We start from the raw sequence: 63,766 nt of genomic DNA, 5'->3' as shown, positions 1-63,766 counted from the left end.
AGGAACTTCACTGGACTGCCATGACTTCTCAAATATGATAGATAATGGCTTAGCCACTTCATCTGCCAGTTCCCTCAGGACTTGCAGATGCATCTCATCAGGTCCCGTGGACTTGAGCACCTTCAGGTTCCTTAGATGGTCTTGAACCTCCTACAGTAGAGGTCCTTCATTCTCCCAGTCCCTGCCTTTGCCTTCTGTGACTTGGGCGGTGTGGCTGGAACACCTCCTCCTAAAGGCTGAGTACCTCGGCTTTCTTAGTATCCCAGGTAACCAGGTCTGCTTTCTTTCAGAGAGGGTCCACTTTTTCCCTAGTCTTCCTTGTCGTGTCCAAGCCGACTGGAACAAAAGAACCACGTGGTCTCCAGCTCACTCGTGCCCCCACTCGTATTTCCACAGTGATGCGGAGGAAGAAAATTCCACTAAAAAAGGCTGAAGTGTTTGAAATTAAGGATAGGGAGGGTAATAACCTACCATATAAGATCATGGGTAGAGAACCAGAGAGACCTGGGGAGAAAAACAGATTTAATTCACCACCACCATTTACAAATTAGGACAGTGAGAGGAATACATCAATAAAAACAACCTGATCTTAAATATGCTTTGCCTCCCCCCCCACCCCTCCCATCTTTCCGGTTACCTCCTTCCCCCACCATCAGTGCAAGGCGGGCAGGGGATGGGAGGTGCAGTCAATCTGGGAATTGCTCATAGTCCATGGCAGCCCCTCCTTGAGAAAGAGGGCTCCTTGCAGTCTCTCCTTCATGTTGCATGGTGTCCACCTCACAGGAGGCAAACCTCCTCCTCCCTGTGAGTCCCTTGGGGCTATGGATTGCCTCGAGTGTGTACCCCATTGATGCTTGGTCTCTCTCTCTTCTTGCATGGGGTTCTGCATGTACTGCTGTATCCTGGATGTTCTCACCGCTGTCGATTCGCTCATATGGCAGGTAATCACCTTCCTGCCATCTCAGCCACCAGGGTTTCAGGGAAAGGTTCTGCTCTGGCAGCCTTCTTCCTCCTTCTCCTCTGGGACTCTTCTGCCCCTCTTTTCACAGGATGATGTTCCTTTGCTCTCCTCTCACCTCCTCCTCTTCCAACGGAAAACCTCCCCAACATTAAAGATGGTACAGCTCAAAATGAGATGAAACCAAGAGAGAGAACAATACCTTAAATACAATCAAATTATACAGGCACTGATTGGCCTGGCCCTGGCCAGAGGCAGGTCCAACTCCTACCTGGGGGTGGGGGAGGCTCTTGAAGTTTTGCATGAGTTTACCCCCACTTTTACAAAAAAACCCACCAGACTCAAACCCACGGCATTCATCTTAACATCAGTGTACCTATAGAAGCTTTTCTTGTTGCCCTTGATATGCCTGGCAATGTTTAATTCTGTTAGGACTTTGGTTTTCCTAACGTGATTCCTGACTGCTCAGACAATTTCTCTGTATTTGTCCCAGCTTAGCTGTCCTTGCTTCCACCCTCTGTTGGTAGAAGTTTTGAGTTTGAGTTTGCCCAGGTGCTCCTTGTTTTATCCGTGCAGTTCTCCTGGTGTTTTTGCCTGCCATCATCTTTGTCGGGCTGCATCGCTCCTGAGCTTGGAAGAGGTGATCTTTGCATACTAGCCAGCTGTCTTGGGCAACTAAGGCAGCCCTTGACGTTCATGTTCCTCACCAGCCCATCCTTGTTGATGAGGACAAGGCCTAGCATAGCACCTCTCCTCATTGGCTTCTCTATTGCTTGGAAAAGGAAGTTACCATCAATGCGTTCGAGGAACCTCCTGGGCTGCTTATGCCCTGTTTTCTCTCCAACAAATATCGAGGAGGTTGAAGCCCCGCATGAGGACCAGGCCTTGTGAATGTGAGGCTGCTCCTAACTGTCTATAGAGGGCCTCATCCACTTGGTGTTTCTGGTAGGGTGGCCTATAGCAGACCTCTCACTATAACGTCACCTTTCCCTGTCCTCCCCTTAATCCTGACCCATAAGCTCTCAAGTTGACTCCTCATCCATCCCCAGATGGAGCTCCATGTACTCCAGCTGGTCACTGACATAGAGGGCAATGCTCCTTTTGGGTGTCTCCCTCTGTCAATTCCCAGCTTGGTTTTGGCATCAGCCAGTGTTCTTTAAGGACCCAAACTGATTTGGACTTGATCAGCTATCATGCATATTTTCTTTTAGATAATGAAAAAGAATTGCTCTTGACCCATTGCTTGCTGCGTTACGGGTTAACAGTTGTCTAGGAGCAAAGTGCGTTTTTAATCTGTCGGTGTGGAAGAGAAGTGCTCTGCAGAAGAAACGGCAATAATTAACCTTGGAGTTGAGAACCCTAAAACCGATATCACTACTTCATAGAGATTTTAAATTAAAAAAAAAATTTGCATAAAGGTGTGCACGTGCTTCAAAAAATAAGAGGTAAGGAACCTAGTAAATATATAGCTTCCAGAGGTATTATTTCTTGCAACAGTCACATGGGATTGAGGCATTTCATGTTAGATGACATAAGAGAACAAAAACTTTCTCCTGAGTTGTGCAGGAGAACATCACATGGTTGAGCAAAGGAGGATACTTGGTTTCTTTGTAAACTGTTGAAGGTGAAAGCTTGTGGCGTTTAAAAAGACACTGAATTATAAGCTTTAGGAGTTTATGCAGTACTAGAAAATCATGGTGACATTTTTTTGTGAGAGAACCCAAAAAAGAAATGGGAAAGAGGAGATCAGAAATTCACAGCAGCTGCCTTGGATAGCTAAACCTTTCTAAAAAGTTCCTGATTCGAGGTAATTTCCAAGGGTTCAAGAAGAGGAGATGTTTAATCAAATAGTTTTGTTTTCCTGAAGAGGAATCTGAATAAAATGGAGAGCTTTGAGTTATGTTTGACGAAGTATTCCTGAAAACAAAAATGAATGAATACCAGTTAAGTGATTTGTACTTCTCCAAGAGAGACTAGGAGAAATAAACCTTTCAGTTCTGTCCTCCTTCACTGAAATGAAATAAAATGTTCATTTGCTCTGACCTGTTCCTAGTTCTCCACTCAGCCATTTGCAAATTGGAGTTAAACTGGAAAACCAAGACTGGCTAATTTCGAGGGTATGGAAAAGCAGGGGAGGGTGACATTCTCAAACTTGCCAAAGTACACTACATTGATTTTTCTTTATTCTTTTCTTTTTTTTTGTATGGGCAGCCATGTGTCCTTAACCATTTCTTTATTCTTGTCAATATTTATTTATCTGTCTAGTTATTTGTTTCCCCTAGAAGACAATGAAAACAATGGCATTGTTACTTTTGTTCTCATTAAAACAACTATCTTGGTGGTAGGAGAGTGAGCTAGAAGTAAGTACTCAGACCTTTTCAGGATGCATCGGAGGGGTACCTTTGCAGAACGTGTTTGTTTCAAAATCAGGACATTTTAGGGCTTACATACTGATATAGGTATCTTATCTATCTATGGCCTATTTTTTTTCTGTACCTTATTATATGGAATGACTGGTCATTCAGCGATGTATTTTAAATTAACAGGAAAGAGAAACAGAGCAGTTAACTCAGGTGCCTAAATATTCTTAGCGAATGCAAGTATTTACCAAAGGACTCTATCTCTTGTCTCTCCTGATTCTGTTTCTTGTTCAGTATCTTTCAAGTTTCCACTTTATTCTTTAAAAAAATTGCATTCTCCTTTCACTGCTTTTTGTAGTTTGTCATAGACTGGCCTAGATTGGAAAGGACCTTAGAGATCATCTAATCCAACCTCCTTGCCATGGGCAAGGTCGCCTCTCAACTAGACCAGGTTACTCAAGGCCTCATCCGCGCTGGCCTTGAGCACCTCCAGGGAGGGGGCATCCACAGTTCCTCAGGACAGTTTATTCCAGAGTCTGGCCACCCTCATACGGAAGATTTTTTTCATGTTACACTGAATGGATTAATTTACAAATTACTGCTTCTGTTGCATATATGACAAATAAATATTTTAAAATACACCTGGAAAGTGTGATAGAACAGTAAATTTTTACTAGACAGACATCATAGCAGAGCAAATATCCAGAACTCACCAAATGCTTTTGGGTAACCTTTGCTTAGTTTTGTTGCCTATAAACAGGTCTCTTTTGCTGTCTGAACAAGTGTCTCCACACAGGCATGGTTGTATGGACTTGATTGTAATGTGACTACAGTTAGGGAAGATGTCATTTTTAACTTGTATTCTGGAGACTCTCAAGCACAATGGCTACTAAATTTAAACCAAGAGGACTAAGGAAAGAAAGTTAATCCTTCCTCTCTTCCCACATCAGTGCCCTCTATATTTATCTCTGGAGGAGAAGGCATACTGTTTTGTTGGGGATTTTTGTTGTTGTTGTTGTTGGTTTGTTTTCAAGGGAGTTTTCTGTGAGCAAATACTGTAAATTTTTACGCTGCGGATTTGTTGTACAAGTCATATGTAACGTGCTGATTTATGTGGAATAAGAGGTTATAAAACTTGAACCATTTTATTGGTACGGAGTCAAAACATTATGAACTGTCAATAAGTTACATTTGTCAGTTTATGTTTGTATTCATATGAGCTTTTTTTTCAAGGGAGAAGTTGCTGAATGGACCCCCATTCCATGGGTTCAGTTCCCCAAAAGCAGCATGAAAAGAGCATGCCTCAGTTGCTTGGAAGAAAAGAGAATTAAAAAATCTGTACTTCCATTTATTTTTGCATTTGGAGTTTCCGTTTGCTTAGTGCTAGCGTAATTAAACTGCCTATGTTTTACAGCTTAAATATAAACTAGATGCTAATTTAAACAGACTTTTTTTAGCCATATGAATAAGGGACGGCCCTGATCTCAAGAGTTGCCAGTTTCCATGTGCGATCTTTGCTTTGTCTGTCTAGGCTTTTTATATGGGGGATTGGTGCCAGTACTTTGCTGCCACTGTTAAAGTAAAAACTATAATTACACTGTCAAAATAATATTTATAGTATTTTCAGGGAATAATTGTGGGAGTGTGACGAATATATTATACTCATCAAACCTTTATATAAACATAAGCATAAGTTTTTTATTTGAATTATTGATGTTGTTTTTGGCCTTTGTGTTTTTCCAATCTGTAAAAATAATATTGGGATTTTCATGGTCTTTGTAGAATTTGCAGACTGTATGCCCTAACAATCAGTTGATACACTATCTGGTAGAGGCAAACTGCTATTTGCACTTGTATTGGGATTTTGGTTTCATGTTTCCATAGCTTAAGAAAATCCTGTGTTTTTTTGAGTTTTGCTATCCCCTAATTATTATAACTCAGAGCATTTTACTACTTTACCAAACAGGAAAGTTTTAAGTAATTGGTTTGTTCTCTTGATACCATTTGGGGTTGTTTGGGTTGTTTTTTTTTTGGTTCCTTTGTCTATAGCTCATTAATTTATTTATATTTTTTAAAAAATGAAAAATGAGTCTGACTGCTTTTGAAAAGTGCCTGTGAGCATCTTCCAGAAATATTTATGATAGAAAGCAAGCATGAGGTTTTCTAACAATAGACAGTTGCCCCTTAGCTAGTTAAGGTACAGGCAGGTCTTAGACATTCGTGCTGATGGGTGATGTTAGCACATGCAAAAAAAATACTCCAGTCCTTTTCTATACTTCAGCTTTGACTACACAACTGCTCTGTGCTGTGTTTTGGTGAATATTGCTGCAGTTTTCTAATGAATTTTCCGTCTTCAGAACAGCTACAGCAAGGATTACAGCTGGGCAAGCTTCACCTTTCCTGAGCATTTCAACTTTATGCCGCCTTCTGTGGGCAAGGTTCTCGTGGTCCTCAGAGTTTGGTCCAAAATCCATTAAAGGCTGTGGAAAGACTGATTTGGGTGGGCTTTGGCTCAGGATATTGTTCCAGGTCTTTGTTCTCTGGCCCTTTTCCAGACCCTGCAAAATAGAGAGCCAACTTGTACACGTCTCTCAGCTGTCTGAAAAATGAAAAAAGCCAAACCTGGACTAAGATGAGTCAAACTGATGAATTGTTCTGAGTTAGCAAATGCTAAATTCTCTTTAGCTCTTATGCGTGTAGTATTGCCCCTGTCTGCAGTGCTTAACTCTTGCTCCAGGCACTGAGAGTCCTACACTTTGAATCTTGTGCAGTGCATACAGGCACAGTGAACGATGCTTAGTACAGTAAATTATCTTTACGTGATACAGCAGTCACTGCCATTTAGAGTAAATGCCAGTGTTACTGTTGTTTTCAGCCTGACACATCTCTTCACGCACATGGCTTGGCTGTGACTTCTAGTATTAATACAGAAAATTTACACATAAATTCCTTTTTCTCATTTTATAACATCTGGAGTGGAGTGAGATTTGAGGAGAGCATGTTCAGAAGCTCTAGGGCCAGGGACGCTATTTAAATGCAACATTTTCTTATCTTAATGGAGGAAGAAAAAAGGAGGGAGTGGGTCTTCCAACTTTCTACAGGGCATGATGGATCATCATTACTAGACCCTTGATACCACAGACAAGTATAATTGTAGGATCTTGTGTCCAAACACAGTAAGCTCTAGCTTGTTGTGTTTATCCCTTGTTAATCCTGTGGAAGACTCCTGTCTTATTTTAAACCTTTTCCTAACTCTGGTCTAAATGTCCTACTGATCTGAAATCCAGTGGTTCTTGATAGTGAGGGTTGTTTTTCCCACGTGGAGCTTGATTCTCAAGTCCTGTTGCTTCTGCAGTGACTGGCTGATTTAAACTGCTGAGCTGAATTAATTTATCTACCATGGGCTGTGGGTATAAAAGTGTATTATTGCAGTGGCTTGTTGAAGTACAAGTTGAACTACAGACCAACTCCTGCCTAGTGAGGTTCACCTGTCAGATACTGATGACATGGATGGTGTTGGAATCAGACTTTTAAAATAGTGACAAAAAAGCTGGTGCTTTACAAGTTTGTTGCATGGATGATCAAAACTGTCCTTTCTGTGGTGCTCATGGAAAAAAATTTTATTGCTGTACTGGGAGCCAGAGGTGGTGGCTGACTTGGAGTCAGTGCAAATTATTTTGCTCCTTCTAGGAGTGAGACTAACCTGAGCTAATATCCTTAAATTGTAACAGTAGGTCAGCGAGCTGCCATGTAGGTTTCTCTTTTCTTGTTACTGATACTGCTTTTAGGCAGTGTATATAGCTGTTTTGTATTTTGTTCTTGGTCCTGCAATTTGGAGGCTTTCTAGTACGGCCTGCCAAGATGTTGCTGATTTATGACACATGCATGGTGGTTTTATAATGTGGACTGATATCCACTTGGAGCACAAAGGAAATGGGAGTTTGCTGATGCCTAATTAGAATGGTTTTTGGTTACTTTGGTTGAGGCTTGAAATGAACAGTAATGCCTATATTTCTGTGGACCTTTAAATACAGTGTTCTGTAAGCCCTTTCCTTCCTTCCCTCCTTCCTTGTTCTTTACTATCCCCTATCTTACCAGCAAATAAGTCAACAAGATTCAGAATGAGGCAGGTTTCTCATCCATGTCAACATACATGAATCAAGAAATATCCGTAGATATAAGTTCACCATTGCAGGGCTGTAAAGGTGTGTGGGGTAAAAAAAAATACTGTTCTTTTATGGATGGTAAGATTTATTCTCTGCCTTTTCCTTTTGAAGGAAAGGCTGTGCTGCTTTTGCTCTGCTCTGACATTGTGTGCTGAGTCAGCAGCTGCACAGGACAGCTCTTGTGTGAGCGGGGCCATCAAACTTCTGATTATCTTACCTTGCAGCAGCTGCTTGGTGGCTGTTTTGAGTGTTGCTCTACATCAAAGGCAGGAAGAGGAACCAGCCTTTACCTCATAACGTGCTGCTAGGCAGGAAAGGGCAGGCATCAGTGGGGTTCTATTAGATCCTGTGGTTATTGGCTGTAAGCTTAGTGTAGGTCACAGGCTTCTTTCTTCCTTGTATTATTGTAATGGAGGAGAAGAGATAATAGATAAACTTACTGTAAAGATTACATTATGTTCTTACAGGATATAACTAGATCTAAGTTGTTTTGTTTTTTTGCAGCAGGAAGGTTAGGATTGTAAGATCAGAGTGGGAAGAATGGGGCAAACAAACCCTTTAATGCAGAGAGCTTTCTAAAGACAAAGCATCCTAAATATAACATGGGGAGAAGCAGCTTAACTGTTTTCGCATGTACTAAAAGGCCCAAATGCTCTCTAGATCTTCCTTCAGGGAAAGTGAAGATGAGAGGGGATGGAAAGCAGCTGGAGGAAGATCCAGGCAAGGATCTGCATGTCTTTGGATAAACTGTCGCCTGTTTGGGAATAATCCAAGTACTTATAATTATGTTCAGTCACAGTTCACTGTGACATTCTTGCAATCTTCTGATTGTCATTGCCACAGGACAACTTCCAGACTCTCCAGTTCAGTTACATGAGCATCGTTCTGGTAGAAAGGAGGGTCTTGTCCGTACCTGTGACTTTCCAGACACAAGCTACAAGATTTTTTTTTTATTCCATTCTGCAGCATTGCTTTTTCCTAGCTGCTTTGGGCTTGGAGAAAAATGCCTTGTGCCTATCCTTCACTTTTCAGTGAGAATTTTAGGGAATATTGCCAGTGCAGAAAGGAAAAATTACAAGATGTGTACCAGGAGGCATCAAGTTCTTTTCCTTTCTTCCATCCTCTGAGTATACATCATATGTGATACAGTATCACAATGTAACAAGGCAATGAGAAGAAGCAAGCTGCCTTTTTAAGTATTTAAAAAAAAATATAATGCCCAAAACTGTTGCTCTGTATTAATGTGGATATGCAACTAAAAATACTGAATATAAGTTTACTTGTTGACCTCTGTCCATTGAAGAAGGACCATGATCCATTTATTAGCCAGATACAGAATATAAATGGTCCAAGGGGTAAAAAAAGTCAGATATCCTTTTCACAGGGGAAAAAAGAGGAAAAAGATCATTTAGCTTTTCCAGGGAAAATACAAGCACTTCAGTGGAAATTTTGGTTTAAAGGAAATAACATCCACAGCATGACATCAAAAATAATTGGAGAAATTTGCTCCTAATCTTGGTTAGTGTTTTACGTGTTAATAATTTTAAAAATTTATTTATATTTTTTTTTTGACCTGTACAAGGTATCATGTAGTAGTGTGTCATATGGTTAGATACCACAAATCACACATAGTGGGTGGCCAGTCCTTTTTGTTATTTTTCTTGGTTTCCTGGCATGGTTTAAATCCAGATTGAGACTCCCCAGTACTTCAAATTTGCTGATTTTGCTACAGCAAGGTCTTTAAAGAGACATTGTCTGTTAGAGTCAAGCTCAACTTTTAGGTTGATTCAAGAAAAAGATTTTACATACTAATGCATGTAGGAAGCTTGTAAATGCAGTTCCCAAGTCTGCAAGCACTTACACGTGTTTTACTCCACATGAGAGAGTAATCTCAGGCATGTGTTTTTGCTACTTGTGGGGATATAACAGGAGTCCGATTTATTATGCCTTTAGCCTTTAATAGATAATTTATTAAAGAAATGAACACATTTATCATGATTACTTTTCTAAAAATAAAGTGATGCAATTAAAATACCAGAACATAAAGAAAGCAGTCCTGCTACAGTATTTAATAAGATTGCTAATGCTGTATGAATTTAAATCGGTATGAAACTGATCTCTGGCAGTTGGTTGTCAAACTGACTCTTTTCCTAGTAAGTGCACAAATACATTTTTTTGAATCTATGATTTTGAGATCTCACTTGAACTTAGTTTTCATCAGAGGCTAATTTGATGAGTGATCTGATGGTTTCTTCCAGGTCCCTTCTAATAAATTTGTAACTGAATTTTTAATAGTGTGGTAGGGATTTTTCTTGCCTTTGAGTCAAATTCTCCTTTTCAGTAGGAACAAAATGTTGATATTTTGCCTGGACATTTATCTTCCAATGGTTGTCCAGTCAGTGCACATAATGTTCTGTTAATATTAGAGCTGGCATTTCTAAAGGGAAAGAAAAAAAGTTAAGACTGTTACTTTCTTTTGGAGGTGGAGGAGATGGGGAGTGGGAGCAGAAACTTATTAAACACAGCATTCTTGGTATTCCACAGGTGGTAAAAATGGGTTACTAGTCTGCACTGCAGCAAGTGCAGTGTGATCAGGGCGGAAATATAATCGGTAGCTAGACATTCATTTTATTTACAGAAATAAAATACTAAGCACTATTTTAATAACTTTAAATGACAGAGCCCATATATGTATTGTACATTCAATTTGAGTAGTCTAGACAGACTGTTTTCCAAGGAAAATACGTTTTCATCAGTATTTGTGGTATGATTCATGGTGGTGAAGAGGCAAATAACTCTTTTTATGACTGGAAGTTGCTTTAACTTGCAGCCACAAGGAAACAAGTCAATGACCGGATGATAGTGGTGGAAACTAACATTTTCTAGTAATAGAGGTCTGCACCTTATGCTGAGTTGTAGGTTTTCTTTTTCTAGGGATGGCAATATATCACAAAACATTCTACCAGTGTTTACAAACAACTAAAGGTGGTCTGTATAACTGCAGTCTGCAATTCAGATTTGCAAAGCTTACAGGTGACTTAAAAGGTAGACGGGCTGTCAGGAGGCTGTGATTTGGTCTAAGTAATTGTAAAGCTTTGTGCATGCCCCCAGTGTAGAGGGGGCACCCCAGCATTATCTGTTGTGCATAGTTAATGGTTAGCAAAGCATTAGAGAGATATACAAGTTTGCTAGCCTTATCTTTGCAATTTGGCAAGCGATGTACAGCTTCGTATGTGCTCTTACTTGATGTGTTTTGTTTCTTTATGTAACTCCAGTAAAGGCAGAAGACTGTACTTGTAACTATCTCTGTGCAGTTCCTCACCACCCCGCTCCAAAAAAAAAAAGAAAAAAAAGGATAGAAATCTCTCCTTAGGCCTCTTGTAAGCCTCTGCAGCACAGGTCAAGGTTTTTCAAAATGATTGATGAGCAAGTTCATGGGCTCCTCTTCTTGACTAGAGAAACTGTAGTATGAATTTGAATGGTAACTGTGATTGTCCACTGAGAAAAATGAAGCAACCCTAAAACATATTCTGTGAGGAAATAAGTCTTACCAGCAATAAACTCTTAACTCTTGGAACTTTAATAATTTTTTAAAAAAAATTATCACCTGACCATATGGGCCAGAAAGAAAGCGCATACTTTATTTTAAACTCATAGTGCTTCAAATCTTTGTCCTAAATTTCAAGGATTTTAAGTTTTCATCTAATACACAGTCTGATTCTGCAAATGACACTGTGTGGAATGACATCTCTGTGCGGAGCAAGATGCAGGGTCAGACATGTGAAAGGTGTGTTCTTCAGACCATCTGGGTAGTATTGCAGTATAATTGTTAAATGAAGGAGTGCTAGAGGTTGATTCAATTAGTGTGTTATCATAAGAGATTGAAAGGAAAAAGTGGAGCTGTGATCTTGAAGGTCCTGAGCTACTGGAGTGTGTTTAAACCATCCTCATGTAGGGCCATGAAGCATCAGCTGCCTCACCTTTTGCGTGGGTGGCATTGAATGACTCTTAAAAGATTAGTTTGTGCATAGACATACATTTAGTTACCAAAATTCATTCAGAAAAGAGTGTTTCCCACTGTACACATTGCCCTGTTGCAATAAAGAGATTATTTTTGTAGAACCTAGAAAATTCTCTGTAACCCAATGCAGTCTGGTTGTGAAAGCAACGTAAAAGCTGAATAGCTGCATTTGCTAAAGAGCATCCTGCTTTCATAAGAACCATTGAAATCTCAATGGGGGAAAAAAATCTCCTCACTTCTGGGATCAATCTATGTATCAAAAGTTACATCTTAGTGCATGTAATTTCACAGTGGTTGACCATCAGATTAAAAATAGTCTTGTTGGCCACACACAGCATAACAGTTATTAAATTAAAATGTAGTTGTGTTGATAGCTACAGAGTTATTTTCTAAAGTCAGTGCTTACAGACACCAGCAGCTAGGGAGTGGACTTAAGACAATCAGCCCTATAGAAAAGGTATTTCCCAAGTGCTAGCTAAAGCAGCTTCTAAGAGTGGTTGATGATTATTTTTAGGTTCATAAAGATGGTAATTTTCAGGGGAAAAGTATTTTTCTTTCCTTTTTTTTCCCTTCCCCTCTTCAGAAAGCACATGGCTTATTGAACGGATGGCAAAATGGTTTCAGCTATGCAATGAAGCTTGTCTTACTTGGCTTCTAGATTTTCTTGCTTTTGCAATAAGGACAATTGTTGGAGAGGAGAAAAGCAGTATCTGCATTCTTCAAATTTCTAAGCATAGTTGCATCCTGTGTTGCAGCAGTCAAGTCCAGTAGAGGTAAATCAAAACAGAGAAATATGGAAATGAAATGTGAGGAAGAGACTTCCGTAGTTGAGAATGCAGTACTTTAGTTTTATTGTAGCATTCACATTCTTTAACATATGCATACCTTGCTGGGAATTGACAACTCTGGCTGGAATTTTTGGGGCTTCTCTTTTAAAGCATAAATACCAAAGTATAGATTTCCAATGCTTATATCAAAATTCACTGTAGCTTGGTGCTAAGCTAGTACATTTTATCTAGACTCATCTTTGAGAGAACTCTGTATATGAGACATTTACAGACTCCAAGACCATGAAGTGTAGTTTTGGGAGGTAGTTTGAATTTTTTAAGCATCACCACACAGATACTAGTGTGATGGGATTCAGAGAGCATGCTATGATGAGCTGCTCTGGTTGTGGTGCTCTAATGACTTTTAATGTGGTTTGCCTCTCTTCATCATTGACTTCTCATTTGTGACTGCTGAACATGGCGTATAGAATCACAGGATGGTTTGGCTTGGAAGGGACCTTTAAAGATCACCTAGTCCAACCCGCCTGTCATAGGCAGGGACACCTTCTACTACAACAGGTAGCTGAAAGCCCCATCTAGCTTGGCCTTGAACACTTCCAGGGGGGCAGGGGAATCCACAGCTTCTCTGGGCAACGTGTTCCAGTGTCTCACCACCCTCATAATAAAAAATTTTCTTCCTTATGTCCAACCTTAACCTACCCTCTTTCAATTTAAAAGTGGTGCCCCTTTTCCTGTCAGTTCCTGTTGTGAACTGTGTTTAATATATACCATTGACCTGACGTCACATTAAGTACTCTGAAATGAGCTGTATTTTTTGTAATACGAGGTGTGGGGCTTTCTTTGGTTGTGGTATTTTGTTGTTTTTTGGTTTGTATAGGGAAAGGGAGGTTTCAGGCACTTTCAGAAGCAGTGTAGCAGTTGCGTTGTGACAGAGCACAGGAATTGATTGGACAGATTGTGATCTGGGTCCTGTTGTGTGTAATCTGTACTCCTGGCCTAGTTCCATTACCTCAGGTGTTTGGGAAATCACACCTTTCTTTTAAATTGCTGAGATTCAACACACGAGATTCCTTGCATGGGGAGATGTTGCATTATCAAAACATTCCCTGTTTCTGCTTAGATGTGAATAGATACAGTAGCTTTTGTCTCACAGATTATCTGCTTGTCCGTATATTGATTTGTGTCCTCTAGTTAAAGAAAAATGTTAACCATCACTGCTTAAAAACAAGCACTTACAGATGAAACTTCCTTTTTCCATAGTACATCTGGAATCATGACATTTTCCTGGGTCTTCCTTGTTGAGGTCATCATGACTGAAGAAGGGCAATGTTGACCACTTGCACAAATATTAAGACTTGAGTGTGTGATTAATGGAGATTTTGTAGATATTGTACTGTAAATGTAGTTGTAGTTGTAGCCTTTAATCTTTCTTACAGTAAGGATGGCAACTTTTAAAAGATCCTCAACTTTTTTTCCCCCCTAGTCTGTATTATATCTTGACAGCTTAATCTCTAAGAAATAAAGTATAATTGATAGGTGAAATAGGTCAAGCAAATTTCAGGTAGATTTGAGTATAATCAAGGTATCTCTTTGAGACACACCTTTCTCATAGTAAAGTAGATAAGGAGTTCACCAAGACAGGTAATATGCTATTCCTAGGATTTACTGCCTTGTTAGTTGTTTCTAGCAGGGAAGTATTTCCATAAAATATCTGTTGGAAAAGTAGCATGCCTGTGCTTGCTGTCCTTCTGAAAAATTCTCAGTCAACAGGATGGGGACCAGATGGATGGGAAAAGCGGAAGCATAATGGTGAGCTGAAAATAATAAAAAAAGTACAGATGTGCAAGGAGAGGGAACAGAGATATAAGAACTAAAGCAAAAGGAAAATATGGCTCAAAATGCATTATGGAGAGGACATACGTGTTTTGGACTTAAAAAAATATAGGGGAAAAAAAGTTACTGTTCTCTAAGCCCAAGTGACCACATTTTAGTCTTGCTTGCTTTTTGCTCCCAAGGGGACATATGCCCAGAGCTGTGTAGCAAATCTGTTTGCCAGCTGGCACAGCACCTTTCAAAGAGACTTAATTTTATATTTTCAGAAACTGGCAGTATCAGCCACCTCCATATGTAATAGTCTGCTGTTTATAATATCTGTTAAACTGCATTTTAACATTTAATTGTCTTTGCCAACCTATTAATAAGGGCCAGGCTATTGAGAGCTGTCAATAAGGCCCAAGAAAGTGTTTTAATTTTGTGAGATCTGTGAGTTTGTGTTTTTGTTTTTCATGAATTTACATCTTTTGGCAGGCTCTATGATATTAACTTGTATGGTAAAATATCATCTTCCCTTATGGTAAAATATCATCTTCCCATATTAAGAGGAGGCTGGAATAAATCCTTTATAGTAATAGAAGGAATCTGACGTATTACATTCAGTGTTAGAATTGGAGTCCGTCTTACTTGGACTGCTGGCTTTAGTTTTTCTGGGATAGAAATCAGAAAGTATTGAGCATGTCATCATATAACATAATGATTCATCTAGCTAATAGGATTTAATGTGGGTAGAGAGGGAACAGATTCAGTTCTCTTGCTCGGGCTCAACCTGCTGTGATAAAACTTGCAAGCTGACTCTGGCCAGCTTAGGGAGTGTGCCTGGGGAGCTCTCTTAGTAGCAGGCAGAGCTGCTTTTGCAGAGTTCAGATGATGACAGGCGGCCTGTTTGTGTTAATTTAATATGAGGAAGAAAGCCCCCTCAGATCTGGAGGAGGCAAAACAACCACTTCCATGTGGCAGCCACTGGTGCAGCATGGGGCTGCTTCATTTCCTACCAAGGGTAGCTCCAAGCTTTTGTTGATACCAGTTTGAAACCCTGGAGGGATCAATCAGTTCTTGTAATCACTAGTAACCAATGCTTGATATCCATAGGAGTCTAACTGAGGAAAAGCAGTTTTGTTTTGGGTATAATTCTAGAATAGTTTGTAAAATTATTTGCATTAGAGAACAATATGCAAATGTTTATGTACAGTGCACCCAAAGCTTAATTGAGATGAATTCTGTAGGGTATTGCTGTAATGTTGAAGCTCATAATTTATATTAAATTTATTATTGTTTCTTTGAATTCCTCTTAATATATTTTCTATTTTTCTTTTCAGCTCTTCGTTGTAGTCTCCAGTTTCTTGGAAACATTGCAGCAGGAAATGGAGATTCCCAGAATAGCATTTGGAAGTGTGCTTTCCCAGATCTCTTCTTGTAAGCATGGATGCGGGTTTTTTCTCCTAATGTAATTTCTGTGGTTATATTCAAATCTTTTGTACATGATTCTTGTGCCTCTACTAGCACCATGAAACTTTGAAAAATAACTTTGGTGAGAATGGGATGGTTGAGACCATATCCTGTAGATGTTTTTTTTGTTAGTCAACCGCAGGGGTCAGGACCTTTAAAAACCTGCTTGTTCTAAACTAACGGTAAACTGATTTTATTTAACAGAAACTGGAATACAACTCTATTTCAAATTACGAGCTTCAAGCATAAGCTTTATTTTGGAGGTATTTTCCTGTAGTTATACTCATTTCCAAGAACACAGCTTTTTCTTTATTCACTTTGCTGCTGAGCAGACCTGTCAGAATTTGTGAATCATAGAGAATCTGCCCAAGTGACTTAATCTTTGTATTTTCCAAGCCTTATTTCCCCCTCCTAACCTCACTAGCATATCATACAGGAGGTTTAACGTTGTATGTGTAGTGAAACATTACATAAATAATTTTGTCCAGACACATGACAATATTGTTGATGTGTCTGGCCGAATTTTTTGTAGTGAGCTAGTAACAAAGGCACATTCATTCAATTTGATAATCATTCTGAGTGTTTTCTGAACACACTTAATTGAGTATAGAAAGACTGTTTGATAGTGGAAGGAGATACTATGGTTTCACCCAATTTCCAGATCTCCGGTTAGCTCCAATTTAGCATTAATTTTGTTAAAACTGATAACTGTATGGCTGTTAAGTTCAACCTTCAGGTAGGAGTTGGATGTTTTCCTTTGCAGATGACTTCTACCCCAATTGGGCAGTGACAAACTTGTGATTCTCTAAAAGACAGCAGAGAAGAACAACTCAGTGAGCTGAATGCCACTAAGCCATTTTTCCAAGGTCTGTTTTAAATTACTCTCCTAACTCCTTATTTTCTCTTGAAGGACATGCTTGACATACAGTGATGAGAAAGTTATTGCCTATTGTTGCATGGTCCTGTTCACCTGCCTTAATTCAGAGAGAGTGAGAGAACTACTGGATCCTGGGAACTTGCCTGTAGCTCTTCGTGTCTTGAAAGTCTACAAAGAGCAGTTGGAGTCAGAGTGGTCGTACGTACCTTTAGATTATGTTTTTCCACTTCTTAATTAGCTGTTTTTCTAGTGAGGATTGCTGTATTAAAAGGTCTAAAATTGTGACACTGCTAAGTAGTAAATGAAGACCTATTTAGAAGTCAGTAATTTGGTATAGAGATATTTTTCACAAGAGTTAGGTGACTGCTTTGATTGCTGTGAAAGTGAGACTGTGTTTTAGCTGAGAATATAGGCAGGAATTTAAAAATCATGCTCTTTTAAAATGAAATAGGATTCTAGGATGCAAACTAATTTACACTCTGGAGATTTTTGAAATAAAGTTAACACAAAATGTAATCTCACAGACTTTGGTTATTGGGTCACGCTAAGACTTGTATGACTAATGCTTGTGAGCACTACATAAAACATGGTGAGTTTTTTCTTTTTTTTTTTTAACAGATATGCTATCTAACACAACATACAATCATTTTTATACCAAAAGAGAGAAGATGCTTTATTTGTGAATATTGCACATTTTATTTTCATAGCCTAAGAACACCTAATCAGTAGTTTTATTCCATTGAGCTTTTATATGTTTTTGCTAATGGCCACGCTTGTGAATGTTGTTGTCAGGTATGCATTTGAGAAATGTACTGCCCTGCATCAATGAGGATACATATTCAGTTAATTGTTAAGAGATGCATTTCAAGGGGGGGGGGGAAAGATAGTTTGTATATTTTTGTAGTATTCTTTTAAAGTTCATGTTTAAATGGAAAAGAAAATGATTGGGAAGAAGTGTAAGAGGTTTTACTAGTTATTTGGAAAGTTTTTGAACATAGGATGATTGAGTGAAATGTCATTTAATAGTTGGTTTTGTATTGAAAAACTGACTTTGAAATTTATTTGTGACTAGGCTTTTCTAATAACCAGGTCAGTCTGCTTAGGACATAAATAGTTTTCAGAAAGCAAACTTAAAATTTTAGGGTCAAGTGACCAGACTTCTGTTTCATAAGTGACAAACTGAGTTTTTAGGGTCTCGATGTGTCAATATAAACACATGTGGAAGATTGCTTTTCAGATAATTATCTCGATTATCCTTCATTCTCCTTATGTGTTGAAAATAATGCTGAAATGTATTTTGACTGACAAAGGGAAGCCAGGGGTAGCTGGAAGAGGTCATCAGGGTGTTAAATTTATGTTTTGGAGGTTATTGTGAATTTTTTTTCATTGCAAATTATCAGGAGGTTTTTTTTGGTTATCTGGACAGTGGTAATGCAGCATGTATTTCATAGGCAATAAGTTGTTTTTAGCTTAACTTTAATTGCAGAGGATATTCACTTAACCTATGAATAATTGTCTGTGTTTTCACAACGTACCTGCAGCTTGTATCTTGTATTCTTCTGTGCCTTTTTCTAGTAGTTCTTCATTTGTAAACCACATACTCTAAGTGTGCTTACAAGGATTACACCTGATGTCACACACTGAACCTCCCAGTCCAAGTATTTTTTTTTCCCTAGAATATTAGAATTGGTTTGTTTTGAGGGTAGTGTTGAGTCGAGTCTGAAAGCCTGGGTTTTTTTATTAGTGCTAATCCATATACTGTGCGATAAACGCAGATGGATACAGTGGTGTAATATAATGATGAGACCTTGTGTTGCTTGCTTGCTTGCTTTCCTTTTTCCTGTTGCAGAGCAGTAGGAAGCAAGCTAGCTAGCTCTAGTGCTGACTTTCTTATGTCCTGCCTACTTAAGCCGTTTCCTCTGCCAGTCCTTCAAATTTAGAAGGAAGCTCTATTCATGCTAGCCATGTTGCATCTATTTTCTGTAGAAACTTTGGTGAACTTTTCACCGCTCTCTATTTACCAGCGTAAAGTGCTGCTCTGTTCCTGTGATCAGAGAGACCAGGCAGAGTCCACCAATGACCTCCCTAACATGTACTTCACTGTGAACAGAAAAGCTGAATAGTAAACAAGATTTTTTATTTTGATAGAAGTAATGTTATTTACTTTGGCTGATACAAACTGAAGATTCTTATCTTGAATATAAGAACTTTTTTATTTTTTATTTTTTTTACAACAATAAGTGAAAAGCTAAGTTTTGTCCTTGGCTCAGTGTAGTGGCTCATGTAGTAAGACTGTTTCTTTAGAACACCTTTTGAAATTGTGTGGGTTTGTTGTGCCTTATGCTGATAGTAGAAGGCTCTAATGAGTTAATAGCTATTTCTAAAACATTTTTGGATATTCAGTAAATTGCAGTTTCCTGCGATTAGGTGTGTTAAAGGCATGGCCATTGCTGCTTTAAGGAGATGTTTAGAATGAGTTTGGATTCTGACATGTTGCTGCCCTTAGTTTGCTGTCTGTTTTGATTATTCCTTGCATATAATCTTCCTGATTTGAACTAATTCTTGGGCTGTTACTAAAGCACTTTCTTTTTTTTTTCCCCTCACCAAAGAACTATATTACTGTCTGATACAGAAGAGTGTGCATGAGCTATAGCTGGGTAAGAGTGGATAGAAAGATTTCTGTCCCTTTTCTTATGAAGTTAAAGCTAAGTTTTGGATGCCTTTCTGGTTGGATGGTAGAAAAAATTTTTTGTCAGCAATTCATTGAAAATTTGGAAATACCACTAGGATTGTTTAAATGAATTTATATAGGCATGGTATTTCCAACAGGGATAGTACTCTCTTGTAAAGATTTGGGTCCCTTGTGCCACAGCCAACCGAGTTGCATAGCCACCATTTTTAAGTGGCTGCTGCGGTATTATGTGGCTGAGCTGAAATAAGAGCTATTCTTCCAGGAGGTTATGTTCACTGCTGAATTCACAAATTAGGATGTTTCTGCTTTTAAAATTAAAAGTATTAGTTAATTCCTGCCTAGATTCTTGTCTCTCAGTTGGCCATCCAGTTTCATATTACACTATATATAAAATGAATGCCACGTGTGTTTATTCCTTTTGGCAAGGGGTTTCTTGTCAAATGCTGCTTTTGGGTATTGAAAAGTTCTTGGTTATAGGCAAAATTTTTATTCACAATTTTATTCCCATTTCTTTTATTGTGCACTGAAGTTTGCCTTAAATGTTCTTCTTAGTTAGTATCCAAATGAATACTAAAAATAGACTCATGATACTCAAGTTATTTTTGTAGTTGCTGCCATGAACTGTTAGGACAGAGAGAGGACATCCAGGACAAATATTTGGATTTAAGGCCATTGGCTGAACCGTAGTAAAGACCCCATGGGAGAGACTATCACGTGTTGGATTTTCTACTCTTCACCCATCACAGGAGGGCAAGCACATCTTTAAAATATTTTTTTTTCGTGAATTGGCAATTCCTCCTCTGTTCATGATCCCACAGTTATGTTCAGAGTACAGTTTTCCATCTCCAAGCTGAAAGAGACCTTAGGGAGAGTTCAGGAGGAACCTCTTTCCAAGTGTGATGCCTTTGGCTTCTCTCTTCAGTCTTGCAGCAGTTCTGCCGGGAGATTTTGTCAGAGGAAAGCTGAGATTATTCTAAGCAGTTCCTTAGAGACCCATTTTTAGAAGCTGCTGTTGGTAGTGAACCTCTTGCAGTTGTTCCTCTGTTTGCCATAAACTCTCCCTCCCATTTAAAGACAACAGAGGAAGTGTCTTTAAAGGCAGAATGTAGCTTTTTGAAATTTCCTGTCATAACTGCCTGCATCTCAAATCATGAGACATTCAGTAGAAGATAAGGATCTCCTGTTGTTGGGGAAGAGGGAATGTCCGAAATTCTGGTTATGGGATAGGTTATGGGATGTAAGGCCTCGTTTTAGTGACTTCTGAATCTAATCAGTAATGGAAAGCCAAGCCATCCAATTTCTAAATGGTTTTTGAGACAGCAGAGAACTATTTTGGCAAATCAGCTTAGTGAGGTTTTGAGACTATAAGCACTGATGCATTTTTAAAATGTCTTTGTAGATGGACAGCATAACAACAATTACCTGAGATCTTAGAAGAAAGAGAGGTAACAGTGCTATGATGGACACCTAAGCGTATGTTCAGGAGTGATACATGTTTTATTAAGTATTTTCTGTGACATGCTGTGAGCTGAGAAATAGTTAATCAATTTAATAAGGAAGTCAATTCTGTAAGGAATGCCTTGATCAAATTTTCTATTCCATCCTTGTATGATCATACCTGTTTATCCAGACCAGATGGTCTGAAGGCTCATGTCATTAAACTTGTGGTTACTTGGAAGCATTAGAAATGCTTCTATCTCTGAAATCTGTGAAGGTGCAGAATGTAATTCACACATTTAATAAATATTCTTCTTGTTTGAAACTGATGCCTACTCCCTCTTTCTCTTTAAGAAGCTTGATCCTCTTAACAGCTCCAAGATTTTTTGATGTTGATACCTTTGCTATCTTTAACAGCAGATGCTGAATGGTGTTTCAAAATAGTATTAATTAACATATATTAGACAATGTGTTTTTAAACTGCCTCTAAACTTCTAGTCAATGCGGCACCTGGACTTGTTTCAGGCTAGCAATCCTGTAATCTCAAATACTAGGAGCTATTCTGAGGTTGCTGCTACTGGACTGACTCCCAAGAGCGATGATCTGAGGAGGCAGATTGTATATCTCCAAGTGAGGTTCTTCAAAACATTACCTGACTGGCTGTATACTCCTTTGTTTTGTAGCTTTTGGCTAAAATCTTAGAGCAAGAAGAAACTGGAAGTTTTCAGGACTGAAAGCTGTTGAAACTTAACTGTCTTATCCTGACTGTTGGATCTGTAGTTAAGTTTGCAGAGAGTGCCCAGAGCTTGCTGCTCTCGGAAAGTTTCAAGGAGTATGATGTTACAGAATATACTTTGCAAAGACCCTGGTTCTGCAGAAACAAGTTTCCTTTCTTTGCTTTGATTTATGGCATACACTAATTAAATAGTCCTATCTCCTCGCTGATTTTTTGCTGTGCAGTTGTCTTCTACAAAACACATTGTTCTTTGCAACATGTAGCTACTATCTAGGCTGTCAGCTTAAGAATGAATACCCTCTAACTTTGAAAAACTTCCATGCTGTGACAATTCCTGCCCTATCTTTAGTCTTGAGACCTTTTCCTTTAACGTAGGGTCCCCCTTTCAGGGGTTGGTTACGATCTGTTACTTCCAGCTTGCTCTGTTCATGGTCACAGTTGTGGGATTAGCATTCTCTCTACATCTTCCTTGCACAGGGAAAGTTTTTAAACCTCTCAACTTCAGTTCTGTTGCTCCCAATCTCGTGTGATTTTTTTTTTTTTCTCTTAGTGTTTCTTAGTTCCTTTCTGTCTCTTCCCTCAGTAGATCTGTCTTCTTAAACTGTACTTGGTCTTCCTGTGTTTATGATCTTTTCTTCTTCCTCTACCCCTTTGTTCCATCTTCTGTTTCCATTCAAGGAGATGAGCATGGTTTTCAAGCCCTTGTAAGACAATAATTTATTTTGTGTGTATCTTCCATCTTGGCAATATGCATCTGTAGTGGTATGCTGATTTAGTTCTTCTAAAGTGTTGACATATTAAGTTGAACATATCTTAAACATGTAAGCAAATACACTTACTTAATAAGCTAATTCTCTTTTTCCAGTGCTGCTTTCTTTCAACAGTTGGCTACCAAAGGATGCAATCAGGGAATTGAATGTATCATTCCTTTAGGAAAACAAACCTGAAATAATGCTGTTCAGTAACTGAAAAGCATTTCCTGCTCGCTCTATTTCTATATGATTGCTACCAAGGTCTGAAGAGTCTTCTAACAAACACCTTATGCTTTCCTCTTCCTTTGGAATTGCAAAGCAGTATTCCACGTCATATGCACAGTATGCTGAAAAGGCTTGCCAAGCACTAACATTTTTTTATTTTTTATTTCTTCAGTAAAAGCCTGTTCTTAAAATATGTGGAGACCTATGCCTTAGGCTCTGGAAAACTGTGGAGCCTTTAAAAAGTCATTCCACTGTGTTTCCCAAAACATCCACATGCGCTCCCTTTCAGGTTTTTATTAATCAACAGCAGAAAAGTGTGTCGCATAGTTTAGAAACTACTGTATTTAGAAGAGAAACCAGCATAGAATGCCACATGAGATCTATTTTAGAATATTGAACCTGCAAACATATGTGTTTTGTAAAATAATTAGGAAAAAGTAGTACAAAATTACATTATAATTTATCCTAACCAAGACCAATGTGTATTCTAAAAGCTGTTTATTTTAGAAGTACTTTGGTGGTTCCATTAGAGATGAGAGTATAGCTTGTGTCATCAGTTTTTCCAAGTATATGCATGGGACAGTGTAGCAACTATGGAAGGAAAAAACAGGTTGTATTTTTGATTCCTGAAGAGCAAGGAACAAAAATCCTCCATTTTAAAATAAGAGGCATAAAAGGCCTTTTGGCTTCCAGGAAAACGATATTAAGAGTGCGGTCAGTTTGGCATTGGAAGTAAGATTTCTGAACATCTAGTTTCTCTTTTTGAAACCACAACTCAATGATGACTGTAAAGACTAGGATGTGGGGCTCCCCCTCCCCAATTTTGCCTTTGGTTATTTTGTCCTGGCTTATGGAAAGAAGTGTGGACAGAAACTAGTGCTGTGGCAAAGAGTCTCAGCCACGGGCACGGATTTAAAGGCAAAGATGGAACTCCTCAGTACAAAGCTTGTTGCCTACTTGGTGTGCATGTGGTGAAGTAACCAGAAAAATGTTACTTTTTTTTTTACTGTTTTTTGACTTATTTTTACGTTTTTTACTTTTTTTCTTCTTTCCATTTTGGGCTCTGTCTCTCAAGTTTAGGGTGTCCCCAGCCCCCTTCTCTTCTGCTCTCCAGAAAGTAATTCTTATTTTTAGTTCCAGGAAAGTTGGAGTTGTGTTGCAGGTTCCAAGTTCAACTGTGGTTTTAAATAGTACTGATGATTGGAAACGTTTCCTTAATTGTGGAGATCTGAGTAGCTTCTACTTTCTATTTGCAGTAGCAATGTATTGGCACATATTTCCTCAAGCTTTCAAAGCCCAGCCTCACACATTTATTTATCTTGTCACCCCTTTCTTCTTGTGGAGAGGGGGGAACAGGAAGTGATTGTGTTGCTAATCTTCTTCCACTTTTTTCTTGGTAGCTCTTTAGAAAAAAAATGTTTCCATCTTTGCGTGTAAGTAAAAAGAAATCTCTTTTTAGTGCCTTTCAGATGTAGTATTGAATTGAATGGGAGTGTCTTCTGAATCACAGAAATATTGCAGATAATCTGAACTTAGTCTTCTAGGGCTCAAAGTTGACTCTGTGGACAGTATCATGGCCTGCAAAGAGGATGCATTCATTATGAGTTGAGCCTTTTGGAAGGATATTCACTGCTGCGCTTGGTTCGGCTCAGGAGAGGAGTATCGTGATTGATACTTGAGGTTGAGCCTTAAATATGGGAATATGTTCACTTATTCTCTTGAGGGAGCAGTGCTCATTTCTGAGTGGGATAAATTACTGAGCTTCGAGAGGTCCTTGCGACAGCACGTGTGTTCCACTCATTACTGAATAAATACATACCTGTAGTTACTTTTTAAATAGTTTTGATAGGGTGCTTATATTCTTGTGCCAGGATAAAAAGATACTTCTGCTTCTAGAATATCTCCTAGTCCTAAGCAATTCCTCATGAGGCATATTGCTTTTTTAGCATCTAAAAACACTGGTGATACGGCTTTGAAAGACTAGCTGTCTAAATTTTCTTTTTTTTCTTCAAAATTTGAGTGATTCGTTATATTTGGTTTTTAAACTACAGCTATTTTCTTCTTACTAAATAATTTGGATAGAGTGGCATTATTGTAGGATGATGCTTTTGATTTTGAGATTAGAAGTTTGCTGATCAAATAAAGAATTACCATGTCTTTTTCTTCTTTCTTCTAAAACACTTGTGGGGCTTTTCTTCCTCGTTTTCTGAGACCGAGGACACTGTTCTCTAAACTTGCTAATGGGATCAAATCAACTTAATGTGGAGCATGACATTTGATGATAAAGTTGATTGCTTACACCCGGCCTTGATTGGAGCAAGCTTAGTGGTCATTTGGAATATACTGAGCGCAAATGTATCTTATACCATTTCATCTTGGCTGCTTCTCAAACACAATTTGGTACAATGCAGCCCTTGTGCTATTGTAATTCTTTGGACTGAACATCTCCTCATGGATTTATCTACTATATAAGCACTTGATTTTTTTCAGGATTTTAGCCAAACAATTTTTCAAAAGTCAAGAAAATTGCCATATTTAACACTATTCGTTTGTTACTGTGTTACGCTTGCATAACAACTTTAATTTTCACCATTTCCTTCACTAAATTATAGTGGTCCTCAGTTTATCCCAGTGGTTCTGCTGTTGGCCGCCAAAGAGAGTTTAAATCTCTTACCAAAGCCGTTCGTGTGCATACAAAATGCCATATTTAGTCAGTAACCCAAAACTGAATGTCTTTTCTTATTTCAAAGTTGTGGATGGTCTTACTTTTCCTCCTCTTCTCCACTACCCCAAATGAAAACCAGGAGAGCTGAGGACTAAAGATGTTAGATTTAATTTGCTGCTTCCTTGCTTAACTACCACTGAAACTTCTGGGCATGTTAGCAAGAGTTGCAAGTGGTTTACTCCACTGCTGGTTCGTCTGATGCGTCTTGGTGCTGCTCTTGCAAAATGTGCTTGTGCTCTAGTCTTTATGATACAGTAATGCAGGAAGTAGATAAGGTAAAAGAGAAACTCAAATACGGAAGCAGAAATATCAGGTCATATGTCATGTCATGAAATTAAAAGAGTAGGAAGCATCTACAGAAGTCTGTGCCCCTTTATAAGCGTAAACTTTATTCTGAAATACTTTAAAATGAAAGCAGCAGAGGTCTAGTCCAGAGAACATGAGAGACGTATATGAATGTGTACAGGAGTGTAGATCTAAGTAATGGCTAAAATACAGGTCTTCAACTTTGCAGTAGTAGTCACTGATGGGCACTTAGTAGCGTTAGGTCTTTCTGTGATAGTTATTGATGGCTTTTTAACTAGAAGGTAAATACAAGAAGTTTTCCTCAAAATAATGTTAATAATAAAAATGAAGGTTTCAGTTCGTAGTCCCAACTGCGAAATTGAAAACTCAGGCTTTGGATTGTCTCCTTAAATGCACTTTTACCGTACTTCATGGTCAGATGAAATTTGTACGTTCTGAGCCCAAGTACTGTGTCCTGCATAACTCCAGTTATTATGCTGCTTTTCTTTCGCAGCTCCAGATAAAAACCTTTGCTTCCACTCAAATCCTTGAAAAGTAAAGTCAGTTGTTACCACTTTGCAGGTTTAACTGCCGATGGCTTATATGCTGTGAATTGTTTGTTCAGGAGGTGTAGAAGTGTTCTCCTTGACTGCCCTGCTCATGGCTTGATTCGGTTGTTGTGACTGAGTCTGCGCTGCTCAGTTGGAATACGTATGTGCTATTGACTTTGGGAAAGTCCGTAGGCTCAAGTTTGCATTGGGGGACTCTTGGATCAGTGCTGCACTGCTCAGAATGCCAATTTTAAGTTGATGCTTCCCTACCCGCCTACTATTTTTTTTCCTTGAATGTATGTACAAATATCAGTAAGAAAAAAAAGCACAGCACAAAATAACTTTTCTTCTCCCTCCCCCTTCTTAAAAATGTCTAGTTTACAGTAACTGAATCAGATACTGGCTAAGTCCACAGTTACTGTCAGAAATATAATACGTATTAATCTTTTGGACCTCTTATTCTCCTATTTCCCCAATTGTCATTGAGTATCTGTCCAAAAAATACTTTCTTGTGGCTGGAAGCCATGTGATCTTCCTGTTAGCTCTGTAATGGATTATGGATACACAAAACAAAAGGCTGTCAGCAGAGTGAAAAGTAAGGAGGAGGTGGAAGGAATATTGAAATAGCTTGATTTTAATATTTTAGCTATTCTTTCTCAGTAGCTTCAACAGCGCTGAAATTTGACCTCTAATTATTTTATATTTAATAGGTAGACACACTGCTTAAAAAAATATATAATTTAGTATGTTTATACCTATGCAGCATATGTAACAATGTCAGTACTCGTAGGAATGCAGCTTGAGGAGAAAAATGTTTTTACGTCCTTTATTTTTTCCCATAATGCTGAGAGTACACGTCTGGGTTGAAATTAAATGACTAGTGTCTGCTATTGACTGCTGTGAATGGTGCTTGGAAAAGTGATTGGTGTAAATATTGACATTAACACAAGGGTCGACTGACCATAACTACCTGCCTTGTTGAGCAACGAGTTAATTTGGTTATCACTTCAGGTTCCTGTTACATAAGGAGAGTAATTTTTGGAAGTTGAGAACAGTATTTTGCTGCCTTGCATCTGATGAAGGAGTTTCCGTTGCTTTGATGCTTTGTTAGAATATTTTTATTATTTTAAAAAGTACGAACTTTGGCTTTTTGCAGAGATGTATAAACAATTAGAAGAGTGTTTTGTTATTTGAATAATGGTCTGCGCTTTGTGTAACTTGGAAAAGACTCCAACCAGCTTTCCTTCAGGCATTTAAGTAAAAGTGTGCTGAACTGATGGGAAATGGCCATTGGTGTATTAGGAGAAATACTGCAGAACAATGCAGAATTATTTTGTGACAATTTGTATCTATTAGCAGATAGGACCAGAAGTATGTCACGCAGTCATCTACAAGTTAAAGTAACGAGCACCATTTGGGGTATATGCAGATGCTGGTTTTTTAGTACTGGTAACACTTTTTCTTTTTTTCTGTAGGTTCTTGATTGTTACAGACCATTTGCTGAAATGTCCAGAGTTGGTGAAAGCCCTCTATGCCAAACTGAGCAATCAAGAAAGGTAACCCCAAAAACCAATGTGGCTTTTAGTATTTAGCATTCCATATAGAGTATCCTGTTCACATGATTGAAAAACTGTGTGGTTTCATAGTTGGCACAGAATCTCTAAATACATGTTTCTATGTCAGTAATGGTTTTAAATTGGTTGGTTAACATTACAGCTTAGCCACAACTGGCAGTGATTTATGTAGGGTTGCAGAATCCAGATTGGCGCCATTACTTGGTAAAGAAATACTAAAAAAAAGAAGAACAAATTAAAAAAAGACAAGATTTCATGTCTGTGTCTTGATTTCATAAGAGCACCACACCCTGCCATGTTTTACAACTGTATTTGAAGCGTCCTCAACTGTTCATACTCCTGTTTTAATTACAAGAAATTAAAAGGAAACCTTTACTAAAGTTGGAAGTTTGTCTAATACTGGTTAGTAGAACCTAAAAAAAGTAGATGTGCAAATGCCTGTGTGTACTTAATCTTTTAATTTTTCCATTACCGAGAATATAAAATGCTTTGACAAACCTTCACCTTGAAAGAAATTAGCTAGTTTTCTTTCAGGCCTTTGAATAAATGTGTGCTGAATTGGTGGGAAACAGCCATTGCTATAATGTGAAAAATGCTTATTTACAATTGCTTTAATGCAGAATTGAGGAAGAGAAAAAATATCTGTTAGAATAATCTTTGGGAAACCCTGTACTATAATACTTTAGCTCCTCCAACTGCTTGAAGATGTTGTCATCTTGTCTGTGTATTCAGCATGGCTATTTTGTTCCCCCTTTGCCTAGGGAAACTGCAAGGTCCCTCATAGTTTTTTGCAGGTCAAAGACAAAGGAGTCCCTTAATAGTGTTTTTTTTACCTGTTTTTTTTTGCTGTCACTAAAGCCACAGTGTTATTACAAATAGGGGTACAGATGCTGATCAGAGATTATAAAGAAACAAGTGATGGCAGACAAAGAGTATATGATAGTTTGAGAATGACAGATAATACCATTAATAGGTATGGGGTGGAAAACAAGGGATGGGAATGGGAAATACTGTCTTCCTCCTCTATTCAGGTGGACTGAACAGGAATGAGTACGAGTTCTGTGCTTACTGTGCTTGGAGGTAGGGGCTCCTTAACCAGTTAGCGGGAAAGACTGTTTAAGTGAGTGAGTTAGATTTAATTCTTTTGGGGCTGTCATGAATGGCAGTTTGTTTGTATGTTTGTGTAATCCCCTTCAGGACAGGCAGGACTGGATTAGGATGTTGTATTTAAAGCAATAGATGTAATCAGTTTCTAGAAAAGATTCAGCTGGATTTGTTGCACACGCTGTACTTCAGACAGTGATCAGTGACCTCGAATGAAAAGCTTTTTGTATAGACCTTATATGGGTGATCACATGCAAGATGGCTAGTCACGGCATATCCACAGAATCTATTATCAATCCCAGGAGTTCTGCAAATCAAGTAAGCTCAATTAAGTTTTTTCTAAGTCATAATCACAGTACAATTTGTTATGAATTTGATACTGCTTAATTTACTGTCAAGCATATGGAAGTCGTGTAGAAATAGTCCTTTTGCATCTGAGCTATAAAAGAAAGCCCTGCAATGGCATCTTCCTGTTAACGTTAGCATATTTAAGAAAGCATTCTTTTGAGATATATGAGGAGACAAATCCAATTCAGATAAAAACATCTTGACTCTCATTAACTGGAGAAAAAAATAACAATATAAACCAAAAAGCATAGGGAATTCGTTGTTTCAAAATGAGACGAGGAGCCTTCACCGCAAGAGTTGCCGCGTTGGGTGTCCAGTAAGGCTGACTGAGTCATATAAATGAAGAAAGGACAGATGTGGTATTGAGGTGTCTGGGGAAAGCAGCTTGAGCTCATGAATATATGGTAACCCTCGGTCACAGTATTCTCTATGATGCGCACTAAATACGGTTACTTTAAATGTATTTACTGAAACGAAATTAGCTATGCTGAGGAAGTTTGCGAATACGTGAGTTAGTGGGAACTCTTAAAGTTGGCAGTTGCCTTAGATAACCAAAGTATACGCAGTTGCATAACCGCAGTTATTTGCGCTATTCGCAGTATTTGCACTATTCAAACTATTTCCTGTAATTGAAATCTAGTGCATTTGTAATGCAGTGGCCATGGTGCATGCTATGAAGTAGTTCTTGTTGTAGAAGTGGATCTGGAATCTGGATTTTCAATTAAAATAAAATCCCTCACTTCTGGACAACTTTCTGTTCCATTTCCAAACAAATTTAAGCACTTTGGTGTTACATGTCTGAGTTTGCAAGTGGCCTGAAATAAATACTGTGATAATATGATGGGGTTTTTTAATGGTAGTCTGGCTTTGAAAAGGGCGTGATGATGTGACAATGCCTGCTGTTCCTGTGCAAGTGATTATTGCAGAAACATATGGAGACAGTATTGCACAAAAGATTGTATGTTCTTGAATTCTTTGCTAGATTTGAGATTTCTCTACACGTGTGTGCAGTTATTTGGCAAAAGTATTTTAAAAAACTCTACTTTGCTTTAATCCAAGTTAGCCTTGAGCGTAGACAACATAAGTTAATGCCTTGACAGTGTTGATTATGTTGTAAAATCTCAGAAAACATTGCATCTATCTTGTTGCTTGCTCAATTACTTGTGCCTTACTTCTGATTTTTGTGTTATTTTACGTGTGGTGGTCTCAGTGAGTGATGTAGCCATTGATCCAGCCAGGAAATGGGCGCTCAAGTGGTATAAGTGGCACCACTTCTTGCTTATGTTCAGCTACAGGGCTGTTAATGGCAGTGTTGTGGTGGATTTTTGTTCTTGGTAATGTCTACAGACACAGAAAAGCTGTAAGTAATCTTAGATTACAGTCGTTGACAAAATTACCAGTTTTCATGGAGTAGGATGCTTAGAAGTCTTGTTCGGAGGTGAAAGAATGGAAGTTTTAAGAAAGGTCTCATAGAACCATTGCTCTCAGTGAAGTGTTCCAGGAAGGAAAAATCCCAGTCACTGAGAGGGAATGCCCCACGCATCTGGGAGTTGCTAAGAAGTTATAAACAAGGCACGCTTAATACAAAAATTGTTTGGTCATAATAAAATTAATAGAATTTTACAATACTGTTTTTAGATAGACTTAGCAAGGCTTCACTTTATTTTGTAAAAGCTTTCAGATTTAAATTGCGCTTTAATGCCGTAGTGTTTTTGCAGAGTGTAGGAGACAGCAATGTGTTTTACTGATGATTGCAATTACTTTATAGTAATTGTTCAAAGCTTTTGTCAATTTGGTCAGATTCAGAAAGACCTAGTTTAAATTTGGCTAGGGGGAAAAAAGGTAAGAAATTGACAAAACATGTTACTAAGTGGTGCCTAAAGAAGAGGAAGATGCCATTTATGGCATGATCACTACCAAACAGAAATATAATTATAAATATATTTTGGGTATTGAAGTGCGTGTTCTAAAACTTTATGATGAGACATGCTGGTACTAACAGTCATCCTATCTGTATTTAGCTATATAGGCAAACAAGGAGGAAGAAATTCTGTCATCTAAACAGTAGTTTTAAAGAAATGAGCAAATTGCATTGAGTGGGAGAATTAACTTGGGAAAATTCGGGTGAGTCTTGGAAGAAAACTGAGAGAAACAATAGAAGAAAGGAATGCGAGGGAACTTGCACCAGAACGAAAAGTGTTGCTCTCAGGAAATTTTTGGCTGAATGGCAAGACTTGCTTGAAATTCAGGGGAAAGATGGACATATTCTGAGTGACTGGGCCTGGAAGAAAACACAGGAAAACAATTTCAATGTGAATGCCTAAAGAAAACAGAAAACTTAAAAAGAAGTTACATGCAGGTGGTGTTTTAATGCCACTCCTGTTGCTCTGTGAGGATTGTGGTTATATGAAAGGGCACCTAGTTAATGTTGCAAGAGGAAGAATAATGCAAGAAATTTCCCTATTGACAACAATTTCATCTCACTAATACAGATTATGGAACCGTGTGGTGATTCTCCAGCTTCTTTACAGAAGGATTTGTTGTCATTTTTAGACATGTATTATTTGGATTATTGGTGTTAAAATAGCTGACGAGAGTTCTGTTATATAAGAGAGAATATTTTAATGGGATAATTCCTGTAATCATAAAATCTATGAGCTGCCTGGTTTCTTAGCTGAGCATACCCTTGGAAGGCTCTAAAGCTGGTAAAAACTGGCGTGCAAAATCTAGCTGTGTATTGGGTATCCGTGCATTTAACTTGCTTTTTTGGGGTCTTATGCCAAACGTTGGGTAACTGGATCCCATTAGTTTGTTGATGAGCAAGTGTGTGATGCCCAAGTTGTAACGTGCAGGACAAAGAGAACAACTGGTCTGTGCCCGTGCTGTCTTATGTTTGTAAACGAAGCCTGTGAGAGAGGTTACTCATGTTTGACAGCCTTCTATCTGGAGTCCACCCTTTCCCAAATAATGTTGAGCACGTTTCTGTGCTACTGCGTTCAAAAAGCTTTTTGTCCCTATTCAGATAATCGCTTAATGCAGCTGTATTAAGGACATTGAGGGTTGAGTTTAGTGAGAACTGAGTAGCTGTTATGTGATTAATAGGGGTGGGTTCTTGGAGGTTAATAAAGCAGTGACCGTACTTTTCCATAGAAAAAGACATTTCTCTTCCCCTTGTGACAACCTGCTTGGTAATTTATTTTTTTAAAAAAAAGAAGCAGTGCTTGAATTATTCCACATGTTTAAATGTTTGTCCTTCCATCTGAATTGCAAATATTTCAGTGAAAGAAAACCCTGAGCCTGCTCTTGAATTCATTCAATAAAGAGCGCTTTTTCAAATTGAGAGAATTACAGCGGGACTTTACTAACCCACGTGCTCCTCTGTGCTGAAGTTGAACAGGGAAGCTGCCACGTTCAAGTCCTGATTCTACAAAATACTCCCAGATTGCCCTAATAACCTGAAAGGGTATCGGAAATAAAACTACATTAAAGCTGCTAAAATAAATGACCCAAGTACATTTTATAGAGCAGCTTTGTTATGTATCCACTTACTTACTGGTTTAATACACCAAGTCACACTTACTGGATATATGAGTAATTAACTTGGATTTACTACAGTCCATCTAGTGGCAATTATAAAAGAGCTGTAAAGAACTGAGTGTGCGTATCAATTTTTATTTCCCCTGTTTCTGCTCAGAATTGGTTTGTGGTTGAGGAGGGGAATTAGCGAAGGACTGCGTGCAAGGCAAGCGCTGTGAAAGGCTGTTATTTTCAATGGGAAGCTGTCAAATAGTCTGTGTTTGTTTTGCTGAACTTAACAACAGCTTTTAAGAGCTGTTTCGGTGGAAATCTTAGACATACAGAATATACAGTAATGTTATGTTAGGACGTAAGAAATTAGAAATTGAAATAGACTTGAGAAAAATATTGACTTGACTGTCTGGCCAGATTGTATTAATTGAATGGCGAATTAATGGTGTGCAGAAATAAACCAGTGAACAGGAACTGATGCCAGCATTCGTAAGACTTTTTGATTTTTAAAAATCATCTCTGTAACAAGCATAATAATTGTTTGTATCATTTTTAAGAGCTGTATCTGCTTATTCTACTGCTAATTTGATAATTCTATGTTGCTAGTGATTTTGATTAACAAGTTGTTTTCTGATTGTAGAGTTACTTTATTAGAGCTCATGATGGCAGAAGTAAGTGAGAACCACGCAGTTACCAGTGAAGAGATGAATGTGTTCCAGAGACATGCTGACTTCCTTGCAGGCTGTTTCCAAGAGAAATGTGAAGCTGTGCTCAAGTTAACTTCTGCAGAAGATGGAGAAGATGAGGTATGGCTGATAAAAACCATTACAGTACTAGAGTCTGAAGTGGTGAATCTCCATTGCCACAATTACCTGTGTGGCGCTTGCATACATTCCCAGTTTTATTTATTTTGGGAAAGCAGTGACAGAGTTCGCAGCAGAATCTATACGAAAGCAGCACAGTTTTGCTTTTAATTTGTGAATGACAAAAGATAGGGTACTTTGAGATAGAAATAAATCTACCACATTGTTAAAGATCTCCATTTAAAAATATTCTAGTTGTCACATGTTTGGATGTTTTATTATGTTCTTTCTGTTGATCAGTTCCGTAATTTATTTGGCTTCTGAATTATATTTTGCCTTCCAATACCTGAAGGAAAACTACAGAACGGCTGGAGAGGGACTGTTAAAAATATCTGAGGGGTGTATATCAAGAGGAAGAGGACAATCTCTTTTCAGTGGTGCCCAGCAACAGAACAAGAAATAAGTTAGAACATAGGAAGTTCCACCTCAGCATGAGGAGAAACTTCTTTGCTGTGAGGGTGATGAAGCACTGGCACAGGCTGCCCAGAGAGGTTCTCCTTCTCCAGATACTTCCAAAACCCGCCTGGACGCGTTCCTGTGTGGCTGCCCTAGGGGATCCTGCTCTGGCAGGGGGGTTGAAGTAGGTGATCTCTAAAGGTCCCTTCCAACACCTAACATTCTGTGGTTTTAAATTGAAGGAGAAAAGGTTTATACTGGATCTTAGGAAGAAATTCTACAGTACAAGGCTGCCTGACTCTGAAATAAATTGCCTGGAGAAGTTGTGGATGCCCCCTCCCTGGAGGAATTCAAGGCCAGGTTGGATAAGGCCTTGAGCAACCTAATCTAGTTGAGAGACATCCCTGCCTGTGGCAAAGGGGTTGGATTAGATGATTTCTAAGATACCTTCCAACCTAAGCCGTTCTGTGATTAAATTACAAATCAAAACTTAAAATATTTATTTTATTTATAGATTGAAAGCAGAATCTCTTTTTTTTTTCCTTAAAAATGGGGTAAAAATGGCATAGTTGTTTGAGTTTTTTTCTTCTAGCAATGCTAAAGTAAGTAAATCTTGGTTGGAGTTTTTTGGTGGCTTGTTGGGATTTTTTGGTTAAAAACCCACCAACTTAAATAACTGATGGTAACTTGATAATTAATACATCATTAGCGTCTCAAATGATAGTTCTTCAAAAATGTATTTGGCTACTTGTAAGGCAGATGTTCCTGATCTGTTTGGGACCTGGAACATCAAGTTCTAATAATGGAGAACTGTGTTGGGTGTGTGTGACTGGCTCAGTGCAGGGGAGCTGGCTGAAATGCATAGTGATCCTCCCTATAAGCGAGGGCTTTTGTTTCTGACTTTTCCCCATTTGCTCGTAATTTGGGGCTCTGCAGTGCACCTTGTGTGGCTCTGGCAGGGCAGTAGCCCTAGGACCAGCTAGTGTCCACAACATGAAGTTGCAGAGCTTGCTGGGCTCTTTGTGGCAGATGGGTCCTTTCTCCCGAGTCCCGAGACAATTGTTTCGACTCCAGTCCGCTTGGAAGAAATCTGTCATTGCTTCAGACTTAATGAACTGGTTCTAATTGAGGATGGTCACAATAAAGTCCATTTGCAAGCTAAATAGGAAGGCTTTTATGGGTCACAGATGGTTTGTGGATTGCATTTTGGGCACCTCTGATGCAGAGCTGAGTCCTGGATGGCCTTATTGTATCTCCTCCTTATGAAATATCCAAGAGTTGCTGGCTACTTGCCACACCATATAGTGCAGTTAGGAGGTTTAAGCCATCTAAGGGTAGAGGTCTTTTCAAATAATCTGGTGTTCTGTTTTTCCTCTTTCTTTCAACACTCTACTTGAAGATCTAACAGTGCCTTTGGGAATACAGGAAGCAGCAACTTGCACCATAACTTGCAGTGACCTTATTTGTGCTGGGTTAGGTCACTGTATTGTGAGCAGGCAGTGCCAGGTCATATTGGTCTCAATTCTTCATCTTGCTCGTATAGATAAAGTTTTAATGTTTTCAGCTGATTTAGGGGTGAGTTCTTTTGGTTTTGTTCTTAAAGACAAATAGCCAGAAGATTCAAAGCCTGAGAAATCTAATATGTTTTAGTCAAACACGGAGTTGGTTAGTACCAGATTCTCACTAATTGATCATGCTTAGTTGCAGAAGTGTAATTAACATATTGTCTTAATAAGATATTTTAAAAGAGTCACATCTAGTTTGTTACTTGCCAAGTGACCACCACAGTGGTATGTTGAAATTGTGTTACCTCAATATACATGTAGTTGGAAGCATTTTGTTGTTAAAACAAAATTGACCTGTAATAGTTTTGTTTGTAGAAACTCTTGAGAACAGCTATCATAACTAATATATTATCAAAGTGCTTTCATATTATATTTAATATTGTAATATTACATAGTGTTTTACTTGCCAATTTTGTTTGTTTGTTTAAATAGGCACAGAAGTTTTCAATGTAGGTTGAGAAGTGTTATAAAAATACAACAAAAAACAATTTATGAAGGTTTGGTAGTTGGATGCATTAAAAAAAAAAACCCCAAAACCCAGCCACACAGCAATCTCTTCTTATCTGTCCAAGAAGCACAGATTCTTGCCCCCTGCCCTCAACTGCTTTATCTAAGTTATGTTAGAAAATTTAATTGACTACTTCTGGAAAAGTAATCACCTTGGCCATAAGACGACTTACTTGTACTGAGGCAATTCTATCTTCCTTCCCCCATCTCTCTCTGCCATGCTGTTTTCTGTTTTTCTCTTCTCCCCTCCCCCACCCCACCCCTTTTTTTTTTTTTTTTTTTTTTTTTTTAAATCCTATGTGGTTACTTTCCAAGCATTCTGTGGTTTCAATTCTTGGAAAAAAACATTTGTTTGTGCCTAGCGGAAAGAGGTCTCTGTCCAACTTGAAGGTGCTGGGACAGCACTATTGAGAATGTTACTGTATAACTTGCCCTGCTTGACACTGACTTTTTATCCTTCTCTCTGATAAACATGATGTATAACAAGTTGAGTATCGCTCAGCTGTTCAGTGGGAAACATGGTTCATTCAATAAGCACAAAATAGAAGTCGTAATAGCTGAATAAATGGAGAGCAATGTCAAGAATAGTCTTTTTAATGTGTGTATATTTATATTGTGTATAGACATCTATTCATAAGATATGCTTGCCGTGGGAAAAAAGAAATTTCATCTTAAATTCATAAAGTGTTCCTTTTCTTACCTGAAATTATCAAAATTTGGACCAATTTCTCCTCACTTGTATAAATATTTTAGCTTTTTTGTAATAGTTGTATTTAACTGAAGAAAATGCAATTGTGCATGTAGAGTCTGTCATTAGAAATGCTTTAGGCAACATCTGTGATTATTAAACTAAACTTTGCCTGGACTTTCTGTGGCCCTGAAGTCAAGTGCCTTGGCCAGAATGTGTCTGTACTAGTAAGTTGTCCTAGACTCCACAACTGTAAGGCTGCCTTTTGGGAATAGTCCTTGAACTGGAGTCACTCCCAAAAAGTTGTCTGCATGTCCCATCCACTGTCTAATATGTAGATACTGGCTTTTTTTCCGCAGGGAGCCACAGGTCTTGTAGCTTCCATCTCAAACCAATGAAAAACTAATCATATGCTTCTGCAGTGCTTAAACCAGTGTTTAAAATAGCTTTTCCATTATAAGCCTTACTTCAGCTTCAGTTTGCTTTCACTAGCTTTCAACCATACTTGCAAAATAAAACCCTTCCCAAGATTTTAAGTTCTTGTTTCATCTCTTTAAAAGGAACATCTTTTCTGAGTCTCTCTCAAAATATTTTTATTTAAAAACTCTTCCATTGTCTCCTTATTTACTTTTCAGACTATATGTACATCAAGATAGCTGTCAGATTTCAAAATACTAGTGTTTGAATAGCATCTTGTTACTGAACCTAAAGTAGCGTTCCGTTTTATTGCCTTCCTTTCATATGAGTGAAGGGTGAAAAAGAAATAAAAGGTTGGGGCAGGAGATGGGAACACAACCAGAGGTGTATAAACAGCTTTTGTTCTCAAATTCGGTTCTCAAATGTAGATAAGAACTTACTGGTTCTTTTTAGTGGTCCTTATATGTTCCTTTTCTCAAATCTAGGTGGAGCAGTTACTGAACTGAGCCAAATGGTAGCATAAGAGAAAGGGAGAGGTGATAGTTTATAATCCTGGGAAGAAATATATGGGAGACAGTGAAGGAAGGCATTAAAAAATAAATAACATTGGGAAAGGAAAAGCCCCACATAGTATCTGCTGCTACAGAGCTTACGCTGTGTGTTTGAGTAATAGGGTACACACAGGCAACAAGGGCTGTTACACCTTACTGCTGTTGTTTATAGTTGCTTATTGATACTTTGCTTTATGGCTGTAAGGTGTGTAACCCCTTCTTGTGCAAAAGTAAGTGGTAAATGCATGAGTTGAAGAGGTGTTTGATTAAGCTACTGTCTTGTAACAATACAAAATGGCTTAGACATTGTAAATACAGAATCACATAATTGTATAGATTGAAAAAGACCTTTAAGATCATGAGTCCAGTCATTAGCCTAACACTGACAAGTCCTCAGCTAGACCATATCCCTAAGCACTTTGTCTATATGACTCACAGGGACTCCACCACTGCCCTGGGCAACCCATTCCAATGCCCAATAATCCTTTCAGTAAAGAAATTCTTCCTAATATCCAATTTAAACTTCCCTTGGCACAACTTGAGGCCATTTCCTCTTGTGCTGTCGTTTGTTACTTGCTTGAAAAGACTAATCGCCACCTCTCTACAGCCTCTTTTCAGGTAGTTGTAGAGAGCAGTAACATCTTCCCTGAGCCTCCTTTTCTCCAGGCTGAACAACCCCAGTTCCCTCAGCCACTCCTCCAAAGACTTGTATTCTGGACCCTGTCTCTGGAATACAGCTGGTGTATTCTTACTTTGTAACAGGACAATACCCAATGTATTCAGAGGCTATTTTGATGCAGTTGAAAGCAGTTCATTGAATAACTTGGAGCAAGACCTGTACCTTCATATATCTGTGTGAGGAAAAAAAAAAAAGAAAATACAGCTTTAGGACTTGGACCCTGTACCAATGTGTTGTTTTCAAGGAGCACAGGAAGGAGCAAAGAATGAATATAATTGTACTTCTTAATTACTAGACGCTATTGTTGATTGTTTCAAATATGTTATTTGATTATATGGATTCACAAATACTACACTTGTTGGGAAGTAAACGTTTCTTCGTTCTGGAACAGACAAGGCAAGAATAGTTACTGTGACCTATGTCTGAGCCTTCTCAAGGCTACTTGCAGTTTACATACCACACCTTGTGTGGAAACATCTTGCATTCACAGCCCATTTCTTGAGCAATATGTGGTGTTCCAAATTATGCCATACGCTCTTCAGGTAGTTTCAGTAAGTGTTGGATTGTCATTATAAGCACCCATCAGTGTAGTCTGTAAGAAAAAATAGTTCTCTGTCTGAATAAATAATATGCAAATAAAATTGTGTGTCTCATACCTAACCAAAAGGCTGCATCTATGAGTCCAATTCTATTTACCCAAGAATAATGTAAATTCTAGCAGCCAAAGTTCATTTGACCACAGAACTTTACAGAATTCCTGCGGATAACAAATTGGTGTCTTGCAGGCAGTGTTTGTGTCTTCAAAGTGGGACGCTCCTACTGAATAAACTCAAAGAAAACATTTATACAGAAATAATTTTCTCAGCTAGTAATTTTCTGCATTTCTGCTTTTGGAAGCTACTGTGTTTTTGTTAAAATTTTATCCTTTATGGCTCTGTTTTGGTTTCCCCATGATTTTTCAGGGCACATATAACACTAGTTGACTGTAGAAAAGAGATTATTATAGTAAAATATGTTATTGTTATTGTAGAAAGTTGTCCTCGTTTTATACAAATTTATTCCTGGCAGTTTAGAAGACCTGCAAAGAACCTGAGGTGCAGAGAGTTCCTGTCCTCTGTTTAGATTGTCAATTTTATGTTCTTATGTTTTCCTGCATGAATCATTTTCAGAAATACAATTTTCATTTTCAGGAAGCCCTGGTTACAATTCGTCTTCTTGATGTTCTTTGTGAACTTACATCAAAAAACGGACAGCTAGAACACCTACAGGCTTTGCCTGGTTTGCTTGAAACCGCCATAGGTGAGTTGAAAAGCCACAAGGTTTATTAACTGTTGGCTTGGTCCAAATCGTGTTGCTCTGTGAATGAAAGTGTGTTTTTCACAACTGGTGGTAATCATGATCCTGACCTTTTAATAAAATAAATAAATGGGAGATTGAATTAATCTACATTTTCAAATATTTGATTTGTTTCTGGAATTTTTCTGCTTCTCTACTTGCTCTGTTGGCTCCTATTACCCAACAGAGCCTTAATTCAACTGTCAGCAATGTGCTATTTATTCAGTAAGAGTTGTGCAAAGGACAGCTGCTTCCTATATTCCTTCATTGGCTGAATGTGCGTGGAAGAATTTCCTCAATAAGTAGAAAACGGACTTTTCCATGCCTGTTCTCCAAATTCCTGAAAACTGAAACTTCATATAATCCCAATATTCTTAACCAAATTCAGTGACTTTCAAAGGTCAGTTTGAAAGAAGCTTTCTTCTGCTAAGAAACAACAAGTGAGAGACGGTACGCAAAGAAAATTAATCCGTGATAGTCCAAAGAGAGAGGGAGGGGGAAGTACATGTATAGTGACTTTCTGAGACCCTAGGCCACCATTTTCTGAGAAAATTGTAAAGTTGATGGATTTTAAAGGGGCTTTTTCCTTTTTGGCTAAAAAAAAGACTGAAAAAGCTGGCTATTAACTACGACTATTTTGAGATGTGCAGAGGGTCCTTGTTGTAAAAAAAAAACCAACCAAACAAAAAAATCCCCCACAAAACAACCAACCAACCAACTAAACCTCTATTTTTTACGGCAAGTTTGTAGTTTTATTGCTTACACTGAGTTGGCTAACAACAAGATCTGGTGTGTGTCTGTGTTTTGAAGAAACTGGGTTGTGCATTGTCTCACCTCAATGCTTGTCTGAGTCTTTCAGTTTAAACGTGAATTCAAGGAGCTGCAGATCAATTAAGTTTAGAAGGCAGCAGGCTAATCCTCCTTTCTCCTGCTGTGCTCAGACTGACTTTTCTCTGCAGCTGTTTCCAGACTAATGAAACGGGTGCGGGCCTAGAACATTGCTACCGCGTGCATCCTACCTGTTTCCCACATGCCCTCATTTAATTTATCCACTCTTAGATTTTCTCGTTAAGACTGCCTTTTGGCTACAAGACCCCTTTAATCCTGGATTAGCGAAAAGGGCGAAAAACTGTGTTGATGATGTGTTATATCACCTTCAGTGTTTAGTTCTGAAGACCAGGAAAATTAAGGATAGGTAGCACAAAAGATTTTAATCTGATAGAGCTTTCAGTGAAGTAGTTCTTCTCTTCAGTTTATGTCACGAGAAATTTCCGTGAGGAAAGTACTAAGAGATTGAATGAAAAATCTGAAAAATATTTGAATGATCTTCTAAATATCAGCGGAATGTGCTTTGCTATTTTCAGTAATTGTTGGATTAAATTAGACAGTGATACTGCAGTGTTTAAAATGTCTTTAGCACCATTAATAGCTTGATTGCACAACATTTAGGGAATATCATCAGGAAGGTAAATTGTCCTTTGGATCGAGGGGCATTTTGGAAGAATTGCTCGTTGGGATAATGGGAGAAGGACAGACTGAGGCAATGAGAGAATGGCAGACTCCAGTTGAGAGAATGGGTGACGTTCTGGGAGCTGTTGTGATGTGCAGTGTTAGAGAGGAGCACTGTTCTCTCTGCATGGAAGGTGACTGTTTTTCTTCCACTTTTTCTTTTATTTCTCCTTCCAGGGAGCCAGCACTGCTCCTTGCATTTTTGTCCACACTGTAATAAAATTTGAAGAGTTTTATTTACTTTTTTTGGTGTTTTTTTTTTGTTTTAGTTTTTGTTTTTAATCCTTTCATTCAGGGGTCCCTGTTAAGGGCAGGCAGAATTTCCTCTCAGGCATTTGTGTCTGGGAAAATACCAACATTATAAGGCAGCGAGGCACTCAGATTTGAATGCCATGAGAAGGATGTGAGATACTGCTGTTTTCTATGAATTTACAAAAGAAAAAAATTTACATGAAAGAAGATTGTATTAAAAGCTGGTTTATGATGACATTTTTTAGGAGCAATCAGGATATTGAGTGCTTTTCCCCTAGATCGAAATACAAACAAATAAAAGTGGTAGCTGTCGTATTGGAAGTCTTCCAGTCCCTATTGTAGTTTCATATTAAAAAAAATGCCAAAAATGTAGTTAAATTATTATCAGCACAGAAATATTTTGACCTATGAAGTTTCTTTCAATTGCAATGAGTTTCAAACCGGGAAATCTAGTGCCCATCCCACAATGGATGCTGTCACATCTAGAGCAGAAGGAGCATAGGTCGTAGTTACTGCCCTGTGCTATAACCTGGTTTTGCTGTGTCTTTATTGTTAAAATGTAAATTGCATGAAGCCTCTCGGGGCGGATGGCATGTATTAATATTGCAGGTTGCTTAGAGGAGAAATACTCCTTAATTTTAAATATAGGCACATCTTTAAGTGAATTGGATTCTCAACTGTATGAGCTCTCAGGTGTTCACGATTGCAACTTTTCTTCTGGGTGTGGTCCCTTTGTGGAATGTTGTTTTCACAGATTTTTGTTTCCCTTCTCCCTGATTTCTCTCTGGAGCAGTATAGAAAAAATTCTGCTTGCTGTAAACTAACATTTTACCATACAGGATCATTAGTATTTCTTAGTTGACAATATTACAGCAGAGAAAGATTTGTCAAGATGTGTCAAGGTGCTAGAAGTCCTCAAAATCTTTTCTTATAGTGGAGCTACAAACAGACTTGAAGAAAAAATATCCGTGATTAGTATGTGTTTTTGTGATAAGTTTGAACTAAAGGAAGTTTTCTAAAAAAAAATTTTGTTAGCAATACATTTACAGTGCCAGAATCATCAACAGCCTACAAATTCTGACTCTTCAAGTAGGGACCAATAGCATCAGCCTTCAGACCTTGTGTCAGAACTATGTAAGTGTGTGTGAAAAGGACGCAAAAATGCCTTCTGACCTTGGGATGGCCTTTTATGGTTTTATAGCGCAAATTAGGAAAACTTTGACAATTCTTTTGATACAATACTGACTATCTGAAATTATGTTGATTGACCTTGAACCTAACAATTGGTAGTAAAGCTCTGTGCAAAGTGATACTAATTTTCATGTGGTAATTAATTAAAATGTTCTTGTTTCTGTAGATTCCCTGAGATTGACTCATCTCGCTGGGAGACAGGCTGTAAATATTTTCACTGCCACACATGCTATGACAGGGCAGGAAGAAATTTCACATCCAGCTGTGGATTTTAAATCTCATCTCATTCGTTTGATTGGAAATTTGTGTTACAAAAATAAGGAAAATCAAGACAAGGTAAGTTAATACATTTTTCTGGCAGAACTCTGATGTGAACAGATGTGTATGCCTGACTGTGACTTTACGCGTGAAAGTATATTGTTGATCTACAAACAGAAGTTAGAACTGGTCATGTAAAGAAGGTAAATATTTTCTTATTGTTTTTGAATTACAGTTACATTAGCCTTTTAATAACAGTGTAATGTGTGTCTATCTATACCTTTAACTTTGATCTTATATAATTCAAGCCAGTGCCTAATTCCTCTATTATTTTCACATTTGCGCTGTCTTTGAAAAGAAAATATAAGACTAAACCTAAGATTTACTTTGAGGGGAAATAGATGGGAATTATTGCATTAACTTAATTTTAAATCTTTGAATTAGTCTCTAATGGTTTTTTCCCTCCCCCTCCCCTTAAAATTTTTCATGCCACTTCAGAAATGTAGACCTGCTTTCATCAAATCACGTCAAACCCTTTATCTTTAGAATTCCTGCATAGAAAATTGGTTATGTTTCCATAATGAGGGAAAAAAGGAAACAGCAGCATGATTTTAAACATGAAACCTGATTTTCTTGGATTGGTAGATGTGGCTTTCATTCAGGACTTGTTAGACTAACCTAATTTCAACGAGAAAAGCTGTCACAGAATAATGTTGTTTTATGGTTCATCTGAGCACTTTCAAAAATCAAGTAGGTTGCTTTTCTCATTTGGCTTAAGCAACCACATCGTGTATTACAGTAGACTCAGCTTGGTGAAAGGTTTCTGTTTCTCTAGTTCTTTGCTTTTTTGTTATGGAGAAAACCTCTGTTGATTCCTGAATCTCCCTTTTCTCTGAGGAGTGTCTTTCCCTATGGCAGCCATGTCCTGGAAGGAAATGGTGTTGAGTAACCTTCGTTACTGATATTCATTATTGAACAGGGAAATTTGGGGTTGTATTCCTTTATTTACTTTATTAATTTGAATCCAAGTTTTTCCCTGCCCTCAAGAAAGCAGTTTTTAGGCTGGAAAATGAAAAGCATGGAAGAAAGGCTGTATTGAAGGAGTAGTTACGGAGATGATGAAGTATTTTTATTTCTTTTTTATGATATCAAATGAGGTCCATGTCAACAAGTACCAAAAATACAGTAATTAATACTGTTTACTGTGCATGAGATAATCTTGAGTCTAATTCTGTATTGTCAAGGAGCTATCAAGACATGGAGTACTGAAAAATCAATCTCTCTTAGAAGCTTGTTTCCTAAATATTTTTTGTGCATGGGATTATTTAATTTTACAAAGATAACAGATTCTTTTCTGCTGGTGCCAGCAAATCTGATTTTGGCTGCCAAGTTAGACTTTTAGAACAGCAGCAGGGCATTGTCAGAGTGTCTGAGGAGCACTCTCGTTGCCTTGGGTTTTTATCTGCAGGATAGAGAAATGGAAAACCTGAGGAGCGCTACCCGCTTTGTCTGACAAATGCTAATGATATGGGCATATAGCTGGGAAATACGGTAATGATCCTTCTTTCCCCATTCATATTACAGTATATAATAAAAGATTTTAGTACTTCTCAAAAATACTAATGCTGTTAATTACTCTTGCATAGCTCTGTCTCTGACCCGTTATGATGTAATACGTGTTTATGTAAGTGAAATACGTTTTTGTGGAGCACCTTGTGGTAGTGGAAGGGAGGGGATTGTTTTCATTTTGAAAGGGTTGATTTACTGCTTATTGTTCATTTTTGCTGAGATTTTCAAAGGCCCCTGGAGCAATTAGGCATGCAGGCTTAGTGTTTTCAATGGAAGTTGGGTATTAACTTGCCTTAAATTGCCTGCAAATATTAATTGCTTTATGCCCTCTTGAAAATTACTTAAGATTCTTGTGTGAGATATCATGGAATATTATTTAAGTGCCGTTGAAACATTAAAAATGCCAGAAGTATGATATTCTGTCTGTACCTTCAGTTTATTTCATACATTTAAATTGGTTCCAATAAATGCACTCGTCATTTTTAAGGCAGTTTCTATACATAAACGCAGAGTTGTGAGGATGGGGCTAGCTGCCAATATTATTGCAGAAATAAGAAAACCTAAGTTTTGAGGTGAGAATGAATTGTTCAAATGCGTGCATGGGTCAGACTTAGCACTGAATGAAAATGGGTTTAGTTCCTGGGTCCCCACGTCTCTCTTCAGAGTAGTATTTCACCAATATAGGTCTTATTTTATATCTGTTACTGGGCTTACACAGAGTTTACTTTCTGTATTCAACTAAAAATTATGTAATACAAAGTAGATTGTGGGGGATCTTTTTAATATGACAGACCAAGTGACCTGCGAGACCTTGGCCTGTACCATTGGCTGTTGTTTTTATGTGACTTACCATGTGCATTTTCAGCACAAGCTGGGGAAGGGACTTTCCCTTCAGTCAGTTTAGCTGGTTGCCTGACACAAGGGGGCTGCACATCACTTAACTGAATACTCTTAGTATTCTAACTCTTTAATGAACTGATGCTTTCACTCTTGTTTTCTCTAGTGTTTTTCTGTAGTTTCTGGTCCCAGTAGAGCATTTTTACCAGTAACAGTGATTCATTAGTAAATGAAGTAGTAGCATGCTGCTACTAATAAATAATAAGTACTATAGCTCTTATTTTTGGAATATAACCTTAGTGCTGATGTTCTGCAAAACCTAAGTAGTTCCCAAGGACCTGGGGCTCAGGAGGTGACTTGAGCTAGGCCCTCTGAGTGGGCTGAGTTGCATCGTTATCTTCAGGAGCTTCTTCAAGAGCTGAGTGACAACCTGCTTGTTGTCTGGGAGGTAGGTCTCGAGGCATAGTTGCCTCGTGTCTCCTGAAGTATGATGGTGCAGTGCTACTGCGTGGGGCACTAGTGAGAGTTAAAGCAACAGAGGATGCCTCGAGGGGGAGGATAACTGCTCTTCAAAGGCTGCTTCTCTGTCTCTATTTATAGTCTCCACCTGCTAAAAGAACAATGATCGCAGGGGTTTAGTGCACTAGTTTATTGGCAGTGGTGAAAAATCTTGTAGTGCTTTGGAACAGAGAAATATCTTACTAGTGCTTTATCGCTTCTTTTTTCTATTTTAAACCATTCTTTGCATTTAGAAAGCCTTCTTTGGCTTGTGCTTGTTAGCATTAGTAATGCATTCTTTGCATCTTTACTTCCTCATTGTTTTATTTACACTATTGTGATAAATTCTTAAGATATAAGATATATGGGAGTGGGCAGGCATTTAAGCCGTAAACTGAGATGCAGTTACTAAAATGGGTCTTGCCAGACTTACTGCCCACCTGCATCTTGTGTGAGGCTGGATGGGTTGGTATTTGAAAGAAAAGCAAAAAAAACCAGTTCATTTTGGACTGATGTTTAGTACATGCATGTCCTGAGTTGCACACACTCGTATTGTGTGAGGAGAAGACCAAATGAAAATGCCGTACTAGCTTAATGCTTGGTGTCCTGTGTGGAACGTGCCAAGAGCCTGCAGTGGATGTGCGGTTCTCCTGTGCTTTTTCTCTCTGTAGAAGGAAGAGCTGTCGAGAGTTCTCATCACATACCTGGGACACACCTGTGGTTTCTAATTTGTTATGTCTCCTTCACAAAGATGCATCGTATGTTTTTTATGAAATACACTAGAAGGAAGGAGGTGGGCTGTTAAGCTGAGCAAGGAGTGGAGGTCCTGGATGGTAGCTGAATGGAGTTATGGAAAGGAAAAAGTGAAAATTCCTCCATCCTCCCCTCACTTTGTTTGACTTGCCTTCCAAACACCTCAGTTTGATCATCTGGACAGAATTTCTGCTGTTTTCTTCGGGTGAGACCTTAGGGGCTTATTTTCCTCTCACTTTTAAAGTGAGAATGGTGAATTCAATGCAGCTCTTTCTGCTGGTTTATTATAGTAAAACTGTTTTAATAAAGAAAAAGGAAAGAAGCTTAATTAATGAAATATAGAGGATATCATCCTTTATTATAGAAAAGAAATAAGTACAAAATAGATCATAGCAATTAGTCTGCACCTCTATTTCTGTGTTCATTTATGAGGATAGGTAATAGAAGGTGAGATGACAAATATCTGCCTTATTGTGACAGATAGCACTGATCTGCACAACCTTATTAAGTTTCCCTAAAACTGTTGTTGTGAGATGTTTATGTAGTATGACTTGTTTAAAATACTTGATTTAATTGCAAGTGTCATCAGTACTTGAATAAGCAATGCAAAAACATGTACCTTATTCTGCATTTTTCTCTTCCTCTCATGTAAAGAGAGGAATTACGTAGATTCCTATCACATAACCTGGCTGGAGTTAGGGAATTGAGAGGAGGTAGAAAGCTTGACAAAGTTGAGTTGCAGTCTTTAGTCACTGTAATTCACGATTACCTCTGAGGTCAAATTGGGGAATCTGAATTGCCTGGGGATTCTGTCCTGGGAAGACTATTACTGAGGGGTGCAGTGGTGTCTGGAACAAACTAGATATAAAACATGAGATGCATTCCTCGCAACAGGGAAGCACCCAACTGGCGAAACATTGGCGTACTGAGATCATGCTGTACTGTTGCCTTTGTGATAGGGATCCTAAAGGGAAAAATTGTGACGTTTCTGAATGCAGAATTAAACTCAAGTTAGTAATAACAAAGCACTTAGCTTGATTTTGACGCTATAATCTGGTTGTATTGGCTTTGCCGTCTTTAACTGGCTCTTGTTGCTGATAGGATGGGTAGTTCGGTCCTACCTGCTCGATTTGGCTAGTTAGCTGGGACAGTTTGGTACATGCTGCAAGTTCTCTATCCCCTGCAAAACAGTGAGAACCCACATTTGTATTTTCAAAATGTCTTTTTTTCTTAATCAGCCTGTTAAAAGCCAAACCCCTTGGGTGAAGAAAGCAATCCATACCCTGATGCCAAGAACGTTTTAGATGCTGGGGATGCTGATGGACCCAGCGATAGGGTATTAGTCTTGGTATGTGTGTGTTTTATTGGTAAAGCTGTTTATGTAAGAGAAAAAAAATTCAACACAGAATTGTCTTTGGCACTGGCACCTGGCACCTTCTTACCTAAAAGGAGTCACTCTAATGAGATGAATAATGTACGAGGACAATTCTTTCACATGCCTTTTATTTGAGATGGCAGCAGTGCTTCCAGTAATGCAGTTATATTGGTTTTTTGTCAGTGCAGAATGGAGAAAGGAAGTCTTCTGGGATAAGAGGAAAAAATGCTTCTACAGCTGAATTTAATATTAATAAAAGTAGCAAGTAAACATCTGTATACTGGTTAGTGTAACGTGGATATATTTTTTTATGTATGTCTAAGCCAAATTGTTTTATATGAGACTAGCTCCCTAATATGAAAACTGTTCTGCCTGAAAGTATGAGCAAGATTTAACTTGTTTGGAATTCAGTTTTCCATTCTTTTTCACTGGGGTAGGGTGTGCAATGAATCAAGTTAGAATACAGTTAGAAAAAGGTGCCAGCATCTGTAGATGTCACCATTCAGCTCCTTAACGTATTCTTGCTGTAGAGATTATAAACTAGAAAACTTCAAGCTAAAGACAAATATTTTGTTTTATTTTACATTTTGTTTTATTTTACATTTTGTTTTATTTTACATTTGGCTCTTTCATTCCTAAGGTTTTCAGAAAGACTGTATGGGCTTATCTGTTTCTGTTTTTGTTTTTTCCTTCAGGATTAGTTTAACTTTTTAAACTAATTAAATTCTTCCTGGCATGATAAAATTTGGAGTTACTTGCAGTGAAGAGCATTCCACATTTATTTGCCTTTGCTGTTGAGAGAAGCAGGAGAGAAATAAGCCACTTTGATTTCTTAGTTTGAAACCTATGTAACTGTGATTATTGTATTTCCCTAATGTTACACATAAGCCTAAAAAGGGAAGATAGGAGGATCCTTCTGGGTCTGAATGCTCTCAAGTGATGAAATCCTAAATGTAAAGTTCTGCATAATTCCGTTGTTTGGATGGGTCTATTCTAATGTTGTAGCTACCTGTATGTTTTAATGCTTTGCTAGATAAGGATAAAACATTCAAGGTGTTCCAGGACTGAGCCCTTTAATTGGTAAGATTTGTCTAGGTATAGCACTCTGAAAGTCAGCAGTAAAGCTTAACATGGACTTTCTCACAGAAGTGCTTTAAAAGCCTAGGTTTTCTTGTGGAAATGAGATCTCTACCTAGCTAGCACAGAGATTCTGCAAATAGAAAAGAGTCCGTGGTTCAAGAGCGCCTTTAGAAGTAGCTGTTTTGACATAAAATGTAACCATTTCTAGTCCTGGTCCCCTATGTTAGTCTACAGCTCTGTCACAATCACGAATCCTTAAAGAAGTGGCAAGATTTTCATCGAAGTGCTGGAGACTGTTAAACAAAAAAGAATCATGAGATCTCTATGTGGTGGCACTGCGTAAATAATAAAGGGTTGATGTGGAATTTTTTTGCCCTGAGGCTGGAGTTGCATGCCTAATGCAGTATGGCTTGCATAGAGCTGAATTGCTTTTATAACAATGTGATTCATTTGCTGTTAGAAAATAATAGAAAACTTTATTTTGTTGTGCTGCCCCTTTATAGGTAACAAGTTAATGTTCCCTTTTGTCCTGCTCCTATTCCCCTTTCTGCCCCACCAATTACGGGCATTTGATACAGCTGATCCAGTTGTTCATTGTGACTTGTCCAGTTTGACCAGTTTCACTTGAAGTCTTGGCCATATAATATGTAGAAAGTTTTCTCTTGCACTTAGATTCGCTGAGGTACAGCCTAAGTTTCACATTAAAGGTAATTTTAACAGTGCATAAGCTATTTTTTTGTTTAGATCTTATTTTAAATAGTTTCCACTTGATATTTAAATTGCATACTACGTAGAGAAATCTTTAAATATTGGTTGTCTGGATATCCTCAATGATTAAGTAAAGACTGACACACACAGTACCATACTTCTCTTTTAGTATATTATTGGCCTGCTTCACATGGAGGATTACTGTCTAACAGATAAAGGGGTGTAAAGATCAGTCTGTATATTACTGTGTTCTCATGAATCATAGGCTGAGACTTTGACTGAACCTTGAATATACATAACTGGAAACTGCATTGCCTTTTGCTCACGTGAAGATGTCTGTAGAATGATAGTTTTATGCAACATATATTTGCCAAAAGCAAGAATAGGACTTGGGCATTTTAGAGTAAAAGAAAGATTGTGGGAGGATGTTTATTCTTGTGAAGTTCACAGTATTTTAAATTAAGATATTTGATAGCTCTAGAAGTTAATTGATTTATAGTGGGAAAGGAAAATAGAAAAGAGGAAGATGAACAGAGGTCTTCTAACATTGAAAATTAAAATAAGCTGGCTCTGCATATATTTCCAAACAGTCAGTACCATCTTAGAGGCTTGCTGGTCTCTTCTTGACTCTGAACAATTTTTGGAACGCTGTTTGGTGTTGAACCCTATCACCACTGAGGTGCAGCGCAGGACTCTGGTCCTTTTTAAAGGAAAATTCAGCATGCTGTTCTCAAGCAGCCAATCCTAGACCTTTTCCAAACTTATAATAAGCACTTATTTTAAGTGTTGAAACTGCATCTGTGGCAGTGATATTTAATGTGCCTGTTTAAGATGAGCAGCTCGTGTAAAAATACTCCTTTTAAGCCAGACTAAAATGTAAAAATAAGGTACTGACCTTTATATGAACGAAATCTCAGTGGTTCTTGTGACTCCTTTCCTGGTTTGATGGGCCCAGTAGTAGTTACTGTATGTGTGGCAGACATGAATTAAACTTGGTATTTTATGTTATTGTGGACTTTTTAGACTTGTTGGTGTGCAGAATGGCCTGATGTAGTTACGTACCTGAAAGGTGTATTGTGTGACACACCTCGCTGCTTGGGATGATTTGCATGAACCTATAACGAGGGATTACAGCTGTGCTGTGGATATTACAGGTGGTTCCTGGTGTGTTACCTCCTTAGCAAAACAGGACTGTTCTCCTGGGATTTGCAGATGCTCTCTCTCTTCAAGAATAGCCTCAGTATCTGTAGGGCAAATTTCCCTGGTTTAAAGTTCACCGAAATCAGAAAATGTCTCTGCTTTCCTCAGTGATCTCAATCAGCATCATCGTTTCTTTTTCCAGGTGTATGAGGCTTATAAAGATGGGAGGTGATGTGGCCTGGCTTCTAGAAAAAGGAGTCTGGGAGTCATGACAACTTCCCCCCCCACCCCTTCTTCAGCTTGGATTCAGATGCTTTACTAAAACATGGGATGTTAAAGTTCTATTAGCTTGCAAAATATCCTGAGGTATTCAGAGATTTATTTTTTTGTTGTTCTGTATATCATTCTCAGTTAAGTGAAGAGCACCATGTCAGCCATCAGTATTTCTTGCTAGTTTAGTAGATGGTGAAGAAATTAATTTGCTTGAGGTTACTAAAACTGATAATAGTGACCTTCTGATGTGGCTAAATTAATATTTTTTTAAAAAGGCTCAGAAGACATACCATACCTTGTATTGCAGGAAGGGAGTTTGTCCACGTTTCATGGGTTTTGCCACTGTTACTGACTGCTGGGAGCAAGACCACCATATGTGTAAGGATATCTACCTTTCTGAATACTCTTTTCTCTAGCTTGGATCTGAGCTGTTAGTCGAAATTCCCTCCATGTTTACTGGTGTCAGATATGAGTGTCAAATAGTTTTGGTTACTGTAACAGGACATTTCATTATATTTCTATGTTGCTTTTCATTGTTCTAACCTCAACATGAATGTTGGGTTTTCCAATCTTTTCTTATCTCTCATCCCACATACAATTTCTTTCTTGTTTTTTCTATATAAGAGGTTATTTTGTGGGGTTATTTTTTCTGTTTTTTTTTTTTAAGCTGCACTGTACTTCACAATGGACTGATGTAAGGCTGTGAGTGTTGAACTTGATAGCTTTTGGATACATAAAACTTTCTCTTCTTTTCTACTTACAAGAGGTTGTGTTTGCTGTTTTATTTGCCATGTGAGGCACAGGAATTGGTCATCCTGTCGTGTTTTCTGACTAATTACTGAGTTTCAGTTACCGTGAGTTACTTAACTTTCTTGGCTCGTATTTATGACAATCCTAAGGTTTATAAACATAGGTACAAGCAAAAAACAATGAAGATTTTCTGTTTTAATGGGTGTTGAGATATTTGGCCACCACTACTTGTAATCTATCAGTTCAGTTCATGTTTTGGAAGAACCAGTAAAATAGTTTCATTGAGGAAATATTGGAGCATGACATATGTGATGGAGCACATTTTGTGATGAGTTCACTGTGGTAACTCTTACTTTTTGTGGTACCCTGTGCTATGTTCAGTGTGAGGAGGACATGAGGAAAACTTTGTGTGAAGGCTTATGGAAGGGGATGGTGGAAGATCCCTAACCGCTGATCAGCAAACAGGATGTTGAGTGGGTGCCACTGAGTCTTGATAGTAACTTTCCTACCAAAACCAGAGGAGTGTTGAGCTAAACAGAAGCTTACAAATGTGGTTACAGGAGTCTGATGTCTAGTTTCTTCTTCATCACAGTGAGGTTTAGTTACTTAGCTCCCTCCACTCCTCTGGCAGCCCGTCCTCAGGTTCAGTAGAGGTGTAATGTGTTTCAGGCTTCAGCCTGACTTTGCTTTGTCAAAAAAGCAACTGTTGAGTCTTCGTTTCTCTTTGCCTGTGTGCCTTCAAGTGAGTATAACTTTTGTTACCAGCCCTGAAAATAGTTTGCTAAAAATCCCATTGAAGGATATTGAGGCTGTATCAGAACACCTAGTCTTCAGACAGAGAACAAGTGTTTGTGTTTTTTAATTCCCCCCCTTTCTCCTTTTTCTTTTGTGTCATTGGAAGAGAAAGTGCAATGACTGTTACCTGCAGTTTTGAATTTCTTCCATTGGGTGATGCTGTTTCTAAATTGTAGACCAGCTGCTTAACGTTGGGCATGGCAATAGTTGAGTGAAGTTTGGTGATGCCAGTGTCCAAAGGGAGCTGAAGTACTTGAATAGCCTCGGTTTTTTTAAAAGCTGCAGGAGGGAATGATGATGGATGGCAAATAAAGATGCACGTGTCCCTGTAAGCAAAGGTTCTGTCTGTTCAGCTCTTATTTGCAGGATCCCCTTCATTTGTCATTTCTGCTTGTAATGCAGGGCTCTCTGAAGAGCCCTGATATTATGAGGACTGTGGTAATGTAAAAATAAGTGGTAATCACTTTTGGATCTGTTAATAACTATAGATTATCTAATCTTCTTGCTATCAACAGCCAGTCATTGGAAGAAACCAACCTAGCTTTTCATGCCTTCTTTTATCTATATGATGGTGAAGAGAGCACGTGAAGAGAGGAGAACTTCTTGTAACCTTTAAGGTGGTCTTAGAAAAAGATCTTAGTTCTCAGATTGTTTAAGGACTTCATAAGTAGTGAGGATCTTCTGCCTGTGTTTTGAGGGAAAACAGACTTAATAGTATTCCCTTTACAGTCTAATGATATCTTTATTTTGGCAATTTCCATTAACACTCCTTTTTGTAAAAATTTCATTCTTTAAACAAAAAAGCTCAGTATTTTCATAAAGAAGTCATGAAGATAAAAAATGCCTCATTAGTGAGCATTTAAATGTTTAAAACTGCCTATCTCCAAGTTCACACATCATAATGACAGTTGGTCAGACTTGTTCAGATTATGGCAGAAGCGGTTTGCTGGAAGGATTTCGAAGGGATGTTGACCAAAGATCTAGTAAAGACGCTAGAAGAGCAATTGGGTTTTAGTTTAAGTTACCTGAATGGAGCACTGCCTATATTTAGATACTATACCAGTAGGAACAACATCAAAGTACTATGTCAAGTGATCTCTGCATTGAAAGTCAGAGCATCAAGATGTTGAATTAATCCTCAGTGGTTTGTGAAATGCAAGATGAGCTAAATTTGCGAAAAACAAGGTGATGACTTGATTGTGTGATTTAGTTGATTAGGGACTGCTAGCAAGATTCCTTCCGTCTTCCTTCCAAGCATTTCCACCAGCAAACACCACAGGATTGGTTGCTTCCGTCACATATCCTCATGCTAAGCTGCTCTTCAATGGAAGAAGAAACCTGTGTATCCAGTGTGACTTTTTCTTCTCGCTCATAGGGTTGTCACTGGGTAGGGTATAAGATTAAGTGCCTGCTAATAATGAATGTGTATTCACGTGGAGGATCCCCATGAGTTTATCGTAAGAGTATCTGGACAACAGCACTGCAGGGTTGCATCTGCTTGGAAGAGTGATAATTCAAAATAGTATGCCCAAACAATCCTCATCTCCAAGACTGAGTGATTTATATTTTCAGATGCATCCTCACAGTCTGAAATTCTGAAATGCACTTCTTTTGCCACTGATTAAGCATTGACAGAAAACAAATATCTGTGTGTAGGTTCCAGATGGTTAAAATAGATATGGAAACTGTTCACAGCTGTGAAACACGTATAAAGCCAAAGTCATTCTTTACGAGTTACAGCAAGATTGAGGTTCAATATAATAACAAATACGTAATTATTCTGGTGGATTATCATAAATATCCTGTAGGTATAAAAGTTTCATGATCTGAGAAAGTACAGAGGAGACCTCTACTTTGTTTTGTGTGTACTTTGAGCACTAACCCACACACTTGTTACAAATTGTTTCTGAAATTGCAGATGCAGCCTTTGTCAAGATGGGGTTCTCATCTTATTGTTCAGTTGTTCTCACTTATGAAATGGTATCTTTTATGTAATTTTAGGGAAGAGGGAAATTGAAAATCAGTAGAAATTAGCTATTTTCTGGTTTACTGTCAGTAAACTATAATTTTATTAATATATAGGCATGCGTGTATTTTTTATGTGTAGACACCTGTGTATATATATAATATATAAATATATGTGTGAATATGTAATAGATAATTGAAAAAGAGTGTGGCCAGCAGGTTGAAGGAGATGATTATTCCCCTCTACTCTGCTCTTGTGAGACCCCAGCTGGAGTGTTGCATCCAGCTCTGTAGCACCAAGTGTGAGAAAGACATAGACCTGTGTGAGTGGATCCAGAGGCCGGCCCTGAAAGTGGTTAGAGGATGGGAACATCTCTTCTGTAAGGATAGGCTGAGGGAGATTCTGGGGAGACCTTATTTTGGCCTTTCAATAATTAAAGGAAACTTAGAAGAAAAATGGAGACATTTTTTACCAGGGCCTGTAGTGAAAGTGCAAGGCTTAACAGTTTTAAGCTGAGAGTAGGTTTAGACTGGACATAAGGAAGAAATTGTTTACTGTGAGGATGGTGAGATATTGGAACAGGTTACCCAGAGAAGTTGTGGATGCCTTATCTCTGGAAGTGTCCAAGGCCAGGCTGGATGGGGCTTTGAGCAACCTGGGCTAGCAGGAGGTGTCCCTGCCCATGGCAGGGGGGTTGGAACTAAATGATGTTTAAGGTTCTTGTCAACCCAAACCATTCTATATGCATATATATATATATACACACACGTACACAAACCGATCAGTTGCCTCAGTATAGTATTGTGGAGGAGCTTCTCTCGGAAAAATACTGAAGGGTGTTATTTTTGTTTGAAACTCATTGCTTTGTACATCTTTGATTTACTAATCTTCCTACAAGCAGTGTTTAGGTTGTGTTACTCATATATACTGTGAAAGATTTTTCAACTACCGGACTAGTTATTCTCTTGAGTAAGAATCCTAAGTTTGTATCATTCCTTAAAAAAAGTTGCATTGTTAAATTTAAAAAATGTGTATATAATACAGTAAACTCTATGTATCTTGCTAGGGTGTTTTTTTTTTTTGTCATTAGTGGCAAGATGTTGGCCTTTGGCATCTCTTAATGAACTTTTTTATGTGCTATGGAGCAGTCTTAATGATGAGAAAAGGAAAAACAACACTGATACTTGAAAACGTGAAAAATAATGTATGAACAGCAATTATAGTGGCTGAAAAATCTTGTTTTGTAAGTCAGCAGTGCTTTGAAAACTACAAATGCCAAAAATGCACAAGTCTTGAACATGCATGTATCCCACTGTGCAATTCAGATGTGATACAATCCCTGGAAATTTTACTCCCCTGATGATGGATTCCTGAGGAACAGAACATTCAGTGCAAGGGATCTTTTTGCAATATGAATAGGTATAACCAAGGCTGTTGAAGTATTTTAATGTGAGTTTGAGATTAATTCTGCTTGTGTAACTTCAAAAATACAATTTTGCTGCTTTCAGTTATAATAAAATATATAGATAGTTGACTGCCTCTAAGGTAAAAATATCCAGTGTACGTTGTTTCACACTAATAATTTTTGAGGTGATAAGTGTAGCATTTCAGGTAGCTTTAATATTTTTATGTTATTACAATGTGACTGACACTTGAAATGAAATGTTGAAACTGGACTTAATATGAGGATTAGCTTCATCTTGAGAAAATAAAGTTTTGTATTTATCATAAACAGAAATCAGTATTAGTTTCTTTCTTTTTATGTGTGTTTTAGCCTTACCGTCTGCTTTGGTTTGAGGTTAATATTACATACGACAAAAAAGAGGATTTAGATTTTGATCTAAAAATTACTATTCTAGAGCACAATTGTGGAGTTAAGTGAATTCATACTGAAGTTGGTGATATTTCTGTCGGTTTTTAGTAAGTGTAAACAGCAACATTTACCACTAAAATAGATTGTTTATTTTTCTCGTCTTTTTAGAAAAAGAGGGATGCTCCCCATGGAGCTGTTCAGGGATTGCAGTTTTCCGTAGGAGAATTTCCAACTTTCCAAAAAATTCTTTCACCGTTTAGTCCAGCAGTTATGATTGTGCGTTTAGTTTTGGGGAAATTAAAGGCCTTTATTTTAGGCAATTGCTCAGTGTTGTGGTTAAAAAAAAAATGAAAAAATGAAAAAATGCTTTTTTTGGTCTGCAATATAAATGGAAGCATTCATTGAAAATTAGCATTAACCTTATAAGTTCCCTTGAACTTGCATCTAACTTAGTTCTCTTGAACTTAATTAGACATCACTACCTTGGTATTTGCCAACCAGGTCTGTTTAATTGTCTCAGCTCTGCCTGTTCCCCACAGCTCCAGTGATGAGAAGCTGATGCAATTTGAGAGGGCACATACTGCTGCCAGTTCTTCTTGTGATCCAGTTGGAGTATTTGGTGGTTGGGAGCGTCACCTTTCGATTCCGGCTTTTGAGTCATACAGTTTCATAGAATCATAGAGTCATTTTGGTTGCGAAAGACCTTTAAGATTGTTGAGTGCAACCCCATACCATTTAATGCATTTTTGAAAGAGCTTTTAGAGTTTGTAGCTGCTAAGACAAAAAAAGTTAAAAATGCTTCCTTAATTTTAAATGTAAAAATGTCATTTTTAATGCCCCTACAGTAGATCAATCTGGTGGCAGCTGACTGAGGTTCTGAATCAATGCTTTTTCTCCGCTCACCTTCTGACCCATCATTACTGTCAACCTTCTCCTGCAGGCTTTTCTATAAAAGTGTCGATCTATCCCTTTGAAAATCGACTTCAAAGAAAACAGGCTTTTATTAATAAACTCCTATAGAAGTTTTCTTTGTTCTTTAAAAAAAAAAAAGTTACTTGTTAAGAATTTTTTTTAAAAGTCTCTAATTTAATTATTGCATTTATTTTGGTACAAATTTCAGCTACTGAAATATACCCTCCAGCTCTGTTCATAGGAGATCTTTTTTTTCTTTATGGGCTTGCTAGGAGGAGTTGCTGTTCATGTGTAGGTCTCCTTTAATGAAGTTTTAATAACATGATGTATATATATATATACACTTAACACTTAAGACACTTAAGTGTGTCTTAAAACAAAAACCCTTTTTAGTTTTCACTTGGTACTTGCAGTCTTAACTTTATAGGTACAGACCTGTAATCAGGTCAAATTAATGATCTGTTGCAAGAAAGGAGATAATACAAATAAAGCTAATCAGAACATTTAAAACTTTATGTACAGTTGGCTTAGTGCCTAAGGATATATATACACGTAGGTTTGCACAGTAATATTTTCATGTAAATTAGTCATATGAAAGGATATATTTATTATGGAATTTTTTAAAATGCTTTGAACACTACCTTTACAAATTAAAAAACTTAGAATTTGGTTCGACATGGATATATGAGTTCAGCTAGAAACTAGGAATGTTACTTTCATAGTACCTGCAGTTGTTATTACCAGAGTGCAAGACATTTAGAGACACAAATACTCTGAAAAACCTTTGGTAGTTGTAATTTAGACGTAAATTAAGAAACTAGTATGCAATCTCCTTATGTATAGCTTCATGTATCATCTCGCTCAATAGCCTGGGGCATTAGCAAGCTTTCAGCATGAAATTTAGTGCTAGAGCATGCATGCCTGAGTTATTGTATATCATACATACTGAATATATGGCTTTTATAGACATATAAATCACAGTATCAGGATTCTTATGTTTTCTAAATGTAAAGTTGATCTTAATCTCAACAAGGTGGCTAAATTTATCTTAATGAGGGAATCTAATCCTGTGCAAAGGTTGTGCTTGGCAAATCATTAAAAGAAAATGCATAGTCTTAGAATTTCAGGGAAATACAGAGAATAATTGCTCAACTTCCTGGAAGTTTGGATCATCAGCAAAGAAACACAGTGCCACATGAGTACTGGGCCAGTCTCTAGTGGGTACGGCAAGTAAAATGTCTTAGGGAACATTTCTAGCCTTGAGGGTGAGTTGCAGCATTTGATGTGACTCACATCTGCCCAATGACATTCTCCTTTACGGACTTCTCTTCCTTTACCTTAATCTCCCCGCACCAAAATCAAATCACAGAACTGCCTTTCCCATACCTTTCCTTGGCCTATGCTATGTACTGAACCCTTCCTGAATATTGTCAGAGGGAGTGCAAGTTGTCATGAGCCAACAGCTCCTCAGGGACCATCTGACAAACACAGCAAGAAGTGACAACTGCAAGCCAGTGCTGAAGCCTGGCATCCTGGCTCTGCATCTCTTACTAATACAATTAGAAGCTCTTCTGAAATGCAACGACCCAAGTTTGTTGCAGACATCAGGCTTCACCAGTGTATTTTTCACCTAACGGGAGAGTGGTGATTCTTTTCCCTCTTTCTACCCTACGTTCTGCATCGCCTGTGATGATTCTTGTACTTACTTTGGTCATAGTAAGAGGAATTACGTCTTGGGTCTCATTGACTTGGGCCATGCATACCTCCACCTCAAGGTGTTCTGTGTGGTAAACCTTTGCCAAGTCATTATCAGTTAATTTGCACATCTCCTGAATTGCAGCACATGGTTTTGAAGCTGCTGTGCCCTGCTCCTTTATTAACCTCGTGGCATCCTCTGGTTTCTACCTTTTTCTGTAGTTTGCTTTCCTTGAAAATAGCTTTCAAAACACAGATAGCTCTCAACCTGCAGGAGATGTTTGCTAACTGTGCATTCATCTCTTTGTCAAAGGGTGCTCCGGTGGATAGGTATTCGGAGCTGGCAGTGGCATTTCAGAATGCAGTTGAGCTGGGTTATGAAGCAAATGGACCATGTCATTCGGTGATTAATTTCCTCAGCTCTCACGGGGATGTAGTGTAAGGTACAGGGATTTGTTCTGCTCTTACACATATTGGTATGTTTGTATGGAACTGCTGGAAGGGGCCAAGTACTGAACTATTACTCTAGTGTAGCCCAGAGTACAATTTGACTTGCTTTCTGAATCCTTTTGTGGTTTGGCAATTTGGGACTTCCCAAAACTATAATGGAAAAGTGAGGAAAACTTGATGCCACTAGAATCACACTTTGTAATGATTGTCAGTGGGAAAACTCTAGCAGTTACTTTTAACTGCAGTTACATTAACAAAAAAGGATTGCAAGTATCAAGACTGATAAGCAGCCATTAAAAGATCAACATGCAGATTACCTTTTCAGTTAAAAAATGAAACACTGTTACTAGCAAAATTATTGAGGATTTGGTTCAGTTTGTATAAAAGTTGTTTAAAAGACCCCAACCAAAGCAAAACGTGTTTTGTTCTGCAAAGTGAGGAACATTAAATGCTTGAGTAGTATGCGTGCATAGGGATTTCCACCACTTACTTAATTAAGCTGGTAAAGAGTAACGCTTTAATGCAACTATACTGGTTTACAAACAGGTTGATACTTTTCTCTTTAAACAGTGAAGGCTGGTTTGTCATATTCCGATGCATGGGTATTTTCCAAGTTTCATATTAGCACACCGTGCTGCTAGCCACTCCATAACAGCTTGGCAGTTCAAAACACCTTCATTAGTACACTTTTACTTATCGTTAAATGACTAATTTATATAGGACACAGCTGATGAGAAATCAGATCAAATTTGATTTTAAAAAATTGATTTATAAAATAAGATTTGTTGAAATAGTCACTATTTTGCACATGGTGCCATGAAGTGAGAGTAATGGATACATTGTGTTATTGTTAACTGGAGTAAAGCTTTTCTTAAGTGTATTTGAAGACTTCTTCCACTGAGAAGTGTTTCTCTTGTGCCAGAGCTTCCCTTGTATTAATACTATGAAATCTTTTACACGTGTCACAAAGCGTTCTGTTTTCTTTTAATGTTCAGTTTCAGGATGTGAGAAATCATTTAATCTGTCTAGAATACTCTGTTTTCAAGAGGGTGTCTTCAGGCAAAGTTCTAACCACAAGGAGTTTTTTTAATTCATAAAAATATGCCTGTAGTTGTCTCAGTGAAAATGTTGCCAAAGTAGTTTGTGGCATTATTTCAGTTGTGAAAATGTATGTTTGATCTGAATTGTAAATAATGCTAAACTGAACTAAAAGTTACTCTTTCATATGGTCACTTAATTTTTGATAATTTCTTATTTTTGATACTGCTTTCAGACAATTCGTTTTACTCTGCAGTATATGCCTTTCTACAAAAAGGGGCATAAGAAAATTAAATCTATGAACCTCAGCACCTGTCAGTCAGTCTGTTATTACTACATATGAGGTAAATGTGGTAGGTTTTAATCTTTCTCTTCTGGGTAATATTGGCAGAAATTTGTAGCTAAGTATATGGAGCTTGTGAAAAAGGGTTGAAGAGAGCCTGATGTTTGATCATATTTAAAAGAGCACCTAGTCCTCATTTTGAAGTTAAGCTGAACACTTCAACCTTCTCTTTCCTGAATGTTCAAGTGAAAGGTGTTGGGATTTATTTGTGTACTGAACATTGAACAAATCAAAATTCTACTGAATTTGGTTATAAAATGACTTGGAGGAAGAAATTGAAGAGCTTTACAGGGAAGTACTTAGACCAGAATTGATATTTTGCACAGGATTGTAAAATTCTATACAAAAGGAAGCCAATTAATTACTTTTGAAAAAAATGAAAGTAATTGTACTTGCTTTGCTTTCTATTTGAAATATTATGTACTGCTTGTTCTATTTTGGGTGAAGAATATTCTGGCTTGGAGGTATCATAAAGGAAGGCGTTATTGGGAAGAAGTCGTGAATACATATCAGCAGAACAATTTATGTCTAAAGCTTCTTTCCTCCGAGCTCCCAACTTGATTTGCACCTGCAGTAGCCTCCTTAGAAACTGTCCCCAGTAGGCTGTATGTGTTGCTTTGCAGTAAATGGAGACCACGTCAGTTTTCCTGAAACAAAGCAATTGTTGTAAGTGGATTTTTTTTCTTTCAAAAGAATCATAGTTCTGTTATTTATGTGTTTCTTGGAAAATGTAACATCTCGTATAAAATGGAGTGTGAAATTGGCGTTGCTCAGTGAGAAGTATTATTTACTGTGGTATTAAGCGGTGGAGTTGTATGGCTGGTTGCTGACTTCTGAAGGCTTCCCTGACTGGTCTGATTTAAAACACAGGCAGCAAACACCATTAAACTGTCTTCTGGCCTTAGCAGTCAGCCTGCAGTCTACCCTTTGCAACTTCTGTAGCATTCTAGAAAGGCATTTTACAGTCCTTTGCTGAAACACTTGCTTTATTTTGCTATGCTTTAACCTAGTGAAAAATTTTAATTATCGTCAAGGGTGGTTTTATACGTAACTTGTAATAGAGTGCACATCCTTTACACAGAAAATTAATGGTTTGTTCTTTGACCCGTCACTAAAATCATGGAAGCTCTGCTTACAAGGGAATGTGGAAACAGAGAACAGTGCCATTAATAATGTCTGTGTGCTGTTTCCAATACTCGAGCCTTCTAGCTTTTTCCTTTTTTTTCTCGTTTCCTCCCACTCCTCCACCCCCACCCCTTGGCTGTGAAGTTCAGGGTGATAAAAATATAGCCAGTAACTTATTCTTTACAATTCCTTAAAAAAACCTTATAACTACTAAAGTGACTTCGTGGAAACTCTGAGGAATTATGGGAAACTGCCACCACTTGTGTGGTTGTGCTACTTTTCTTTTGGACGAGTCTGTCAGTAGGCTCCAAGTGCTGCAATTTAATGTGGCATGCTGTTGTATTTAGCTGCAAAGTTTTACCGTGAAGTGCAGCAATCACCAGTGCAAATGCTGACACAGTTTGAAATCATCGGAGATCTTTTCTTGCACATTATTTTCATCACTTGAGTTTCGTGTGTTGCTACCTTTGCCTCAGATGAATTTATGTGTCTGACATTGAGTTTTTTTAAATCTTTTGTCTAAAGTGAAATGAAAGGAAAATGCTAAGTAATGCTGGACACCACAAAAATCGTTAGAGTGCAGAACATCTGATTGGCATTTATTCTTGCTTGCTGAACTCAGAAGTTTCCATGGAAGAGTTGTAATCCTTCATACTGGGAGTGGAAGAAATTTTGCAATACAGTAGTAATGTGGGAGACTGATCACACATGTGGCCTCAGTGAGGGTGTGTATTCCTCAAAACTGGGTTTGAATTTGAATTGCCTTTCCTCCTTTTTTGTTCCCATTCACCCTAAGTTGTAAGCAGCTGGTATTTTGGGGGGATATTTCAGCTGAACTGGGTTTCAAGGAGCAACTCGAATGTTGAGAGAAGATAGCAGCAAAGCAGGTGTGCAGGCTCTTGAGGGAGAAATTAAGTACCAAAGCAGGTGTAAGTAGTAGAGCAAAGAGGTTAGTTGAGTCACAAGATTCTTGTGCTGATTTTTGGCTAAAAGAGTGTGTGGTCATGTGTAAAACAGTAATGGGGAAATCTTCAACAGAAATGGTTTGTGGTAGTCTGTATTTCTGTCAATGTCAATGATTTCTAAAATTGGAATATTTTATGGGGTGCCCGGAATTTTGTTCCAGAAGGAAAGCTGTTCCAACATAATACAAAATGTGAAATGGAAAACGAAACCAACAAACAACGTGTCCTCCCCCCAAAAGAAACAGTACACACAACCAACAAAACGAAGCCTCTCATTTTCGTAGAATCATAGAATGGCCTAGGCTGGAAGGGACCTTAGAGATCATCTAATTCAACCTCCCTGTCATGGGCAGGGATGCCTCTCAGCTAAATCAGGCTACTCAAGGTATGTCCAACTTGGTCTTGAACACCTCCAGGGAAGGGGCAGCCACAACATCTCTGGGCAATTTATTCCAAAGTCTTGCCACCCTCGTACTGAAGAATTTCTTCCTAAGATCCAATCTAAATCCATTGTCCTTCAACTTAAACCAATTTCCCCTTGTCCTGTCAGTGGACGCTCTTGTAAAAAGTCCCTCCCCAGCCTTCCTGTAGGTCCCCCCGAAGTCTTCTCTTTTCCAGACTGAACAATCCCAGCTCCCGCAGCCTGTCCTCATAGCAGAGGTGCTCCAGCCCCTGGATCATCCTTGTGGCCCTATCCACGTCCCTCTTATGGTGGGGGCACCAAAACTGGACACAGTATTCGAGGTGGGGTCTCACAAGAGCAGAGTAAAGGGGGAGAATCGCCTCTCTTGATCTGCTGACCACACTTCTCTTGATACGTCCAGTATGCGGTTGGCTTTCTGGGCTGCATCAGCGCACTGCCGGCTCATGTTGAGCTTCTCATCTATCAACACCCTTAAATCCTTCTCTTCAGGGCTACTCTCAACCCACTCTGTGACCAGTTTGTATTTGTGCCAAGGATTGGCCTGACCCAGGTGCAGGACCTTGCATTTTGACTTGTTGAAGCTCAGGCAGTTTGCGCTGACCCATTTCTCAGACCTGTCAAGGTCCCTCTGGATGGC

General features: G+C 38.2%; 1 protein-coding gene across 1 annotated transcript; it reads left to right on the top strand.

The window, feature by feature from the left end:
- Positions 1 to 14,020: 14,020 nt before the first annotated feature.
- ATXN10 (ataxin 10) lies at positions 14,021 to 42,698 on the top strand (the record flags this gene model as incomplete). Its single annotated transcript, XM_009871298.1, has 7 exons — positions 14,021 to 14,102; positions 15,446 to 15,542; positions 16,486 to 16,650; positions 27,331 to 27,411; positions 33,050 to 33,215; positions 39,266 to 39,374; positions 42,529 to 42,698. Coding segments are annotated over exons 1-7 (870 nt in total), but the record flags the coding sequence as incomplete, so codon positions are not given.
- Between the last annotated feature and the right edge of the window lie 21,068 nt (positions 42,699 to 63,766).

This window comes from Apaloderma vittatum, unplaced genomic scaffold (genome assembly GCF_000703405.1).
Source record: "Apaloderma vittatum isolate BGI_N311 unplaced genomic scaffold, ASM70340v1 scaffold7566, whole genome shotgun sequence".
In the NCBI taxonomy this organism is placed as follows: Eukaryota; Metazoa; Chordata; class Aves; order Trogoniformes; family Trogonidae; genus Apaloderma; species Apaloderma vittatum.
Note: the sequence above shows the minus strand (reverse complement) of the source record. Positions and strands in the feature narration are given on the sequence as shown.